Source organism: Bufo bufo, chromosome 2 (genome assembly GCF_905171765.1).
Source record: "Bufo bufo chromosome 2, aBufBuf1.1, whole genome shotgun sequence".
Taxonomy (NCBI): Eukaryota; Metazoa; Chordata; class Amphibia; order Anura; family Bufonidae; genus Bufo; species Bufo bufo.
The window spans coordinates 292541258-292613346 of record NC_053390.1 but is presented as its reverse complement, the minus strand read 5'-3'; the positions used below and the strand labels follow the sequence as shown (position 1 = coordinate 292613346).

Below are 72089 nucleotides of genomic sequence, written 5' to 3'. Positions count from 1 at the left end.
TGCGATCCATGTCTGTTTTTTTCCTATCATTTTCAAGGCAAACTTGACTTAGATTTTTTTTCACTTTTCATGTCCGGTGATCCTCCAAAAATCAAGGAAAACACACGGGATCACGGAACAACGGAACCCCGTTTTATGGACCGTGAAAAAATACTGTTGTGTGCATGAGGCCTTAGAATGAGCCGAACACGCGTCATCGGGTGCTATATAGCACCCGATGACTAGTTCCAGCCAACATGGCTACTGGCATTACAGTGAGGGCAGTACTTACCTGCACGTTTATTGGCTGTTTAGCAGCCGCGAAACGTGCGATAAGGAGACTCGAGCATTGCGCTCGAGCACACGCGGTACTCGGCCGAGTACCGCCATGTGCCGGGCATAGCGATACTTGAGCCAAACTGATATTTGGCCAAGCATACTTGCTCAACACAACTTGAAATATCTCGCTTTGCATGTAATGAGTCTATCTCATATATTGGTTTCACCTTTTAAGTTGCATTACTGAAATAAATTAACTTTGCACAATATTCAAATTTTTCGAGTTTCACCTGTGTCATGAAATCGACCCATGACTGACAAAAGCTAGACATTGAGCAATAGGCGTTGTCACTAGTAAAGTCCTTTATCCCCATCAGATGGACAGGTCACACATATCAGATATACAGGAGATGCTTGAAGATCCCAATTCCCAGTATCACTGGCAAATCCAGGAGGAGGAAACTCCCCAAATTACTCTCACAACCCCCAACAACTACTACTCTCAGAGATATCCAGAAATGCACACATCCACCCCTCCCCTGTCATAAATATCACTAGAAGGGTCCATTCACACGTCCGTAAGTGTTTTGCGAATCCGTAAAACACGGACACTGGCGATGTGCATTCCGCAATTTTCGGACCGCATATTGCCGACACTATAATAGAAAATGCCTAATCTGACGGATGCGGACCCATTTTGCGGACATGTGAATGGACCCGAAGGGTTTTACTACCCCCAGCAGAGAGGAATAATTTGAAGAAAGGTTAGTCCATTGAGACTCCTGTAAAAGTCTAGAGTTCCCAAACCTAACAGACGATCAATAATAAATATAACGGACATGAATGTAATAGGGAGTAATAAAAGGAGCACATTATTCAGGTGGGTACAAGGCACGTGACTGTTGAGCACAGTGATTAGCTGCAATGGTGATGTTATGTATATAGGGTGTCACTGCTGCACCCAGGTAAACACCGATATGGAGGACTGCTGCAAGCAATAAAGAAGTGGGGGAGAAAAGTGTTAGGTGTGACTTTTTGGTATTTAACACATTTATTGTTGCTGGGAAAATTTTATTAGCAGTCAGACAACCTCGAACACCTTTTACACAATAAACACTGATTGCACTGTAAACAGTCCCTGTCACCACCCCGGTGACACCAGTCCTTGTATTGTCAGGCAGCCTATGTTGCTGATCATATGCTAATATATCCTAGCATCAGCTTGTTTATGTACTATACATAAGCTAATGCCATGTTAACATACAGAAGAAAAGGTTAAACTGTTCATCAAAAATAAAAGATCCCTTTTTAGGCCTCATGCACACGACCGTGCCGTTTTTTGCGGTCCCAAACCGCGGATACGCAAAAAACGGAAGCCGCCCACGTGCCTTCCGCAATTTGCGGAACGGGCGACCCATTGTAGAAATGCCTATTCTTGTCGGCAAAACGGACAAGAATAGGACATGCTATATTTTTTTCACGGGGCCACAGAACGGAGCAACGGATGCGGACATCACAGAGTGTGGTCCGCGTTTTTGGCGGCCCCATTGAAGTGAATGGGTCCGCACCTGAGCCGCAAAAAATGCGGCTCGGATGCGGACCACAACAACGGTCGTGTGCATGAGGCCTAAGGGGAAAAAGAAAGTTACATGGAAAAAGAAAAAGTGGTAAAACCCCATTTTTATTATAAATGGTGATAAGTGAATCATGCTAAGATACTTCTTGAATTCCTGCATCCCCCCACCACCACCACCCCGTGATATAAGTAAAATGTGAAATCTGTAAGGGGGTGTCCCGATGAGGAATGTCGGAGCCCTTACCCCCACGGGCACACCTAGTTGCTAGGGGCAGATACCTCTTCTAAGTACCCTGTGAGTGAAGTATAGGCTGATGGGCTGTGACGGTAGCTGGGAACGCAGCCTAATGGTTTCCTTATCAGTTTATTACTGACAAAAGCATTATAGATGTGACCAATGAACCACGCTGTGAAATCCAAAGTAAAATAAAGTTAGAGGTAGAAGGGTTACATACTGATGACCTATCCTCAGGGTAGTTCATCAGTGTCTGATCGGTGGGGGCCCGATACTCAGGACCCTCGCCAATCAGCTCTTTGAGACGGCAGCGGCACTCGCAGTAGCGCCGTGGCCTTCTCTCAGCTTTTCCGAGGTCAGTGACAACACGTTCACCGGTCACATGACCTAGAAGCAGCTCAGTCCCATAGAAGTGAATGGGGCTTAGCACGATACCAATGTACGGCACTGTGCTTAGTAAGCTCCGAGAAGGCCATGGCGCTCACAGGAGTGCTGGTTCTTTCTCAAACAGCTGATCAGCGGGGGTCCCAGACATTGGACCCCCACTGATCAGATACTGATGAAAGATAGCTAATCAGTATTAAAATCTCTGAAAACTCTTTTAATAAAGACAATTGACAAGAAGTGGTTATATTGTGGAAATGTATTAAATAATGACTTTTCGTGCAAAAAAATAAATAAAGACCTTTATATTCCTACATTGATGGAGCAACAAAAAAGCTATGGTTCTTGGAATGCGCAGCATGCTTTTTTTTTTTCATTAAACCTGTCACATTGAATACAGTGTCTTATCTACAGGCAGCATGTTTTAGAGCAGGAGGAGCTGAGCAGATTTAGACTGGTTTCACACAAGCGAGTTACACGCAATGAACTCACAGCATGTGTCTGCGGAAGCTCCCGTCCTGACCTCCATAGAACTGATAGGATCGCATAGCATTATACTTAGATTGTGAGCCCCATTGGGGACAGCAAGATGCTAATGTATGTAAAGCACTGCGGAATATAGTAGCGCTATATAAGTGCATAAAAGAAATAAATAATAAATATTGATTTATGATGCTATGTAACCCTTAGGGCTCATGCACACGAACGTATGTATTTTGCGGTCCGCAAAAAATACGGATGATGTCCGCGTGCATTCCATATTTTTCGGACCGGAACAGCTGGCCCCTAATAGAACAGTCCTATCTTTGTCCGTAATGCGGACAATAATAGGACATTGCGGAACGAAAATGGAATGTACAAGGAGTAACTTCTTTTTTTTTTGTGGAACCATTGAAATGAATGGTTCCGCATATGGTCCGCAAAAAAATGGAACGGGCACGGAAAGAAAATATGGTCGTGTGCATGAGCCCTTAGAGTTCTGGAATGTATTGTACAACACTGAAATAATGCTGTCAGTGTTATCCAATACACTCCAGAACTGTAAGGCCCCTTCACACGGGCGTCGTGGGTGAGGGCCGGATGCGTTCAGGAAATCAGCGCATTGCGGTAAACCCGCGCGAGTAGGCACGCAATTGCAGTCAGTTTTGTCTGCGATTGCATCCCGATGTTCAGTTTTCTCCGCGCGAGTGCAATGCGTTTTGCACGCGCGTGAGAAAAAACTGAATGTGGTACCCAGACACGAACCCGGCCTTCTTCACTAAAGTTCGGGTTTGGGGTTCTGTAGATTTTATTATTTTCCCTTATAAGGCCTCTTTCACACTTGTGTTGTTGGGATCCGGCGCGCACTTCCGTTGCCGGAGGTGCCCGCCGGATCCGGAAAAACGCAAGTGTACTGAAAGCATTTGAAGACGGAGCCGTCTTCCAAATGCTTTCAGTGTTACTATGGCACCCAGGACGCTATTAAAGTCCTGGTTGCCATAGTAGGAGCGGGGAGCGGGGGAGCGGTATACTTACAGTCCGTGCGGCTCAAGGGGCGCTCAAGAATGACGTGATTCATGCGCTTGGGGCGCCCTGACGTCACTCTGGAGTGCCCGGGGAGCCGCACGGACGGTAAGTACACTGCTCCCCCGCTCCCCACTACACTTACCATGGCTGCCAGGACTTTAGCGTCCCCGCAGCCATGGTAACCACTCTGAAAAAGCTAAATGTCGGGTCCGGCAATGCGCCGAAACGACGTTTAGCTTAAGGCCGGATCCGGATCAATGCCTTTCAATGGGCATTAATTCCGGATCTGGCCTTGCGGCAAGTCTTCAGGATTTTGGGCCGGAGCAAAAAGCACAGCATGCTGCGGAATTTTCTCCGGCCAAAAAACGTTCCGTTCCGGAACTGAAGACATCCTGATGCATCCTGAACGGATTTTTCTCCATTCAGAATGCATTAGGATAAGGCTCCATTCACACGTCCGTTGTTTCTTTCCTGATCTGTTCCGTTTTTTGCGGAACAGATCTGGACCCATTCATTTTCAATGGGTCCTGAAAAAAATCGGACAGCTCAATGTCAGATTTTTTTTCAGGACCCATTGAAAATGAATGGGTCCAGATCTGTTCCGCAAAAAACGGAACAGATCAGGAAAGAAACAACGGACGTGTGAATGGACCCTAAAACTGATCAGGATTCTTCCGGCATAGAGCCCCGACGACGGAACTCTATGCCGGAAGAAAAGAACGCAAGTGTGAAAGAGCCCTAACATGGTTATAAGGGAAAATAATAGCATTCTTTAATCTTCATTCAGAAGTTCCTGCGCTGACGTCACCGCGCTCACCACGTGGTGAGCGTGATTACTTTATCAAAGGACCTTTTGCAGGTCCTGAAAGAAGAAGAAAGAAGACAATGCCGGCTTCGCTATCAAGTGGATAAGGTGAGTTATTATATATATATTTTTAACCCCTCCATCCCACATTTACTTCTGTATTAAGAATGCTATTATTTTCCTTTATAACCATGTTGTAAGGGAATATAATACAGTGAATTTACTTTAATGGGGTCCGGGGTTGTTCATCCCTATCATCTCCTAGCAACCATGCGTAAAAATCGCACCGCATTGCTTGCGGATGCTTGTGATTTTCACGCAGCCACATTCATTTCTATGGGACCTGTGTTGCGTGAAAAACGCAGAATATAGAGCATGCTGCGATTTTCACGCAACGCACAAGTGATGCATGAAAATCACCGCTCATGTGCACAGCCCCATAGAAATGAATGGGTCCGGATTCAGTGCGGGTGCAATGCGTTCAACTCACGCATCGCACCCGTGCGGAATTCTGCCCTTGTGAAAGGGGCCTTAGGGTTACATAGCATCAACCAGACCCAGAAATACAGCTGTCTGAATGAGCCCTAAAGCCTCTTGCACACATCCGTTGTGGGTCCGTTTGGTGCATTGGGGACCGCAATTTGCGGTCCCCAATGCACGGGCAATGCCCGTGCGGCGGCTGGGACAGATCGAAAACCATTCAACTTGAATGGATCCGTGATCCGTCCGCACAAAAAAGTTTTAGTTCTATTTTTTTGCAGTGCGGAGGCACGGACAGAAACACCACGAAAGCACTCCGTGGGGTTCCGATCCATGTTTCCGTTCCGCATCTCTGTGATTGCGGACCCATTCAAGTGAATGGGTCCACATCCGTGATGCGGAGTGCACACGGGCCAGTGCTCGTGTATTGTGGACCCGCCTCATGCGGGCTGCAATACGGCTACGGGCACACAACTGCCGTGTGCAAGAGGCCTAATAGTAAGTAATCCCAACCTCCTCACAAAATGGACAACATGGGGTTAATTTGAGGTACTTGATCGGGTTACTTACTATTAATGTGAGACACATGGAGGTCCAAATTGATAGTAACATTGGGAGAAATTTATCCTGAGGGGAATATTTGAAGTCAGTTTTGCTTGAGTCTGTGTTGGAGAACTTTATACCACATTTATCAAATGTCACAGGTTGTTTGATAAATTTGGCTTGTCCTTAAACCTAACACTTCTGTCTAAAAAAGCTCCTCCAGTTTTCCTACTCCACCCTCCTCCTGGAGTGAGATTGTGACTTTTTTTAAAAAGTCACAATGATAAATTTGGAGTGAAACTCATTAACATAGCTGACCACACCCACTTTTCTACCCATATTACACAACTGGAGTTGTGTAAAAAAAATGCAAAAAGTCGCAAAATTTTGTGTGTGTAAAAAGTTGCAAAGTTTTGCGCAAGTGCTTAAATTTTGCACAAGGGAGTGCAAAAAAAAAGTCAGAAAAGCCCTATTTTGTGACTTTTTGACGCCAGAATTCTGGAGTGAAGGTATGATAAATCAGGGCCATAGTTTATAAGGCTGCATAAAAACATCTGTCCATCCAGTTCGACCTGTTATCCTGCAAGTTGATCCAGAGGAAGGCAAAAAAAAACTGTGAGTTAGAAGCCAATTTTCCTCATTTTAGGGGGAAAATTTTTTCTTCCCGACCAATCAGGCAATCAGAATAACTCCCTGGATCAACGACCCCTCTCTAGTAGCTATAGCCTGTAATATTATTACACTCCAGAAATACATCCAGGCCTCTCTTGAACTCTTTTAGTGAACTCACCATCACCACCTCCTCAGGCAGAGAGTTCCATAGTCTCACTGCTCTTACCGTAAAGAATCCTCTTCTATGTTTGTGTACAAACCTTCTTTCCTCCAGACGCAGAGGATGTCCCCTCGTCACAGTCCTGGGGATAAATAGATGATGGGAGAGATCTCTGTACTGACCCCTGATATATTTATACATAGTAATTAGATCTCCCCTCAGTCGTCTTTTTTCTAAAGAGAATAACCCTAATGTTGATAATCTTTCAGGGTACTGTAGTTGCCCCATTCCAGTTATTACTTTAGTTGCCCTCCTCTGGACCCTCTCCAGCTCTGCTATGTCTGACTTGTTCACAGGAGCCCAGAGTTGTACACAGTACTCCATGTGTGGTCTGACTAGCGATTTGTAAAGTGGTAGGACTATGTTCTCATCACGGGCATCTATGCCCCTTTTGATGCAACCCATTATCTTATTGGCCTTGGCAGCAGCTGCCTGACACTGTTTTTTGCAGCTTAGTTTGCTGTTTATTAAAATTCCTAGATCCTTTTCCATGTCAGTGTTACCGAGTGTTTTACCATTTAGTATGTACGGGTGACTTGCATTATTCCTTCCCATGTGCATAACTTTACATTTCTCAGTGTTAAACCTCATCTGCCACTTCTCTGCCCAAGCCTCCAATCTATCCAGATCCCTCTGTAGTAGTATACTGTCCTCTTCAGTGTTAATTACTTTACACAGTTTAGTGTCATCTGCGAAAATTCAATCACAGACACTTTTGAGTTAGGTCCTAGTGATATGTAAAAATATCCAACACAATGGTCACTGGCCAATTTTATCCCACTGGGTTCTAACTCTTACATAAATCGTAAAACATAACTTTTATTTGTTTCAAAAGTAATAATTGTAAATAGCTAAGTACCCAAAAGAAAAGAAAACTTAAAACTTTCAGTCTGTTTGCACTGAGCTCATATACTGTATTCAGAGGTATTTTTGCAATGGGGCTGCAGCAGTGTCAATGACGTCGTCTACACGTTAAGGCCGCATGCACACGGCCGTTCTGTGCATTGGGGACCACAATTGCAGTCCCCAATGCATGGGCAACATCCGTGCAGCGGGTCGGACCCATTCAACTTGAATGGGTCCGTGGTCAGTCGGCACCGCAAAAAAATATGACGTCATATTTTTTTGCGGTGCGGAACAACGGAAAGAAACACCACGGAAGCACTCCGTAGTGCTTCCGGTGTTCCGTTCCGTGACTCCGTTCCGCATTTCCGGAATTGCGGACCTATTCAAATGAATGGGTCTGCATCCGTGATGCGGGGTCCACACGGCTGGCGGCCGTGGATTGCCGACCTGCCGTTTGCGGGCCGCAATACGGCCACAGCCGCCCAAAGGCCTTGTGCATGAGGCCTTATTCTCATAGCATCTGATTGTTAGTTGTATTGTTGATAGTTTTTATTCTTTTTGTTTTATGGGTGTTGTATTTGCTGCCACTTATAGCACTGTGGTCTCACTCGCCCTCTTTTTATTTTTTTAGGTCGTGTAAATAAATCTATCTGGATGATCCTCAGTCTCGTATTTTTACTCTTTTATTCCTGATCGTACCCCCTTATTTTTAGAGGTGCACCCTTTTTATTTAATAATATTTGAATTTATACAGACTTCGGACCAGGCAGATTTCTCACTTATTCACTTATTTGTTTTAATTTTAGTTCCCTGAGCTTACAAGTAAGGTCTATCTGACTTTAAAAGAGCTGCCTCAGCTTACAATATAGTTTTAGTCGATCTTCGTCTGTATGACCCTCTGCCTAGCTAGATACAGCTATTATCACTGTAAGGCCTCTTTCACACTACCGTTTATTTTTTCTCCATTTTGCGGTCCGTTTTTTGCGTTCCGTATACGAAACCATTCATTTCAATGGTTCCGCGAAAAAAACGGAATGTACTGCGTATGCATTCCGTTTCCGTATTTCCTGTACCGTTAAAAGATAGAACATGTCCTATTATTGCCCGCAAATCACGTTCCGTGGCTCCATTCAAGTCAATGGGTCCGCAAAAAAACCGGAACACATACGGAAATGCATGCATATGTCTTCCGTATCCGTTCTGTTTTTGCGGAACCATGTATTGAAAATGTTATGCCCAGCCCAATTTTTTCTATGTAATTACTGTATATGCCATACGGAAAAACGGAACGGAAACACAACGGAAACAAAAAAACAGAACGGATCCGTGAAAAACGGACCGCAAAACACTGAAATAGCCATACGGTAGTGTGAAAGCGGCCTTAGCTTAATTGGCTGACGTTGTATTTATTATATTAACCCCTAGGTCCCCTGACGAAGCCGCACCAGCGGCTAAACATGTTGGGAGTGGGTGCGCATAATTTTTAGACTCGGCTGTTAGGCAGGAGCTTACCTTCAGCCACAGGAACGGTGTGGATGGGAGAAATATAGAATGTAGAGCAGGGTGAGCAACAGCAGGCAGGGCTGAGCAGCAGAGTGTGTGAATGCTGGAATGAACTACAAAGCGCCAGTCTCATTACATATTAATCAAACGTGGCTTAGTCAAGCCCAGAAGAGGCAGTTCTGTTAGTGTTAGGGACCCATCTGCAGAAGCCACCTTGACGCCTGGTAAATGAGCCCGACACGTTTGATCAAAAATGTGAGCAAAGAGCTTCTATTTTTTCCATTTATAGCAGGTATAATACCACTTTAATTAGAATAATCCCTATTTCCCAATTTTGTTTGTATGTGAGATGTTGTGCTGCCATGCCTTTTATTTAATTTGATTTCTGTATGCTACATTTATGGATGTGCACCTGCGACTATGAATGTGCTTGTCTAATCTTTCTTGTAGTACTTACCCACATACAGACGTTTTCTCCCAGTCCGAGCATTCTCATTTTATATACTAACCTTTTATGTGGTACAGTGTCAAATGCTTTGGAGAAGTCCAGATATACGACATCCATTGATTCGCCGCGGTCAAGTCTAGAACTTACCTCTTCATAAAAACGGATTAAATTAGTTTAACATGAGCGATCCCTCATGAAGCGCCAGCACTGGCAGTGGTTCCGTCGAAGTTAGGCCTCATGCACACGATCGTGGTGTGTTTTGCGGTCCGCAAAACACGGATGGCGTCCGTGGGCGTTCCGCAATTTGCGGAACGGCACAGACAGCCGTCAATATAAATGCCTATTCTTGTCCGCAAAGCGTGGACAAGAATAGGACATGTTCTATTTTTTTAGCGGGGCCACGGAACGGAGCAACGGAGTGCTGTCCGCATCTTTTGCGGCCCCATTGGAGTGAATGGGTCCGCATCCGAGCCGCCAAAACGGCGGCTCGGATACGGACCAAAACAACGGCCATGTGCATGAGGCCTAATGAAGAGGCGCAGTTATGTACTTGTATTTTGTTAACAGTTCAATTCAGTATGAATGATCCAAAAGGTTTATGCTGTTAGACTCATTTTCGCCATCTGCGTTTGCCACTCCAGTGGTTTAAGAGAAATGTAGTGATGATTAAGGACTAGCTGGTGAACAATATTAAAGGGGTACACCGCTAAGGCCAGTGATTGGCTGCAGTGGTCACATGTTATCGATGTGATCAGGCTCGGACTGGCCCACAGGGGAATCCCCCGGTGGGCCCCTAGTCTCCCACCCCCTGCACAAGTGGCACATAACACAGTAGACTTACTGCACTACATACATATATTCAATGTACAGCACCTCAACCAGCCAATTTTCATATAAAAAACTTGTTAGATTATTTATTATATTTGAATGTATCCGTAGAGTGGGCCCCCAAAATAAATTTTACTGGTGGGCCCTAGGCACCCCAGTCCGACACTGGATGTGATGACGTCACAATTGCAGCCAGGTAAACACATCCCAGCTGGGAGAACCAGAACGTCTGCTACGTAAGTGATCATCTATTGTTTAATGCAGGCACAGACTCCTTGCCCCCCTGAGGGCACGGTGAGCGCCGCAACCTCTTCCTGAGCAGATGAGGTCACATGACCTAGGCGCAACTCAGTCCCATTCATGTGAATGGGCCTGAGCTGCAATGCTAAGCACAGCCACTATGCAATGTACGGCCCGGTGCTTGGTAAGCTGTGAGGACACAGTGCACCCCGGGGCTCCATGACCTCTTCAAAACAGCTGATCAGCAGAAGTGCCGGATATTGGATCCCCACCGATCAGATATTGATGACTTATCCTGGGGATAGGTCATCCATATGAGTCCCATAGAAAAAACTCCTTTAATATGTAGCCACTGTCTTATGGCATAGATGTTGTTGTAAAACATACATATGGGGGAGATTTATCAAAACTGGTGTAAAGCAGAACTGGCTTAGTTGTCCATAGCTTCCACCTTTCATTTTCCAAAGGAGCTCTGAAAAATGAAATCTGATATTGTTCTATATATATCTGTTGCTATGGGCAACTAAGCCAGTTTTCCTTTATACCAGTTTTGATAATTACACCCCATAGTGGGGTTGCTCTGTGCTCTTGTAGCATTTAAAGGGGTTGTACAGCCAGTACATATTGATGACCTATCCTCAAGTCATTAATATCTGATTAGTGGGGATCCGACTTCGGGCACCCCCACCGTTCTCTTGCAGAGTTTAGTACAACAGATCCACGATCAGATATGAACTGCGTCATAACCACTATGATGCAGTCAGTTCAGCTCAGAGAAGCCACGGTCAGTCCAGGAGATCCGGCAGACATTTGGACAGTTTTTTCCTGTCAATCACCGCCGTGTGCATGAGGCCTTAGGTTAGTTCCACACCTGTGGTAAGGCTATCCAGGAGAGGAACAGCCTGCTGGAGTTTACCGTTTCCGGCCTAGCCAGATACTGCCATTCCCCACCGACCCCATTGGCTATAATGGGATCTGGCAGGGATGCGACTGGTTTCCAGCATGAGCGTCAGGTTTCGGCCAGAATTTTTTTTTTACGGCAGCTATCAAACGCAGGGCACACACAAGAGTTTCACGATTACTGGCCTTTTTCTCCATTTGATGGCATTTTTTTTCTTTTTGAAAAATGCAGAATGTTGTAGCAATGGTGTTTTTCCACTGGGGAAAAAAGGACATGAAAAAAAATTAAATGTATGTAGCGTGCAAAAAAAAAAAAAAAAAAAAAAAAAAAAAAAAAAAAATATAGTTTTTTTTTATTAGCCATTAAAAAAGTTCTGAACAAATGTGTGTGCGGGATATCTCAAGGTTTTTAGCAGTGTTTTGTTGAGTTTTTTGCAGTTAAAATGGAGGCTACACATGTCGGTGGAAGGTCTATGTGAAATATAAAATGCCTTTTTATGCTATTGCTGTTTTTTTTTAATAAAGTGTCAATTTTGGGTTTCTGGCCTTTGCTTAAAAAGGCAACCACACAGTGCTTTAGAAATAACACTATGTTCACACGCACGTTAATCAACAATAAAAAAATTGTTTTAATTTTTGGGAAAGCTCTGAAAACTTACCACACTGTAGCACAACGGCAAGGCTATGAACGAAGGTAACGTTGATGTCCATTCACACAAACCCGCATCTCGCCCACACGCGCTCCCCCCATCGCCCTCTCCATGGCAATGTTCACCCTCGTGACGTCACTCGAGCGTCTGGAAGGGCTGGGAAGAACGCGGGGCTGATAAGCCGTTCTAATTGGTCAGCCTTATTTACATGGTGATGGTGTTCCTAATTAGTCCCGCCTCTCATCTTTCATTGGCGGACTTGCCGTCTTCTGTCTGTGATTGGCAAGCTGCCTGTCCATTCGGCTTTCGAGTACAGCGGTAGTTCTTTTATTACGGTTGTGTCTAGATTGGAGTTGCTCCTGGCAGGTCCTCCCTACAGCAACTCCACTCTAGACAGTTCAATAGTGGGTTAACTATAAGGCTCCATTCACACGTCCGCAATGTGTTTTGCGGATACACGGAGTCACGGATCCGCAAAACATGGAAAGCGGCAATGTGCGTTCCGCATTTTGCCGACATAATAGAATATGCCTGTTCTTGTCCGCAATTGCGGACAAGAATAGGACATGTTCTATTTGTTTGCGGAAACGGAAGCACGGATCCGCAAATGTGGATGCGGACAGCACATTCCGTCCCCATAGAGAATGAATGGGTCCGCACCCTTTCCGCAAAATTGCGGAAAGGATGCGGACACATTTTGCGGACGTGTGAATGGAGCCTTATGGAGTTGCTGGAGGCAGGATCTACCTGGAGAAACTCCAATCTAGACAGTTCCGCAGTGAGGAGGCTAGAATAGAGTTGCTGGAGGTAGAAACTGCCAGGAGCAACTCCAATCTAGACTGATCACTGCTGAGAGGACTAGAATAGGGTTGCTGGCAGGACCTGCTCATAGAAACTCAATTTTAGTCGTTTCTCTACAGAACAGACTACATTGGAGTTCCTGTATGGAGGATACTGAAAAAATGGGAATATGAAACACATTTATCAGTATTGCACATGCACAGTGAAGCACGTTTATTAGTATTTATCAGTTTATTAATGGGTATTAATTATATATCTATATACACTGCTCAAAAAAATAAAGGGAACACAAAAATAACATCCTAGATCTGAATTAATTACATATTTTTCTGAAATACTTTGTTCTTTACATAGTTGAATGTGCTGACAACAAAATCACACAAAAATGAAAATCAAATTTTTTTAACCCATGGAGATCTGGATTTGGAGTCACACTCAAAATTAAAGTGGAAAAACACACTACAGGCTGATCCAACTTTGATGTAATGTCCTTAAAACAAGTCAAAATGAGGCTCAGTAGTGTGTGTGGCCTCCACGTGCCTGTATGACCTCCCTACAACGCCTGTGCATGCTCCTGATGAGGTGGCGGACGGTCTCCTGAGGGATCTCCTCCCAGACCTGGACTAAAGCATCTGCCAACTCCTGGACAGTCTGTGGTGCAACGTGACGTTGGTGGATAGAGCGAGACATGATGTCCCAGATGTGCTCAATTGGATTCAGGTCTGGGGAACGGGCGGGCCAGTCCATAGCATCAATGCCTTCGTCTTGCAGGAACTGCTGACACACTCCAGCCACATGAGGTCTAGCATTGTCTTGCATTAGGAAGAACCCAGGGCCAACCACACTAGCATATGGTCTCACAAGGGGTCTGAGGATCTCATCTCGGTACCTAATGGCAGTCAGGCTACCTCTGGCGAGCACATGGAGGGCTGTGCGGCCCTCCAAAGAAATGCCACCCCACACCATTACTGACCCAATGCCAAACCGGTCATGCTGGAGGATGTTGCAGGCAGCAGAACGTTCTCCACGGCGTCTCCAGACTCTGTCACATGTGCTCAGTGTGAACCTGCTTTCATCTGTGAAGAGCACAGGGCGCCAGTGGCGAATTTGCCAATCTTGGTGTTCTCTGGCAAATGCCAAACGTCCTGCACAGTGTTGGGCTGTAAGCACAACCCCCACCTGTGGACGTTGGGCCCTCATATCACCCTCATGGAGTCTTTTTCTGACCGTTTGAGCAGACACATGCACATTTGTGGCCTGCTGGAGGTCATTTTGCAGGGCTCTGGCAGTGCTCCTCCTTGCACAAAGGCAGAGGTAGCGGTCCTGCTGCTGGGTTGTTGCCCTCCTACGGCCTCCTGATGTACTGGCCTGTCTCCTGGTAGCGCCTCCATGCTCTGGACACTATGCTGACAGACACAGCAAAACTTCTTGCCACAGCTCGCATTGATGTGCCATCCTGGATAAGCTGCACTACCTGAGCCACTTGTGTGGGTTGTAGACTCCGTCTCATGCTACCACTAGAGTGAAAGCACCGCCAGCATTCAAAAGTGACCAAAACATCAGCCAGGAAGCATAGGAACTGAGAAGTGGTCTGTGGTTACCACCTGCAGAACCACTCCTTTATTGGGGGTGTCTTGCTAATTGCCTATAATTTCCACCTGTTGTCTATCCCATTTGCACAACAGCATGTGAAATTGATTGTCACTCAGTGTTGTTTCCTAAGTGGACAGTTTGATTTCACAGAAGTGTGATTGACTTGGAGTTACATTGTGTTGTTTAAGTGTTCCCTTTATTTTTTTGAGCAGTGTATATTTTTTACATATGATCTGAATTTTATTTCACCTTTTTTTTTTATTATGGTTAACTAATTTTTTGTTTTTTCCTTCCTGCCTGATTATACAGTATATATGTCTTTTCCACTTTTTAATTTTTTTTTTACTCTGCTTTACGTGAATTTATTTTAATTTTTCTTTTTTGCGTTTTCGTTTATTCCTCCCTGCCTTCCTAGAGCCATAACTTTTTACTTTTTTTTTCACACAGCCTTATTATGTCTTATTCTTGAGCGACATGTTAATTTTGATAGTTCGGACATTTTTGGACTTGAAGATACCCATTATGTTTAATTTTATTATTGTTTCTTATACGTAAAAATAGGAAAGGGGGTGTTTTGAATTGTTAATATTTATATATTTTTAAAGTAATTTTTTTAGGGGACCTGTACTGCGATTTTCTGAGCTATGGTACTAGGACATTTAATAAGAATTTGAGGCACTCAGTCCGTAGGTTATGCAATTCAAATAATTTTTTTATTTTTATTATTATTCATGTTTTCTGCACCATCCATATGCCCGTGAAAAATAAGGAATGACAGATTATTTCTGACCAGACGTTTCGGTCACGGTGGACCTTCATCAGTGGTCATGTTATCTGGAATATACATATTGAAGTGTTTTACATATACATGGAATGCAGAGCATGAAGTCACAAAATAAATAAAGTAACATAGAACAAAAAATAAATAAATTAAATTACAAGCAAAATTTCATAGTGTTGTCGCAGCAGAGTGAATACTGTCCAGGGGTTGGTAAAAACATATGAGTGTGCGTAATCGTGAAAAATTCATATATTTATAACAATCAAATGGTTAGTAAAACATGATTATCTACGCTGGAGGAAGTATAGGGGGGGCAATAGATAGAGGGGGGAGGTGTCCAGGGAGTACATAAGTAAATAAATAAAGCCTATGGGAGATATTGGGCATATTGATATCCCGCAAATGTCAGGTAAAGCAACCTGTAGTATATCCCATGGGATCTGTCGTGTGGTCCCATGGATATTCACAGATGCATGGATTCTCAGAAACACAAACTTATGGCATACACAGTTGTGGCATTGTATTAATGAGATTATAAAGTTTCATGAGGAGCGTCATCAAAGCATTTACAGATCCATGGATTTACATAATAGACACATGGCTGTGGCATAGCATAAGTATGTGGTTTCATGGGAAGCGTCACCCAGATATAAAGCTATGTAGGAGCAAATATAGATGCACATAAATCACATAGACATAGATGCACAAAAATCACAGAGATCACATGGTGGCAGCATAGTGGACCCAAGAAATCAGTGAATCGAATTTCACAAAGGTAACCTGTGGAGAAAGCATTGCAAATGGTTATCTACCTGTATGCTGGGTAAAGGTATGCTTGGGCGCTGGATGCAGGAGTGTGTAGGCTTTGAGCTGCTGTTTAAATAGCACACTGTCCGGCGATAGCGATCACCTGACAGGAAGTCATGTGTCATCTGGAACGCATGTATGCGTTCCAAAGGGCGGAAGTCTCAGCTAGGGCTGTGGATTATGGTAATTCCGGTCACATGACCGGCTGTAGTGAACTGTGGAGTTGTTCATGCGTTCCACACTGTGTAAAAGGGGCGGAGTTAATATGTTAATGCGTTCCACTGCATGGCCAGACATTATATCTTACTGTGTGTAATAAGGTTGGAAGAGAGATGGGATGCGATCTACATGTGCAACAATATGGTTGGAATGGGAGATGGGATCTAATCTATATACACAATATTGTTGATCTGGAAGAAGGGGATATAGGATAATGGTGTATAATGTGGATAGATCATCCGGGAGGTAGTTGGAGGAGGTGACAAAAAGACTGGGGGAGGAGCTAGGGGTGGAGAAGTGGCCTCATGGATATGACAGGTCATAAGCTTAATATTTGGAGTATTATGTGAGTTGGATCCACACTCTCTATGGTATCTATAATGATCTGAGGATAACTAAGTACTAAAATCATCCTATTGTGACCTATGGGGAACAGTCAATAGCGTAAAGCAAACTATGTTATGGCATATTCCATACGTGTGTGCCTGTATGGCTGTTAGGTCCAAAGGATATGTAGATAACATAAGGGTATAGATATAATCAAGGTAGGGGACGGAGAGGGGTTAAGGGGGAAAGGAAAGGGCAGGGGGAGAAAAAGGGAAGAGGAACAAGGGGAACCGAGGCCAATACATCACCCTCACCCGCTGTGGACAATTTCAGTGCGTCTGTAGGAAAAATGAGAGACATAAATGTTAACATACATCAATATTTTTACAAGTTTATAAAGAAATCACATTCGCGGTTTAAGCCGTGTGGTGTTAATGTCCCCAGTTTATGGATCCAGAAAGCTTCCCTTTGCCTAAGGAGGAGCGTCCGGTTTCCTCCCCTTCTCGGTTGGTCAATTTGCTCCAGGATTTGGAAACGTAATTGGGAAATTTGGTGTTTCTTTTCAATGAAATGATGAGGTATCGGTAGGAAAGTATGGCCTAGTCTGATCGTGGATTTATGTTTGCTTATCCGGTCCCTGATGTGTTGCGTGGTTTCGCCGACGTATCCGAGGCCACATGGGCATTTTATTAAATAAACAACAAAGCTGGATTCGCAGGTGTAGAATCCTCTGATTGCTATGGCTTTTCCGGTGCGTGGGTGTGTGGCGTATTCGCCTTTAATGACACTGGAGCAATGGGCACAGTGTAAGCACGGGTATGTCCCTTGTCGTTTACTGCGTAAAAAAGTTTGTTTTAAAGGTCTCGTGAAGCTACCTACATCTGCTTTAATTAATTTGTCCTTGATATTAGGTGGTCTCTTATAACAAGTCAGCGGATATTGTTGGAACTCTTTGATGTCCGGATAAGCCTTGGATAGTAGTGACCAATTCTTTTTGAGGGCCTGCTGAATTTTGGGCATAAGGGGATGGTAAGTAGTTACGCATGCAATCCTATTGGAGTTGTCCCGTTTTGTTTCCGGTAACGTGGGTGGGTTTTTGAGTTCCAGGAGAGTTTCATTTAGAATTCCCTGCGGGTAGCCTCTTTGTACAAACCTGTCGGTCATGTTCTCGAATCTAGTATTTTTTGTTGTGGTATCTGTAACGATCCGATCTACCCGTGTGTACTGGGACCGTGGTAATGATTTTTTTGTGGCTCTAGGGTGACAACTGTTGTAGAGAAGAAGGCTATTGCGGTCCGTGGGTTTATGGTATAAATCTATGCTGAGAGATCCGGATTGATCAATTTTGATTAGGGTATCGAGGAAACTGATTTCCTCTTGGCTGATGTGTGAGGTAAATCCTAGTTCATTATGAATGTGATTGAGGTCATGGATAAAGCTGTCTATGGTGGAAGTGGGTCCCTTCCAAATGCAAAAAATGTCGTCTATGAAACGTAGCCATATGTGAGCGTGTTGTTGGAACAGGGGATGTGTATAGACGTGTTCTTCTTCGAAGTTAATCATGTACGCATTTGCGTACGGAGGGGCCACGTTGGACCCCATAGCGGTGCCACGCCTCTGGCCATAGTAAGTATCCCCAAATAGAAAAAAGTTTTTTGTCAATACAATTTCAAGTAATTTTAGGCAACATTCCTGTTGTGGGTTACTCAGGGTGGAATGTTTATTGAGGAGAATAGCTGTGGCCAGTATGCCTTTCTCATGTGTGATTGAAGTATAGAGGCTGTTCACATCTAATGTAAGTAAGTGACAATCTATTGGGACATCAGTATTTTTTAATTTTTGTAAAAAATCAGAAGTGTCTAGAATGAAGGATTTCGATGTTTTTATCAGGGGGGTCAGAATTTTCTCTAAATAAATTGCTAGGGGAGAGAGGATGGACTCGGTGGAGGCTACGATAGGGCGCCCTGGGGGTTTAGTCAGATCTTTATGTATTTTCGGTAGAGTATAAAATACTGGAGTGATGGGATCTTGTTTGGTTAGGAAGCTAGCAGTCTTGGGGTCTAGGATACCTGATACTGAATAAGAATCAATAGTAAAGGCAATTAATGCCCGTACCTGTGGTGTGGGATCTCTCGATAGTATCTCGTATGTCTCAGTATCGGATAACTGTCTATTAATTTCTGCAAGGTAATCCCTCTTGTCCATGACAACGAGAGCCCCACCTTTGTCCGCGGGTTTAATGGTTATGTCTTTATTAGTTTGTAACGAGTTCAATGCTATTTTCTCCTCCTGAGATAAGTTATTGGAATGTCTAAAGTGGCCCTCTGTGTTAGCCAAAAGGATGTCACCTACCAATTTTTGGGAAAGAGAAATATACGTCTCAATGGGATGCTTATTTTTAGGGGGCATAAAGGAACTTTTGTTCCTGAGTCCCAGGTTTTGGATGGAGAGGGGTCCCCGGTGAAAATAGTACTCGTCGGTCGTTCTGGTATTAGCTCCTGGAAATGGGCTTTAAGTCTCACAGTTCGGTAGAATTTTTGTAATTCCTGTTCTAGCGAGAACGTATTAAACGTAGGTGTGGGACAGAAGGATAAACCTTTCTGTAGAACTGTGATTTGTATTGGTGATAGATTAGAGGATGAAATGTTAACGACTAGATTGTCCTCCTTACCTGGGAACGAGTCTGGATGCGTCCTATTTAAACAGCAGCTCAAAGCCTACACACTCCTGCATCCAGCGCCCAAGCATACCTTTACCCAGCATACAGGTAGATAACCATTTGCAATGCTTTCTCCACAGGTTACCTTTGTGAAATTCGATTCACTGATTTCTTGGGTCCACTATGCTGCCACCATGTGATCTCTGTGATTTTTGTGCATCTATGTCTATGTGATTTATGTGCATCTATATTTGCTCCTACATAGCTTTATATCTGGGTGACGCTTCCCATGAAACCACATACTTATGCTATGCCACAGCCATGTGTCTATTATGTAAATCCATGGATCTGTAAATGCTTTGATGACGCTCCTCATGAAACTTTATAATCTCATTAATACAATGCCACAACTGTGTATGCCATAAGTTTGTGTTTCTGAGAATCCATGCATCTGTGAATATCCATGGGACCACACGACAGATCCCATGGGATATACTACAGGTTGCTTTACCTGACATTTGCGGGATATCAATATGCCCAATATCTCCCATAGGCTTTATTTATTTACTTATGTACTCCCTGGACACCTCCCCCCTCTATCTATTGCCCCCCCTATACTTCCTCCAGCGTAGATAATCATGTTTTACTAACCATTTGATTGTTATAAATATATGAATTTTTCACGATTACGCACACTCAGATGTTTTTACCAACCCCTGGACAGTATTCACTCTGCTGCGACAACACTATGAAATTTTGCTTGTAATTTAATTTATTTATTTTTTGTTCTATGTTACTTTATTTATTTTGTGACTTCATGCTCTGCATTCCATGTATATGTAAAACACTTCAATATGTATATTCCAGATAACATGACCACTGATGAAGGTCCACCGTGACCGAAACGTCTGGTCAGAAATAATCTGTCATTCCTTATTTTTCACGGGCATATGGATGGTGCAGAAAACATGAATAATAATAAAAATAAAAAAATTATTTGAATTGCATAACCTACGGACTGAGTGCCTCAAATTCTTATTAATTGGATACGGCTTAAGTAGCCCTTGATCGGCACCGGTGATACCACCCCTAAAACGGAGTGCGGTTCCCCATTTTTCTATAGATATGGTACTAGGACAGGCTGCAGATGAAGCTGTGTCTCAGGTTAAGGCCATATTCACACAAATGTGTGCCGGCCGTGTCCGTGCTATGGACCGTAATGCACAGGCACCATCTGTGTACCCACCGTCTGCAGATGGACCCATTTACTTGAATGCAGCCCGTCATCCGCATCTAGGTTCCGCAATGCAAAAAAGTAACACATGCACTGCTTATTTGCGTTGTGGAAACACGGACAGAAATCCCACAGAAACACTCCATAGTGCATCTGTGGGTTTTCAATCCGTGCCTCCGTTCTGGACCCATTGAAGTGGCATGGCCATTGCCGTTTTAGTGGTTTGCAAATTGTGGATACCAGATGTGTGCATTCCGCAATTTGTAGAATAGGAAATGTTCTATTTTGTTGAGGGGCCGCGGGTGTACTGTCTACATCTTTTGCGGCCCCACTGAAGTGAATGGGTCCACATCCGACCCACAAAAATTGCAGTTGCGATGCCGACTAAAAATACGTTCATATGCATGAGCCCTACACCTAGGAGGTCATCCATAGAGCAAGTCAAATCTAGCTGGTTTAGTACTGAAATGACAAAAATGGAGTTGCTGAAGGGAGGTTCATCATTTATAGGCAGGTGGTAGATGCTAAAGGGAGGTTCTCCATACAGCAACTCCATTCTAGCTGGTTCAGTACAGAAATGACTAGAATGGAGTTGCTGAAGGGAGGTTCATCAATTCTGTGCAGGTGGTAGTTGCTACAGGGAGGTCCTCCTTACAGCAACTCCAATCTAGCTGGTTCAGTACTGAAATGACTATAACAGAGCTGCTGCAGGAAGGTTTATCATTTCTGGGCAAGTGGTAGTTGTTGTAGGGAGGTCTTCTTAACAGCACCTCCATTCTAGCTGGTGACTACTAAACTGACTAGAATGGAGTTGCTGCAGGGAGGTTCTATATGCCGGTGCTATAACAAGTCCCTTCCATACATCTCATTTGTTAACCATCCATTCAGCATTTGGGCCACAGTCTAAGGGCAGCGAGAATTCATTACTTTGTCTTAATTTTGGGGTGTGTTGTTTGTTTGGCCGCCAGCCAGATACTTGCAGTGTAATGTTTTTCAACTTCTGTGAATGGCATCTTCACTCCAGCAGTCTGGTCGGAGTTAGATTCCGATCACATAGGCAGTCTGGTAGGAGTTAGACTCTGGTCACATAAGAGATATATATCAGAGGGGTGACGCCCCAGCTCTGATGTGCTACCAACAGAAATCTATAGTAAATATTATTGGCTCCCCATTTATTAAATGTTTCCATATTCATGGAGGTCCCCCGCCACATTATAACGTGTCACAATAGTGGTTTTGAAAGAGCTTGTGTAAGTTATCCACAAGATAGGGGATAACTAATCAGTGGAAGTTGGGACTCCCCCAGAGATAACTAGCTAATTGGTGGAGGTCTGACTGCTGGGACTAAGAATGGAGGTTCCCTTCTCCTGATGGAGCAGTAGGTCGGCCATATGTCCTGCTCTCCATTCATTCTCTATGGAACTGCCTCAAATTGCCCAGTGTTGTATTCGACTATCTCCAGCTGTCTCATAGACAATGACTGGATTCCTGCCCGACCTGCTGCTCCATCACTCCTATCACAAGTGCATAGGAATCCACGCAGAAAAAATGTGAAAATTCAGCAACATGTGCAGGTACCCTAAACATTTCAGACAACATGGCGTCCTTACTGACAGAATGGAAGTACATAGCCAACTAAACGTATTTAAAGGGGTTGTCCGGTTTTAAGAGGAAACCAGTTAACTCTGATAGATGACCCCACTACTCTTTATTAAAGGTCAATCTTCTAATTGGTGTAAAGTAGAACTGGCTTAGCTGCCCACAGCAACCAATCAGAATCCACCTTTCATTTTCCAAAGGAGTTGTCAAAAATCAAAGGTGGAATCTGATTGGTCGCTATGGGTAAATAAGCCAGTTCTACTTTACACCAGGTTGATAAATGACCCCATAAATGATTACTAACCTGCCCGATTCCTCTCCAGTTTATTATAGTTAATGGGGCTGTATGCGGAGAACTCTGGCAGTGCTGGATGCGGAGAACTCTGGCAGTGCTGAATGCGGAGAACTCCGGCAGTGCTGGATGAATTTGTGCCGCAGATGTGAAAGTAGGCCAATTCCAGCTTTATTGTTGTAATAAAATGGAAAAAAAAACAAAAAAACTTTCTCATCCAACTGATCCGAGTCTCCTTTTGGAGGAAACCGACATCATTGCTTGCGCAGTGCAGGTCTCAGTGGGGAGAGCCCTGTTAGATCAACCGTACATGCGCCAATAAATCTCACTGACGCAAGCACAGTGAGCCCGGCTTACGGACAATGAGGATACATGACCCTGTCAATCAGGCCATAAGGGTAATGGCGATGGGGGGAGAGGAGAAGGTGAAGTGGTGCTCTGCGGGGATAGGCCTGCCTCCTAGTGCTCTGAGCACCTCATTTGCAAAATTAAAGATTTTGCTAGAACCACACGAGACTACAGTAACATAGGGCTCATTTAATTCACCTTGATCAACCCTACTAGGCAGTAAGTAAGGTAAAGGAAACTGTCGGCAAGACCTTGGATTATGACGTGCAGTAATACATGAGTAGTACTGCAGATAAGGAGTCCAGATCTCTCAATTTTTTTTCTCATGCCCCCATTATGTCACTGAACGCTCAGTGCTGCCCTGAAATGCGGACCATGGACTGCCGGGCCGTGCCAATCGAGAGGACTCCTGTTAGGATTAGCACAGCGGTCTGGACTCTGTATTTCAGTGCAGCGCTGACAGCAGAGGAACGAGGGTAGTAGGAAAATAAATATCTGGACTCCTTATCTGCAGGACTATTACTGCAGATAACAGTCCAAGACCGTGGTGACAGATTCCTTTTTTAGAGGGAGGCGTTCTTGGAAAAGGGACGGTTTTAATTATGTTAGGTAGCGCTACATTGTATTGCCATGGGTTACATATAGTAAAATTAGGTGACATTCTCTTTAATAGGGTTGATCATAGTGGCATTCCCTTTAATAGGGTTGATCCTGGTGACAGCTGCTCTTTAACAGTATAAATCTTTAAACTGAAGCCAGTTTTTAAACTAAAATAGTGACAGTGAAAATAATATTACTACCACAGGAAGAGGGGGACAATGCTGGCCTTATAATACTGGGGGCGGGGCGGTGGTATCATAATACAGGAGGGGAAGCTGGGGCTGCTGTTCAGCGAATACACGTCAGGCTCTCATCAAAATCACCGACTACTTCTCCAAGCTATTGGGCGGGGGGGGGGGGCGATGTAACAATGCTCATAGGCTGGGCAAAAAAAAAAAAAAAAGACTTCATTAATAAAGATAAAAGCGGAGAAAGTCACAATTATCTGACACCTATCTCAGATGATCGCGATAAATACCCATTTAGAAGAAAAAAAAATGAAAACGCTTGAAGCCAATATACTGTATGGGGGCCACAAAGAGACAGTATACTGAATGGGGCTTATACAGTTAAATGTCTGTGGCCCCCATACATTATAGTAACGTCTCCTTGTGGCCCCACTGTATGCGCCCGTTTTAGAAGCGTTCAGAGCTGTAAAGTACAACCGCTCCTATGACGTCAATCGGGGCCTTTCTGCTGCCTGAGGCAAAAATTTAAATAGTGCCCCCCAAATTCTCAATCCACTTCCAACAGTACTGTTAGACCTCCTGCACCCAACCATATCCGTTTTGCTGTTCGCAAATCATGGACCTGCAAAATACAGTCTGCGTGCGTCCGGCGCTAGAAATGCCTATTCTTGTCCAGATGCAGACAGCACACAGATTTAGAAATGAATGACCCTCCCCCCCCAATACTTTAAAAAATTGTACCCCCCTCACAGTAGTATAGCCCAACCTTCACAGTAGTTTTGTTCAGATATGTGCACCTTCACGGTAGTTATATCCACACTGTGCCCCCTCACAAAAGTTATGCCCTCACTGTACAACTTTCACAGTAGTTATGCCCACATCGTGCCCCCTTAAAGTACTTATCCCTTCATTGTGCCCCCCTACACACAGCAGTACTGCCCTCTCTGTGCCCCTTTCACAGTAGTAATGCCCTATCTGTGCCCCCTTTACAGTAGTAATGCCCCCCTCCCTTCAGAGTAGTTATGGGCTCTGGCACCCCCCTAAGAGCGGGCACCCCCCTTAGCACACCACTGAACTGTAGAAATAATAGCACTAAACAGATCGTCCCCCCCCACTCAATAACTCACAGATTGCCCTCAATAGCAATAGTGCCCCCTACAGTACCTCCAATAGCAATCCATTAGTAGTAGTGCCCTCCATATTGTGCCCAATAAAGCCCCCACAGTACCTTCAATATTAATAATCCCCCCTAGGGAATTAAGTCCCCCCTATAGTGCCCCCAGCAGTAACATAGCCCACTTATAAGGTACCCCTTTAGAGTTCTAAGAAGTGTCTATGATGCAGTGTCCCTTTGGTTATAATGACCCCGTGCAGTGTACCCTGTATTATGCGCCCTATAGTGCCAGTATGTACAAGGACCTTGTAGTGCTCTGGTCTGTATTATAATGCCTCCCTGTATTTCCATCTGTATTATAATACTCCCTGCAGTTGTTTGGCCTGTATTATAATGCCTCCCCTACAGTGAGAATGAGAAAAATCCGGAGGTATTGGAACCAATTGATTCGGCGCTGTCAAGCACGATGTTGTAGGCAGGACTTGTCTTTTCACACAAGGTTTATTTTGGTCAACGCATTTCAAGGGATTGCGGCCCCCTTCATCAGGACATTATTCCCCTACAGTATAATGCCAATTCCTGTAGTGCTAATATGTATAATGCTCTCCCCCCACCCCCCATATCCCCCTGCAGCAGTAGTACATAATGCTTTCCCTTTGTAGCATCATGCCTCTCTATATATAATGTTCCCCCTGTAGTGTAATGCCCCTGTATATATAATGCTATCCCCATATAGTACAATGCGTTCCCCTCCCTTATTATAATGCCCATATTTAAAATGCTCTCCTCCTCTAGTATAAGGCCCCCATATATAATGCTGTCCCCATTTAGAATAATGCCCTCATATAAAATGCTCTGCATCTCTAGTATAATGCTCCATATATACGCTCTCCACCTCTAGTATAATGCCCCCATATGTAATGCTCTCCCACTCTTGTATAATGCTCCCATATACAGTACCTCACTGAAGTCAGTACACCCCTCATATTTTTGTAAATACTTTATTCTATCTTTTCATGGGACAACCCTGAAGATATGACACTTTGATACAATGTAAAGTAGTCAGTGTACAGCATGTATAACAGTGTAAATTTTTTGTGCCCTCAAAATAACTCAACACACAGCCATTATTGTCTAAACAGCTGGTAACAAAAGTGAGTACACCCCTAAATGGCCAAATTGTGCCCAATGTGTCAGTATTATTTTCCAGCACTGCCTTAAAGGGATTCTGTCACCTGGATTTTAGTGACGTTAGAGCTTTTAACATCATCACATCAGTCTGTAAAATATAGTAGTATTACTACCCTGAGTGTTGTCCTTTGTCTAGAAAATCGCTTTTATTAATATGGTAGTTACCTGAGTAAGGAGCCCAAGGGGCTGTCCCTCCAGCCGTTGGAGCCCAGACGCGCCCCTTCTCCTGGAGCCCAGCACCACCCCACACTGCTAATTTATTCACTCCTCATTGCCGGCTGGCGCATGTGCAGTGCCTCCTGTGAGGCCGATTCCAGGCGCTGAGTATAATGCCCCATATATGATGCTCTGCCCCTGTAGTATAATGCCCCATATATAATGCTCTGCCCCTGTAGTATAATGCTGCATATATAATGCTCTGCCCCTGTAGTATAATGCCCCATATATAATGCTCTGCCCCTGTAGTATAATGCCGCATATATAATGCTCTGCCCCTGTAGTATAATGCCCCATATATAATGCTCTGACCCTGTAGCATAATGCCCCATATATAATGCTCTGACCCTGTAGCATAATGCCCCATATATAATGCTCTGACCCTGTAGCATAATGCCCCATATATGATGCTCTGCCCCTGTAGTATAATGCCCATATATATTGCTCTGCCCCTGTAGTATAATGCTGCATATAAAATGCTCTGCCCCTGTAGTATAATGCCCCATATATAATGCTCTGCCCCTGTAGTATAATGCCGCATATATAATGCTCTGCCCCTGTAGTATAATGCCCCATATATGATGCTCTGCCCCTGTAGTATAATGCCCCATATATAATGCTCTGCCCCTGTAGTATAATGCCGCATATATAATGCTCTGCCCCTGTAGTATAATGCCGCATATATAATGCTCTGCCCCTGTAGTATAATGCCGCATTTATAATGCTCTGCCCCTGTAGTATAATGCCCCATATATAATGCTCTGCCCCTGTAGTATAATGCCCCATATATAATGCTCTGCCCCTGTAGTATAATGCCGCATATATAATGCTCTGCCCCTGTAGTATAATGCCCCATATATAATGCTCTGCCCCTGTAGTATAATGCCCCCATCGATAATACTCTCTTTCCCCCGTAGTGTCATACATAGATATATTTAAAAACACAAACCTTATACTCACCTGTATCAGTCTGCGATGCAGGCGGTGGCAATGACATCACCTCAACCCCCTGCACGGTTCTACTGCCTCATGGGCTTCAGGCCTTCTCATGGTAGAAGCGAGCCTGATGTCACTAAAATACTGTGGTAATTAAGAAATGGTGATATCGCTGTTAATTAATACTGCGGTAGATCATAGATACCGGTTTATTGCCCAACCCTACCTTCACCACTACAAACACACCACTAACCTCCTTTCAGAACCCTCCAACATACAGTCCCATGTAAAATACATCACTCCCACTATCTTCAGTCCCTCCAGCATACAGTTCCATGTAAAATATGTCATTCTGCCCTATCTTCAGCCCCTCCAGCATGCAGCCCCATGTAAATCATAACACCCCCACCCCCTCAGATCCCTCCAGCATACAGTCAGATGTAAGATACATCACTCCCCCTGCCTTCAGCCCCTCCAGCATACAGTCCCATGTAAATCATATCACCCCCTCAGATCCCTCCAGCATACAGTCAGATGTAAGATACATCACTCCCCCTGCCTTCAGCCCCTCCAGCATACAGTCCCATGTAAATCATATCACCCCCTCAGATCCCTCCAGCATACAGTCAGATGTAAAATACATCACTCCCCCTGCCTTCAGCCTACAGTCCCATGTAAAAATACATCACTCCCCCTGCCTTCAGTCCCTTGTAAAAATACATCACTCCCCCTGTCATCAGCCCCTCCAGCTTACAGTCCCATGTAAAATACATCACTCCCCCTGCCTTCAGCCCCATGTAAAAATACATCACTCCCCCTGTCATCAGCCCCTCCAGCTTACAGTCCCATGTAAAATACATCACTCCCCCTGTCATCAGCCCCTCCAACATACAGTCCTATGTAAAATACATCACTCCCACTATCTTCAGTCCCTCCAGCATACAGTTCCATGTAAAATATGTCATTCTGCCCTGTCTTCAGCCCCTCCAGCATGCAGCCCCATGTAAATCATAACACCCCCACCCCCTCAGATCCCTCCAGCATACAGTCCCATGTAAAATACATTATTCTTCCCTGTCTTCAGCCCCTCCAGCACGCAGTCCCATGTAAATCATATCACCCCCCTCAGATCCCTCCAGCATACAGTCAGATGTAAGATACATCACTCCCCCTGCCTTCAGCCCCTCCAGCATACAGTCCCATGTAAATCATATCACCCCCTCAGATCCCTCCAGCATACAGTCAGATGTAAAATACATCACTCCCCCTGCCTTCAGCCTACAGTCCCATGTAAAAATACATCACTCCCCCTGCCTTCAGTCCCTTGTAAAAATACATCACTCCCCCTGTCATCAGCCCCTCCAGCTTACAGTCCCATGTAAAATACATCACTCCCCCTGCCTCCAGCCTACAGTCCCGTGTAAAAATACATCACTCCCCCTGTCATCAGCCCCTCCAGCTTACAGTCCCATGTAAAATACATCACTCCCCCTGCCTCCAGCCCCGTGTAAAAATACATCACTCCCCCTGTCATCAGCCCCTCCAGCTTACAGTCCCATGTAAAATACATCACTCCCCCTGTCATCAGCCCCTCCAACATACAGTCCTATGTAAATTACATCACTCCCCCTGCCTCCAGCATGCAGTCCCATGTAAGATACTGATACCTCCCCTCTAACATACAGTCCCATGTAAATAATATCACCCCCCCCCCTTCAGACCTCTCTAACATACAGTCTCCAGTACGATTATTCCTCCTCCCTTCAGCCCCTGCAAAAAGGCCCCCAAGTAAAAAATAAATAAAAAAATAATAAAAAATTAGAAAGGATTGGAGAAATTAGAAATAATAAATTTCATATTATTTTCCTCCACACAGCAACCAACCAACCGGCAGACTGCTCCTCGCGCCAACAGCCTGCTCTTTAGAATCTCCAGCGAGGCCCCGCCCCACCAATGACTCCGCCTCTTCCTATGACATCATACCGGCCAGGAGCAGCTCCATTCTAGTCACTACCCTTCTCTTAGCGAGGTGCGCAGTTGAGACGGTTGTGTCGCCGCCATTTTGTGCTAGAGCCGCAGAAAGAGTAACAGACGTTTACCGATAGTTCGTAGGTAGGTCACCTGCATCCCAAGCTTTACCCGTGCTGTCTTCGACTCGCTGAACCGAGAGCTCTCAGCGATATTGCCCGAAAGAGCGACGGAAAGAGGTGAGTCGTGTTCGCCAGACGTGTCTGAAAATGGCTTCCGCTCAAAGGCCGCGGTGAAGGCCGCGCCACATGTGGTGAGGGAGCGGGAATAGCGCGCGCGGTTCCCCCGCAGTTCTGTAGATAAGGTGTAATGTAGACGACATGGCGCCTCTGCCTTCTTATCTCGCAGGCGGGATTCATGGGGGAGCGTGTTCTTGTCTCGTGGCCGCCATGATGTCGCAGCAGTGAGGCCCCTCGCTATGGCATGGGCACATGTAGGGGGCTCTCCGCTGCTGGGTACAAGGGCTCCTCCACCATAATCTGCTCCTCCATTGTTCGGCTCCGTCCCATGATGGCGCCCATTGACTATAGTGAGGATTTTACAGGACATCATGTAGGATGCTGCATTTTTGTCCAGTATTGCTGACATTACTGTGGAGGCCCCTAACGGAGCCTCTGATGCAGGTGTGAACATGGCCTAAAAGGACAGATGCTCCTAGGCTAGTTTCACCCTAGTGGTAAAGGGATCCAGAGCTTTTATTTTTGTCCAGATGCTTCTGCATATGCTGGGTTGAGGGCAGATCTCTGCCGACCCCCATTGTAGTTAAATGGGTTCTCTGAAAATTTAAGAAAATATTTAAATATTGCTTTATTATAAACATATTCCCAAATGCCTTTCATTAGTTATCTCATTTTGTGTAGGGAGCAATGATTGAGACAAAATGGCTGCCGTCCTATTAGTGCATACAAAGCTTGTCCTAATCACACATGAGGACAAGTTACTTCACAACACTGAGCTAAAGAGTTGCCTCATCCTCCTCTCTGCTAGTCAGGGGTTATGGTCCTAAATACAGGTAATAAGATCTTTAGCTGAATCTCTGTAGGAATGGAGATCATGAGGAGACAGGAAGTACAGAGAGGACGGGCTGTGGTAATGGAGACTGCATACAAGAGCCCCATCTCCTCCCTGTACTTCATGTCTCCTCATGAACTCCATTCCTACAGAGATTCATCTGAAGATCTTATCGGCTGTATCGGTATCATAATACCTGACAAGTAGGAGAGGAAGCTGAGGCAGCTCTTTAGCTCAGTGTGGTGAAGTAACTTGTCCTGCTGTGTGATAAGGATAGGTTTTGTGTGTACTAATAGGACAGCGGCCATTTTGTTTCTCCTAATGATTGTTCCCTAGACAAAATGAATCATAACTAATGTAAGGTATGAGAATATATTTATAATAGTGCTATATAAGTATTTTCATTTTCTTAATTCCCAGAGAACCCCTCTAATGGGGCTGGTGTACAATCGGGTAGTGTAGAGCTGCCGTATCTCTAACCTCTCCCCACTCTGGCCAAAACACCAGTAGCCCTAACAGGGGACCCTGTGTCCATGAAAACCCTCGTATGCCACAGTTTGGGGTAGCTTGAGTTATGGAAACAGCGGAGCCCTGGCTGTAGTATACTACTATCTCTTCCTACTATGTGCGCGCAATGGGAAATTCTTTTAACTCAAGAGTTCCCTAAAACTTTATGAAAAAAAGTTTAAAGGGGTTATCCAATCCTTGAAAAAAAAAAACATATGCGTGGCCCCCAATGGTGAATATATTTACCCTGCGCTGCTCCCCGCAACGCCACTGCTTCTCTCTGTGCACGGATGGGAGGGCAGCCAATGGCAGACGGGGACGAGCCTCCGTAGTGTCACCTGCTCGCCATTGGCAGTTGACACCCACCACAAGATGTTTTCATCTGTGCACGGGAGAAGCAGCGGGGACCTGGGTAAGTATATTCAGCGTGGGGTGAATAGGATTGGAGAACCCCTTTAATATTGAAGATCTGACCCCCAGCACTCCTGCCGATCAGCTGTTTGAAGAGGCCACCGCTCCCCCCTGGATGCTGCTTACAGCGCCACACATTATATAGTGGCAGTGCTTAGTATTGCAGTCAAGGCCCATTTACTAGAATGATACGGAGCTGCACATAGACAATGTGACTGAATGGAGGGGTTTTCCGGGTATTTAATGTCAGTGACTTCTTTACACTGCCTGATGGGCGGGCAGATTATCACTAATCAGTGTCCATACAAACGCTCATTAGTAATAATCTGCCGATTGTAAAGGTGCTGCAGATTACCGAGGAACAAGTTAAAGGGGTTGTCTGGGTTCAGAGCTGAACCTGGGCATACCTCCATTTTCACCCTGGCAGCCCCCCTGACTTGAGCATCGGAGCAGTTCGTGCTCCGATGCTCTCCTTTGCCCAGGGAAAATCGTGCAGGGCAAAGGCATTTTTAGGCGTTCCGGTGATGTACCGGGGCTCTCCATGGGGCTGCCAGGAAGCCCGGTGACGTCACCGGCACTGATGGGCGGGCTTTAGCGCTGCCCTAGCTAGTAAAACAGCTAGGTTAGCGCCAAAAGCACGCCCATCAGAGCCGGTGACTTCACCGAACACACTGCCGGGCGGAAGTTTCCACCCGGCAGTGTGTTTTTGTAAACAAGAGCCTTTGCGATGTAGCGCAGGGCAAGGGAGTACATCGGAGCATGAGATTCTCCGATGCTAGTCTCAGGGGACTGCCTGGGTAAAAATAAGGGTATGTCCGGGTTCAGCTCTGAACCTGGACAACCCCTTTAAAGGGAGTCTGTCACCACATTTGGGCATATTAGACTGATCAAATAGCGTTATATGTGCCACCCAGAACTTAAAAATTGTACCTTTGTTGTATGTAACGGAGTTTTCTTTTAGCCAAAAATGAACTTTTAACATTATGTAAATGAGCCCTCTCAAGTGCCCCAGGCAGCACCTCCTCAAGGCTCATAACCCCGCCCTCTGTGTGCCTCTGCCCGCCCACTCCCCTCCTCTGTCCTTTTCCACTGCAGCTGCGCGGTCAAATTCGTAGCATGCGCAGTAGGTATTGCGATGCCCTGCCAGGAGCGGGCATCGCATGCGCCCGCTACGAATTTGACCGCGCAGCTGCAGTGGAAAAGGACAGAGGAGGGGAGTAAACGGGCGGGCAGAGGCACACGGAGGGCGGGGTTATGAGCCTTGAGGAGGTGCTGCCTGGGGCTCGGAGGATTGAGACGCCGCCCTGGGCACTTGAGGGCTCATTAACATAATGATAAAAGTTCATTTTCGTCTAAAAGAAAACTCTGTTACATACAACAAAGGTACCGTTTTTAAGTTCTGTGTGGCACATATAACGCTATTTGATCAGTCTAATATGCCCAAATGTGGTGACAGACTCCCTTTAAGCACTTGTTCATTAGTTTATAGGATAAATCAAATTTGACTTCTGAAGTGGAGATAGAGGGGCAGGGCTTCACGCCATCCACCACTTTAAAGGCGGTTATCCAAGAACTGTAATGGAAAATCCAGCAACATGGGGGGGGGGGGGGGGGGGCAGCCAATAGCAGGCCGTGATGGAAACGAGCCTCCCTAGCATCGTGGGTGACGCTAAGGATTCTCGTTCCCGGTCTGCTATTGGCAACCCAAACACCCCGCTGTCCAGTGTCTGTGCATGACTGAGACGCGCAGTGCGAGTCTTGGCGCCATGCACAGGGACACTGACTACGGGTTTGCACAGAGAGCTGACAGGTTATTCTGGAATTGATAATGATGGCTTATCCTCAGGATAGGTCACAATCGTCACGTCTGGGGGGGGGGGGCCCCTCAGTGCCATCGCCCCCACCGATCAGCTGTTACAGGAAGCCACCACACTCTCCAGAGCTCGGAGTGCAGCTTACCAGGTACATCGTATGGTGGCAGTGCTGGGTATTGCAGCTCAGCCCATAGCTGCAACTAGGCCACGTGACCGATGTACTGTGACGTCGCCAGCCTCTTCTAGCTGATCAGCAGTGGTCCCAGGTGTCTGACCCCCTCCTGAGGATAGGTCATCAATATAAATTCCTGGATAACCACACAGATATTTATCTGATGTACTTTGCAATTGGTGCAAGCAAGACAAAATGAGCAGCTTCTCTATCCTGACTGACAACCGCTCCTCCCACTACACTATGGATGGAGCTGATCGGTCGGATGTCAGACCCCGCCAATCAGAGATCACATCCTGAGTCATCAATAGTAATTCTGGAATACCCCTTTTTACTTGGACATTGAAATGCTAAAATCGCTATACTATATGGATGCGAATGATCCTTCTATTGCCTGCAGCATGTGCCCTGCTTACGGGAGGGAATGTGCTACCAACAATCATTTCTTATGCCCATCTGAAAGATGCAGTCGACAGCAAATAAGTGTTGGCTCCTATGCTGGTTGATCAGTGGATATGTTCAAGTGGAGCAATGATCGGGATTGACCAATGATAATCTCCCCGTGAAACAGATGTGACCTGCAGAGCTCTGGCAGGAGGCCGTATAGTACCGGGCACAGACCCTGCAGGAAAACATTTCTTCTAAGGGAGAATATCTAATGTCTTCAGATTTACCGTGCCTCAACTTTATTTCTGTTGGTTTCCATAAGAAATCGAAGGCATTCAAAGGTACAGTATTGAGACTGGTTTAAAGGGGTATTCTGATTGTGGATATGGAATAACTGTTAGATTGGTGTGGGTTGTACCATTGGGACCTCCACAGATCAGGAGAGCAGGGACTCTCTAACCCCCTGCAGCCCCCTGAAATGAACAGAGCGGACGGTCGGTCATGCGATTGCTATGTCAATTCCTAGTGCTATTCTCAGCTATTTCTGGAATTCCCATAGAAATAAATGAAGCAGCCACAGGCATGTGTGACTGGCCACTCCTTTATTGCAGGGGGTATGAGGCCCCTGTACTTGTGATCAGTGGGGTCCCAGTAGTACAATCCTGTGGGTAGGGGACAACTTCTAACAACAAGAAAACCCCTTTAAGTTCACTTCCATTGAAGTGAATGTGAGCTCAGCTGCACTGAGCCACGCTTCTGGTTTCATTCAAAGTGCAAGTTCCAGAGGCTGCAGGAAACAGCTGATCTGTGGGGGGTGGTGAAAGTCGTACCCTCTCCAATCAGATATTAAAATCATCCCCCTTTCCCCATAAACAAACTTGCATGGCCACCTCCCAGAACATTCGTACTATTAAAATATAAACTGATTTATCCTGTATGGTGAACTCTGAAACAGAAAAAAAATATCAAAATTGCTGACTCACTGTTTTTATAATCACTTCCCTTTCCCCCCCAAAAAAAGTCATAAAATCATACACTCCTAAATAATATCAATAAAAATTCGATTGCCCAGCAAAAAATGAGCCTCCATACAGCTCATTCAAAATATGGTGATGCAAAAAAATGTTTTTTCAAAGTAATTTTTTTAATACACAAGAAAAAGTATATGAACATGGTATTGCTGTAATCGTACGGACCTAGAGAGTGAAGGGCACAGGAACGCCGTATAAATAACCCATACATTAAAAAAAAATCCAATTCTGCTTTAGGGCTCTTTCACACCTGCGTTGTTGTCTTCCGGCATAGAGTTCCGTCGTCGGGGCTCTATGCCGGAAGAATCCTGATCAGGATTATCCTAATGCATTCTGAATGGAGAGAAATCCGTTCAGGATGCATCAGGATGTCTTCAGTTCCGGAACGGAACGTTTTTTGGCCGGAGAAAATACCGCAGCATGCTGCGCTTTTTGCTCCGGCCAAAAATCCGGAACACTTGCCGCAAGGCCGGATCCGGAATTAATGCCCATTGAAAGGCATTGATCCGGATCCGGCCTTAAGCTAAACGTCGTTTCGGCGCATTGCCGCATCCGACATTTAGCTTTTTCAGAGTGGTTACCATGGCTGCCGGGACGCTAAAGTCCTGGCAGCCATGGTAAAGTGTAGCGGGGAGCGGGGGAGCAGCATACTTACCGTCCGTGCGGCTCCCCGGGCGCTCCAGAGTGACGTCAGGGCGCCCCAAGCGCATGGATCATGTGATCACATGGATCACGTCATCCATGCGCATGGGGCGCTCTGACGTCATTCTGGAGCGCCCGGGGAGCCGCACGGACTGTAAGTATACCGCTCCCCACTACTACTATGGCAACCAGGACTTTAATAGCGTCCTGGGTGCCATAGTAACACTGAACGCATTTGGAAGACGGTTCCGTCTTCAAATGCTTTCAGTACACTTGCGTTTTTCCGGATCCGGAGTGTAATTCCGGCAAGTGGAGTACACGCCGGATCCGGACAACGCAAGTGTGAAAGAGGCCTTATTTGGAATTTTAGCCATCTTCTCGCTGCATCGTATGCTTGTTCCTGGGAACCTGCACATTAAGCCTCAGAGGCCCATTACATTACAGATGAGGTCACACCTGAAGAGAAACTGTTCAAGTGTGGATGCAGGCAAAAAACAATGACCCCAAATCACAACTCAAATGAATCTTGGCACACTACCTTTTGTTTTTTTTATCCAGTAAGTTCAGTGGGCGCCCTAGACATTTGACCATTGCATCTGAGGAGTTATTTGCCTGGAGCAGTTTGGTTTCTATGACTTCTAAAATCCTTGAAGTCAACAGGATCACAGCACTTTTCACATAGACTGCAATGGTAAACCATTGCAGTCTATGGTAGAAGCTATCTGAGAATCCTGCACAGAGGGGAGAAGCTGGAATGGAGCCGGTGTGCTGCCTCTCCAAAGTCTGATGGTGGATTTAGACGAGCATGATTGTTCAGAAAATGATAAAGGAACCTTGTGTGATCGTTCTGTAATCAGTCGTGGATTAGTAGCCATTTTTACTGGAACGCTCAATTGATTTCTACACACAAGACTGAAAATCGGCAACAATGCAATACACAGAACAAATGGCAATGGGAGAGGGTGTGTGAATACCGTTACCGCACTTATACTACCAGTTATCTCCCACTGCTATACTTGTCTGAATACAGTCAACAATACTCCTAGTCTGTCATTGTTCTTAAATTAGTAATAGGGATCCACCATACGGGACATAAGGGCCGAAGATCACATGTCCATAGTAACGCTCATTAGTGATCTGTAAATGTACCGCAGATTACCTGCTCCCCATAAACCCATCAGGTAATTGGATCATTAGTTGCAGATTGTGCTGTTAACACCATCTGCTGCTGGGAAACGAGTCAGTATGGAGAAGAGCGATGGCATTAGTGATCGCCCCTCCCCATACTCTGGAGGAGATCTCTGCATGTAGATGCACCGGTCTCCTCCACCAGCAAGCAGCAGATTGTCAGGAAGGAACGCTTCTCTCCCGACAATCTGCTGGTACATTGTCCCATGAAAGTGCTGATTAGTCAATCCTGAGCTATAGCACATGATTGGTCGGAGCCCTTACTGCTGCTTTGGAGTCGGAGATAGCAGTATTAATGTATATGGCTAGACCTCAGTACTCGGAGTTGCTTTTTTATCCCTTATGACAGATGTAACCAACATGGTCTCCCTGGTAAGGCTGCTGTCACTTTATAATGGTCATTTCCATCGTTCTGCTCCATTAAAGGAACAAAACGGATATAATGGCGCCAGCCAGATCCTATTGACAATAAGTGTTCAATAAGGGAATAGGTCATTGTATTGATAAATCTACAGTGGAGGCCACGTGTGGAGCCTGATGCTAACTTAGCCTGCAGTCAGTATTTTACATCTGTATTTGTCAATGCCACTAGTGGGCATGCATCTCTTCTGTGTTTTGGGTCCACTCCTGGTTTGGGCTTACAAATACTGATGAGAAATGCTGCCCTGTGAAAGTGGCTTAAGAGGCTGATACCTTGCAGGATGGAAGTGGCTAAGGCTTCTTTCACACTACTGCTAAAATCTTCTGGCAGAGGAACAGACTACTGGAGTTCATCATGCCCAGCATAGCCGGAGCCCATTGACTACAATAGGATATTATTATTAAAGCGCCATTCATTCCATAGCGCTGTACATATGAGAAGGGGTGCACATACATAATACAGACAGAAGGAGAGGGGCCCTGCCTGTGAGGGCTTACAATCTACATGGATATGGCATTAGGGTCTGTGTACACAGATGTCGTGCGACACAAAGGGGTAGGCCTCATGGCGATGTGTCATAAATGTGTTTTAGTAGTGTTGCAATGCGACAGTCGAAGAAAAATCCAACATGTCCCATAGTGACACTACTGAACTTCATTACATTAAATGTTGCATGGCAGATGTCATTGCCGGGATTCGAACGAAGGAAAAACACTGCCCTTTCAGTGTGGTCTGGCGGTGCTGCGACCCTTTCCTCTGCCAGAACAGCCTGCGGGAAGATTGTAGTGTTAGTGTGAAACTAACCTAAAGAGAGAAGCGTTTATTCCATTATTAAATCTCAGAAGTGTCTCACGTTTTTCTAGACGTGTATTCTATAACTGGGTATGTGCAGTATTTAGTTTCTCTGTTTGGATGGAGGAGGTGCTACATGTACACTTGTAGCTTTTTCTTCACCACTCCCCCCCCCAAACTATACCTTATCCCAATTCTCCCAAATCTTAACTATTCTCCCCTTCTCCTTTCCACAGGACAGAGATCTGAGCAGTTCTCCAAATTACCCCTCTACCTTCCCTGACCTGTTCTGGAGGAGTTTTAAATACACCCCCCCTCTCCTGCCTTCCATGGTCTCCAGTAGCGTAGTCGGTGCCCATGTAGCTGGCCGGGTCTTTTCATTGGCCTGAAAGTGCCCAAACCCCATCCCTTGTTTAATGGGAGACTGTTAGGAAAATGAACCCAACCACCTCTCCAATATTTGCCACAAATGTGAATTTTATTTTTGACGTGAAACAGAAACACAGAATGCTGCACTTGTGTGCCCAGAGTAGACCATCTCCTCCCTGCCCCCCACCCTCCTTTTCCCATCCCTTCAATGCAGTATTTTTGGGGTTTATTACCTGATCATGACAACAGCTGCTTTACAAGAGAATCATTTTTAAGAATTGCTAGTATTTTTAAGTGGACTTTTTACTGAAATACTCTACAATTTTTTTTTCCTGACTTGGATTATTTTCATAATTTTTCCCCTTTTTTTTTTTCACAGCGAAGAATTTTTTTTGAAACGCCAACTACAGTAAGTCTCGCATTTCCTGTTTTTTTTAAATTGTTTTTTTCTTTTTTTTTTAAAGATTTTTCCTACCTTACTGGTCTCCTTTTTAACATTTCTGTATTTCTAATTTTTTTTTATTTTTATAGTTTTTATATAAACTGTATGTATAATATTGGTACTGATGCAAAATTTTTCTCAATGTTGTTTTTTTTTTGTTTTTAATTTTTTCATGATGGGTTTGGATTGGGAAGGAGTATAGTTTTTAATTATGCATAATCTATAATTTTTGTGCTAAACCGTAAAAACTTTCTCCCAGTTACCATGTGTAGATGTTAAGATTTTTGTTGCTTTGTTGTAAGTTTTATCATATGCAGCTAGCTAGACGTATTAAATATTTTCCAGCTTTGCTATAGTCTTCAGTAATGCTTTCCTACTGTGCATTACCATTGTGGGCAGTGGCATTTTTTGACAGTTCCAGTTAATGTCCCTCCATTTAGGGCCTTTCCCTGCCCCTCCCCATTCCACCTCCCATACCTTTTTGCCCTACCGTTGACAATCTGCCGCAGAGAACGGAGAAAGACCACTGACAACTTAATCTACTGATGCCTGGTAAGACTGGTTAATGAATAAGGTAAAAAATGTACTTGGATAACATGTTACTGATAACTGAGCCCCTTGCTTTCTTTACCATAGACGTGTTCATATCTTGACACTTTCAGCAACTGCTGCACAACATGTGAACGTAGTACAGGGTGGCCTGTGGGATAAAAGAGCCCGCCTCCAATATCTCCAAGTCAAACTGCTACCAATCAGGGCTCAGCTTTCATTTTTTTGAGTCCTGTAGGAACTGAAAGCTGAGCTCTGGTTGCTATGGACAACGAAGACAGATTTACTATTGGGCAGTTTGATTTGGAGATATTGTAGACGGGCTACTTTTTTGTGGACCACCCTGTAGAAGGGTACCTCCAGAAAGGACAAATGGTGTGGATTTTGTTGTGGAAAACAGTGTAATTGCTCCTAGTCTGTCACATTTCGCCCACGAAATTGCAAAGAGTGAAATTCACGGCAGAAAACGGCAGCATAAATTGACATGCTGTGCCCTCGCTGAGAGCAGCATAAAGTAGTAACAGATGAGCACTCTCGTTTGTGATCTAAACGAGGTTGAGAACCACCAGCATGGGAATCCTTGAGGCTCCAGGCCTGGAAAAGTCCCTGCTGCCTCAGTCCTGGTTATTCAGGATCCCCTTTTCTCCCCACCTGCTGATTCTCCTAGGAGAGAACTGTCTGTTATTAGGAATTGGGCAGGAGGAGCAGGTCATCACGAATAACTGAACACTTGGACCGTGTCTAGCCCGGGCTGCAATGATTGTGATTCTGATTCTCTGCAACCACTTACTTTTAGCTCATGAAGGACATGCTGCTGATATCAGTGTGTCACTACTTTATGCTGCCATCAGGTACCTTTTTAAAATGTGCACCACAGGTCAAGTTGTGCAGTTTCCGTTTTCTGCAGCGTGTGCAGCTACTGTATACACAATTCCACTGTAAAAAAAAAATAAAAAATAATCCACAGCATATCTGCCTTGTGTGACCATGCTCTAAAGGTTTCCAGAGAGCCGAATCTTTACACATTTTATTGGCCATGAACATTAATCTTTTTTGATCCTGTGGATTTTCTGATGTGTAGGTGAAAGGCCCAACATTGGCCAGGGAAGATCCTATCTTCCCTTGGAAGAGGTGTTTGCCAGCAGCTGATCTTGTCAGCATGTGTATTGAGCTAATCAATTTTTCAACCCAGCTCCTGGATCTGAATACTTTTGTAATGGAATAGTGTAGCCAGTGAGCTATTTGATAAAATGTATTTGTATAGCACCATCTGCTGTTTGTTCTTTTCCTTATTTCTCTGTCCACTTCACTGAGGCGGTCACATGCCCTCAGTTTAAATCTTCAGCTGCTATCAGTCATATGTTCTTTTAGATGCAGTGACAGTTACAGTCCCTGAGCTGTTATAGGGAGAGAGCTGTAGCAGAAAGGACATGCCCCTGAGCTGACAGCCTGTAATAACTCTAGCAGAGCAATGAATGGGAAGAGCTCTGGATCCCTGTGAGGTACAGGAATGGTTCTAGCTTTGTTAGAAAGAGATTGTAGGTGTGTAGGCTCGATTTGCGCACTTTACTGGCCTGATAATGACTTTCCATCTATTATAAGGGCATGACCACACCGAGTGAAGCTGTTGTGGATTTTCTGCAGTGGAAAATCTGCAGCGTATTATGAAGTACCAGAGCTGTAAAATCTGCACCTTGCTGATTTTTGAGTAAAAAATGCAATGGATTAGCCACAGGTTTCGCCCTCTGCATCACAAAGGGTGAAATGTGCATCAGATGTTCACGGCATAAATTGACATGCTGCTCATTTTAATAGCTGCACCACATATCAATTGGCATTAATTACAGAAACTCTCTGCATCAGCCTCATGAGAGTTTTTTTATTTTATTTTGTAATTTATCCTAAAAATGAGCTATGATTGTGATGTGCTCCTTAAGAGGTTCTCCGGGAATTAAGAAAATGAAAATACTTAAATATTATAAATATATTCCCAAAAGCCTTTCCTTAGTTATAATGGCTCATTTTGTCTAGGGAGCAATCATTAGGAGAAATAAAATGGCTGCTGTCCTATTAGTGCACACAAAACTTGTCCTAATCACACAGCAGGACAAATTACTTCACAACACTGAGCTAAAGAGCTGACTCGTCCTCCGCTCTGCTTGTCAGGAATTATGATCTTCGGTTAAATCTCTGTAGGAATGGAGTTCATGAGAAGACATTAAGTACATAGAGGATGGACAGGACACTGTGGTAATGGAGACTGCATACAAGTGCTGCTGCTCATCAGTCACATCCCCACCTCCTCTCTGTACTTCACGTCTCCTCATGAACTCCATTCCTACAGAGACTCAGCTGAAGATCATTTTAAATTGTATTCAGCATCATAATCCCTGACAGGAAGAGAGCAGAGAGGAGGATAAGGCAGCTCTTTCTCAGTATTGTGAAGTAACTTATCCTCCTGTGTGATAAGGACAGGTTTTGTGTGTACGAATAGGACGGCGGCCATTTTATTTCTCCTAATTATTGCTCCCTAGACAAAATGAGCCTTTACAACCAATGAAAGGTATTTAGGAATATATTTTATAATAAAGTAATACTTAAAGGGCTTCTGATCTATCCTATGATCGGCGGGCGTCTGATCATCAGCATCTGATCGGCAGGGGGTTTGACACCCAGGACCCCACTGATCAGCTGTTCGAGAAGGCAGCGGCGCTCCAGGAGCGCAGTGGCCTTCTCGCTGTTTACTAGCCGTGACGTCACTGGGCCTGCAGTATTCATTCAAGTGAACAGAGCTCAGCCCCGCCCAGGCCAGTGATACTAGTTGTGATGTCACTGGGCCTGAGGGAAAGGGAGAAGGCAGCGGGGGTCCTGGGTGTCGGACCCCCTGCCGATCAGATGCTAATCTATCCAGAGGATAGATCATCAGTTTAAAAGAACTGCAGAACCCCTTAAGTATATTCATTTTTCTTAATTCCCGGAGAACCCCTTTAAAGAGAACGTGTCATGGTGAAAGCAATCTGCAGGCGGCATGTTGTGTACAGCAGGAGAAGCTGAGCAAATTTAAAACGTTAATCATTTAAGGGTGCATTCACACAAACTTGTGGCAACCCTGCCTGTTTTGGGGACTGCAAACCAGAAACCTAAAATAGACACTGGCCGGGCGCACCCTGTATCATGGTGCTGACCCATTGACTTGAATGGGTCAGCAATCTGCAAGATTTGTCAAAAGGACATGTTCTATCTAATTGTGGTGCAGAGACACTGTTTTGTGGATCCATAGTTTGTGGTCCACAAAATGGGCACGGCCGTTATGTTTGTGAATGCACCCAAAAATCTCTGCTCTTTCTGAGCTCAGTTACCCACATAGGCTGTCGTTAGTGATTGACGGCCATCTCTGTATACACACAGGCAATGCGATCAATCACTGGCACCTTCCCCCTGTGAACTGAAGTCAGAAAAAGTAGAAGATTTAGAGGACCTTTCACTGGTCCAACATTAGAATATTAATACCTGGCAGTGTAGGGTATTACTAGTAAATGTCAGGGCGCTTTTTTGTTCTCACATTGGCTGCTCCCTTCCCCTGCTATGCCCCCGTTTACTTTTGCAGCCCTGTATGCTAAAGGCATGTCTCATTCTACCTGGCTGTGAGATGGCCAAACAGAGCCTCACAGGGAGAAGGTGAGCATTTCTGCTGTGGTTGGGCCGCTCAGTCGGGGAGAAGGAGACTCCTCTTGAGAGCACAGCCATTTCCTGTACTGATGCTACTAATTAGCATACAGGGCAGTAAAAGTGAACTGGGGGGGTGGGGGAGAGCCCTGACAGCTACTAATAAAGCCCTACACTGCCAGGTACTAATATTGTAACTAGGGATGAGCGAATTTCATATTTTGAAATTGGTTTTCGGTTCGGCTGTCTGTATAAGCTGAATTGTTATGGATTCCGTTACCACGGACCATAACACAATGCCTTTAGAGACATTCCGTTGTTCATTCTGTCATAATAGAAGTCTATGGCCTGCATATCAGACCTGTCCGGTTTCCGTTATGCAGAGGAGTCCTCTCCGTGGTAACGCAATTCAGCTTATACCGACACCCGAACCAAAAACTATTCAAAATATGAAATTCGCTCATCACTAATTGTAACATCGGGACCAGGGAAAGGTCCTCTTTAAATGCATCAGTAGTTACAAGCTTTACTGACTCTTTCCGTTGGCTGAGTGGGTCCTACTACCACGATCTGTCAGTGTATGCCTATTAGGAGGACGTTACAGTGTAATTACTGCCAAACTAGTTTTCCACACAATTTAATCACACAACTTCCATATTTGTTGGCTAATGTACAGCAGATTTTTTTTGTAAAGGTTTTTTTTTTGTTTTTTTTTGCTCACTAAATTGTTCTTAAATAGCCTTTTCTTTTTTTTTTCTTTTTTATATTTTTATTTTTTATTTTTTTTTCTCTCTAGGGTTCCAAATTTCTACTATAGGAAGTAGAGAGATGGCGAGCAATGTCACTAATAAAACAGATCCTCGCTCTTTGAACTCTAGAGTATTTATTGGGAACCTAAACACATTAGTGGTGAAGAAAACAGATGTAGAAGCAATCTTCTCTAAGTATGGCAAGATTGTGGGCTGCTCCGTGCACAAGGGCTTTGCATTTGTGCAATACAACAATGAACGCACTGCCCGTACTGCTGTGGCTGGGGAGGATGGACGAATGATAGCTGGGCAGGTCCTGGGTGAGTGACTGGAAAACAGTGGTTTTAATAGGCTGTTTCATAGCTGACATGGACATCCCGTGGCTTTACTGGAGATTTTGGGGGCCATTTATGGTGTTCTGTTCATCCCCCTGTGTTGGTGGAGAATGTGCCTAATTTATGACTAGGCTCAGGCCTCATCATAAATTGGGTGCACTGCCGGCAGTCTGTGCACCTGGAGTGAAAACTACTACAATCCCTGGTTTGGAGTAGTTCTTCACTTTTTTTTTTTACGCCTGTTTCCAGATGTAAAAGATAGTAAATGTGTCGGCCCCCGCTACTCCCAAGTGGCGAGCCCTGCGTAAAAATGCCCGGGACAGAATATTATCAGTCATGTAAAGTTGCAAACTGGGGACTTCTGTGTTTTTGGGGTTTTTTAAGCTAAAAAATGTTCTAGCGCTGTAAGTAAATCTCCTAATCTTTTTTGAATTTATGGCTTTGTATGTGAAAATCTTAATCTAGTAGCCAAGCTAAAATTGTATATCATTTGACTCTTTAAAGGGGTTATCCAACCCTTAAAATGCCTCCCCATACGTCTTGGCCCCTCACAGAGGTTGTACTTACCTGGCTACCCACACAGCCGCCGGAAGTGGGGTGGGGTCTTGGCAACCAATAGCAGGCCGTGACTGGAATGAGCCTCCCTAGCGTCACCCTTGATGCTAAGGAGGCTCATTCCTGTCGCGGCCTGCTATTGTCTCACCCCAGACCAGGTGTTTTCATCCGCAACGGGGAGATGCAGTGGTGGGTGTCTGAAGCAACGTGGGTGCTGGGGAGCCAGTTAAGTACAACCTCTGAGGGGCCTGGACATATGGGGCTATATTTGCTATAAAGTCTTGTAAGTGAGCTGTGAACATTAGTGCAAGTGACCCCAATGTTAACTGGTGTTTCTCTTGTCATATTATTTCAGATATCAATTTGGCTGCTGAGCCCAAAGTGAACAGAGGAAAAGGAGGCATCAAACGGTCAGCAGCTGATATGTACGGGTTAGTAAGAATCAAAGTTAAGCTTTGGTGTTTAGACACTTGATGCAGTTCTTTAATGCCTTAGTGGTCAGTCTGTTTAAGGCCTTAATGATAAAGCAATTTTTATAATTTTTTGGCATAAAAATAACTTCTCTGAGGCGATATGATTTACTACTTTTGCACAATAAACAAGTTTTTGCATCGCTGCATTTTCAGACCAATGTTTTACAGAGTTGTGTAAGATCTTTATCATTTTAGCTTACATAACACTCTTTGGTCACTTTTTTTATTCCTTTTTTTTTTTTTGTGCTGAATAAGCAAAACTGCAATTCTGATTAAAAAATAATTCTGTAGTGCAGGTTGATCCGGACATGTTAACATGAAATATGTGGAGGATATATATATATATATATATATATATATATATATATATATATTTTTTTTTTTTTTTTAATAACAAAGTACCCTTGTAGGATTATTTATTTCCAACAGGTGATCTTTTGATCCAGTCTATTATACCCTGTACTAATTATGCAGTGCAGAGTATTACTGTCAGTGTTATACTGACAGTCACCAGCTGGCTGCGCCAGAGAGGTGCAGCCTGCTAGAAATACACTGCATGCTGCCAAGGCATTAGCACCCTGTAATCTCATTCGTGGGCTGCCAATGGCAGAGGAAGCTCCCTCCTTCTGAAACACTTAGATGCTCTGGTCAATAGTGAGCATGTCATCTAAGGGGTTAAATGGCCTGTATCAGCACTTCTGCTAGTCTGGGCAGTTAAAGAAGAAACCTGGCTCATGTGAGAATCTGGGCCTAGTTCTACGCTGCATGGGGGGCCCGTATAGCTCTTAGAACAAGGTTGCTGTGAACAGGTGGCGACCAAGCCTAAGGCCTCTTAGTGAGTGCCATAAAAAGGTGTATGGGTGGTCACAAGGGTGAGGATTTGGCTCAGGGTGTGTTCAGTGAAATTTGCACCATTTCGCAAGTGTTGTCAGTTTTGCCTTGCATTCAGTGTTTTTATTTCCACGCGGGTGCAATAAGTTTTGATGCATTTTTCACGTGTGAAAAAAGACTGAAGACTTGCAAACATCTAGCAACAGTCAGTGAAAAACGCATTCCATCTGAATGCAATGTGTTTTTCACTAAAGCCCCATTCACTTCTATCTGGTTAGAGCTGCATGAAAAATGCAGAATATAGAACCTGTTGTGATTATTGTGCAACTCAGAAATGATGTGCACAAACCCATTGAAATGAATGGGTCAGGATTCAGTGTGTGTAACTCCCTCAGGAATGATGGAGGAGCCTTTGCCAGGGGAAAGTTATTGAACATTTTTGCTGCTAAATAGAGATGGAACAGCCTGGCTTTAAGAATACGGGAGGGGGCATTGCTAGTAGAAATAAGTGAAATCCAATCCATTGAAGAAAGTGAATCCATTGAAACATCTCCTTGCAAAATTGAAGAGATGGGTGCTGAAAGGGGATGCTTCCAAAATAAGCATCAAAAATGTAAAAATGCCTGCATGACCAAGGCCTAATTCACACCTCAGTGAATTGGGTCAGTGACTGTGACCCAAAACTAGTAGTGGATCCTACAGAGTGTAAGGGCTCATGCACACTTATTTTTTCCGGTCTGTATGTAGTGCTGCAAAAGACAAAATGACCCCATGTGCATTGCTTGTCTGCATGGCCATTCCGAAAAAAAATAGAACATGTCCTATTGTCTGCACTACAGAGAAGGTCTGTTCTCCAAAATGCGGAATGAACACAGCCAGTGTCTGGATCCGCAGAACGTTTGTGTGCATGAGCCCTAAGGAAAATATTTGCACCTATTCTGTCTTTTTGAATCACCTGGTTTTGGCTCGCAATCGCTGAAAATTACTGAAGCAGCAGCCAATGGAATCTACTAAGCAAAGAGTTCAGATCAGTTAAAGCCATGATTTTTTATTCTTTCTGTTAATGGTGTTTAATCTATTATGCTGCCCATATTAAAACTAAACATTCTTTTTGTCTCCCCTTTTTTATATTTAGGTCTTCCTTTGAATTGGACTATGATTTTCATCGGGACTACTATGACAGGTTTGTGAATGTTTCAACTGAAACAAAAGCTCTTCAGTATTTATTCAGTACAGATTATTTGACGTCATAATTAGTTTGCCTACTCCATGCTCCTACAGCTATACTGCAGCCCGTGTGCCACCTCCACCACCACCAATAGCACGAGCTGTTGTACCTTCAAAACGTCAAAGAGTGTCTGGAAATACATCCCGTCGTGGAAAGAGTGGTTTCAACGCGAAGACCGGTCAGCGTGGTGGGTCTTCCAAGTCTAGCAGATGTAGGTTCAGCATTTGTCTCTAACAAGTCTACTTTACACAGAAATCTGAGAATACAGAAAGTCCACTGAATGTTCATTTTTATTAATAGAACTCATTTACATGAGCAATGTTCATGTCTATGTGCTGTAGGGGGTAGAACAGACAGCACACAGAATGAACACTAATCTATTTATAGTCAATGGGCCATCTCGCATGTTTAATTTTCAGCATGGGCCTTAGGTCCTTGCAGAGAAAATTGTAGCAGGTTGCACTACTGTGATCTGACTCGCTCCAAACGACGAGAAAAACTGACACCATTCAGATGCCCTCAGTGTGCTGTCTGTTATTCCTGATGCTGAGTGCTTGTGACAGAGGCTGAAGTAAAAATTGCTAAATAAGGAATTTATTTTTTTACTATTGTACGATCTTAAAATAAGGTTCATAAATGCAGATACACTACTAACCAATAATCTTACCTTTTACAGTGAAGGGTGACGATCTACAGACCATTAAAAAGGAGCTTAGTCAGATAAAGCAGAGAGTAGATTCTCTTCTGGAAAGTTTGGAACGTATTGAGCGTGAACAGTCAAAACAAGGTAATTGTGTATTTCAAGTATGGACAATGAACCTTTTGTGATGCTTAATTTTAAAGGGTCATAAGCATTATTTTAGCTACTGAGCTGTGTGGTGATGTGTAATTAAACCTTTCTACTTTAGAGACCAAATTGGATGATGATCAGAGCAGCAGCTCTGCAAAAAAGGAGGAAGCAAATGTGAAAATGGTGGCAGAGGAAGCAGGTGATTCAGGAGAAGAGGGAGATTTGCTTGACGATGATGAGCAGGGAGAAGACACGGTAAGTGATCTTGATTATTAGCTGCCAGGTTTGTGCTTTGTTTGCTCTGAATACAGGGCAAAACATCCCATGTATAATCAAATACATAGCCAGCAGACAGGTCCCCTTTAAACTTTGGAACAGGCTCATGGTGGGGTATAAAAAAAAAACTTGCTCTGATTCCAGATCCCCCACACGACATGCAGGGTACAGGTGTGCCGACAGCTTTTAGGGCTCCACATGTGTGTTTTTTTTTGTTTTGTTTTTTCTCCAGGTAAAATTTAGTTATATTGCTTTCTCCTGTGGAGAGTGCTTGATTCCACTCATCTAAAACTATTCTATTAGGCATGCCTGTACAGTGAGGGAAGGAGATCGGGGGAGGGGGCAGCACTTTTACACCAACACTTTTGACTAGTGGATTTTGCCCCATAGGTCTATAGGATAACAGATAGTAGTGCCATTGTTTCAGAATCTGAAGACCGATGCGCAATTCTTCGGAATTGTGTATAAATTACTACACTAGAAATCGGGAGCGTTTTTGACTTTTCAAACTGAACTATTTTTTGTTTTTCAGCTCGAAGAAATTAAAGATGGGGACAAAGAAACAGAAGAAGGAGAGGATGAAGGAGATAGTGCAAATGAAGAAGATTCTTAAAAAGTCCACTCCCTGATCCCCTCTCCTCCCTTTCAGCCTATTGTGTATAGTTCAGGGGTCAATAACCTCCCCGACACCCCAGCTCTGAAATTACTCATCCCAGTGTGCACACTCGAAACTCCCAAGTAAATCTCGCATACTGAAAGTTGTAGTTTCACAACAGCTAGCGTGCCGGAGGTTTTTGACCCCTGGTATAGTTGGTTCATAGCTCCACCCCCTTTACCATCACTTACATCACCAGCTTTTCAAGCCTGTTTATTATGTGCCCTGCATTTCCTCTGCCTCCCTTTCATTTTGATACCTATTTGCGACTTCTAGAATAAAAGTGTATTGTTTTTACATGGATTGTCTTGCAGTCTTTATCTAGTAGCTCCCCCCTCTTTCTCCATGGTTTCTCAATTCATTTTTGGGTTTGTTTAAACATATCAACTGTCATACTCTTAATGTTCTAAGCACTGTGTTGCTGCAGTTCACGTTGGTTTAAATTTAAAATGAATTTTCTTTAGAAATAAACCTCATTTTTTTTAACTTACCAGTCTTGCCTGTAAATAGATATCTTTCTCAAAGACCTGTGTAAATGCTTAATGGGATTGTCCAGAATTGAGACCAAATTTATTGACAATTACACCTAGTTGGAACGTGCTCAAGGTATGTGTCTGCAGTCCAGATCTAACCAGCCCCAATTTATGCATGATGAAATTAAAACACTGAGGGGGAGACTTATGGTGCAAAGGAAAACTAGCTTGCATGCCCATCGCAACCAGATTGTTCCTCTCATTTTCAAATTGAGCTCTGAAAAATGGAAGGGGAATCTGGTTGTTGGCAATCAAGCCAGTTTTCCATAACACCTCTAACTCAGCACCATATGGGGATCTCCCTGCCTTTCAAGGGACAGGAAATGACTCAGTCAAAAATAAAAAGCCGTCTCTTGCCTAATTCAGTTTTGTTTCCTGTCCCTTGAGGGATGCATTGAAGTAGTCCTGTTGGATATCTTCTACCCCCCCCCCCCCCCCCAGTTTGCTTTCACCTGTTGGTGGAGCATTTACACTCCTTCCCTATTCTTGTAGTCAGCCCTGGGCATAAACGGTGTACTTGCTGCATGTGGCCAGAGCAGACGGGGAATCGCTTGCATTCCACAGAACGCCATCGATTCATTCCAGCGTGACACGCTTCTGGTGACTGACTTCTGGTTTGGTGGTGTGACACCGGAAGTGAGGTCACCTGGGAACACTGGATGGAAGGGCAGGAGGAGGAATCAAGAGAGCCGCATCTGCTTGTGGTAACTAAACAGTAGTGAAGCAAGTGGCCCCGATTCCCCTGTGTCCCCTTGTCGGGACACAGATTCACCCGGCCTGCCTCAAAAGTCTGCAGATCCTGGTAAGGCCCTTAGCCTGGTAAGCCTCCTCCAGAGGAGAAAGAAATCTAGTGGGTGAATGTAGGCGCTTAGGGTGAATATTCTTGTCACCAGGGTGTCCCTCTCCCTAAGATGGGTAAGCTATTCTTCCTGGAATTTCAAACAGGCTATACTCCCTGTTATGTTTTTTAGACTCTGGAGCCTTCTGCTTCTAAGCCAGTGGCCATTGACACAGCACTTTTTTTTTTTTTTTTTTCCTGGACATCTGTAGAAAGGCCCTATCTCTCCCACCTAAAATAAGCCTTAATGCTATAGGTATTGAAGTAGTAACTGAAGAATCCCCATACCTTTTGGACAGCATGCTTATGTCAAGGGATGAAGTGAATTCTGATATCGACCTCAGATTTCATTCGGTTTTGCCACGTCCATGTTATTGAGTCAAGAACCTGTAGTTGCTCTGGCAGAATTGGATGAGGGAGAAATTTACGGAGGAGTTGTCAATCTTCAAAGGTTGCTTCTTAATGTCCATTGTGCAACCCTGTAGATACGATTTTTGTATTTTGCTTAAAACCGTCAGAGCAACAACGGAGACTCATTCAGTGCCGGACACCATGTTTTAAAGGACTAGGCCAGTGGTCGGCAAAGTGCGGCTCGCGAGCCACAAGCGGCTCTTTTGATCCTTAGATGCGGCTCTTTGGTTCGGGCTGGCGGCCGCACAGTCATATCGCGCCGCTCAAGCTTGCAAAATGTCTGTCATGCGCCTCCTGCCCCGTCTGTCTGCTCCTTCCACTTTATGAATGAAGCAGGAGGCGCATGACTGAGGGTGAGATGTCACGCTGCGCACAGCAGCAGAAGGGCGGGCAGCGGCGGACTTTCAGCAGAACACCGGCCATGTGAGGAGTGGTGAAGAGGCCGCCGCTCGGGTCCAGGAGGAGCGAAATGTCCTGCAGCAGAAAGGTAGGAGCTGCCCCCGGTGTGTGCACTGGCCCCACCGCAAGTGTCCCTGCCTCCTCCCTTCCACCCCACTAATACATTACTTAGTGGAGGGCACTTATGGGGGACATCTGTGGAGGGCACTTATGGGGGACATCTGTGGAGGGCACTTATGGGGGACATCTGTGGAGGGCACTTATGGGGGACATCTGTGGAGGGCACTTATGGGGGACATCTGTGGAGGGCACTTATGGGGGACATCTGTGGAGGGCACTTATGGGGGACATCTGTGGAGGGCACTTATGGGGGACATCTGTGGAGGGCACTTATGGGGGACATCTGTGGAGGGCACTTATGGGGGACATCTGTGGAGGGCACTTATGGGGGACATCTGTGGAGGGCACTTATGGGGGACATCTGTGGAGGGCACTTATGGGGGACATCTGTGGAGGGCACTTATGGGGGACATCTGTGGAGGGCACTTATGGGGGACATCTGTGGAGGGCACTTATGGGGGACATCTGTGGAGGGCACTTATGGGGGACATCTGTGGAGGGCACTTATGGGGGACATCTGTGGAGGGCACTTATGGGGGACATCTGTCCGCACCGCAAAAAAGTAGCGCATGCTGAAGTAAATGGGTCCATGATGCAGGCTGCACACGGTCGTGTGCAGCCCGCATCATGGACCCATTCACTTCAATGGGTCCGGGATATGAGTGCTACTGTGTGCTTCCGTGGTGCTTCTGGCTGTGCCTCCGCACCGCAAAAAAGTAGTGCATGCGCTACTTTTTTGCGGTGCGTAGGCACAGCCAGAAGCACCACGGAAGCACTCGGGATATGAGTGCTTCCGTGGTGCTTCTGGCTGTGCCTACGCACCGCAAAAAAGTAGCGCATGCACTACTTTTTTGCGGTGCGGAGGCACAGCCAGAAGCACCACGGAAGCACACAGTAGCACTCATATCCTGGATCCTGGACCCATTGAAGTGAATGGGTCCTTGATGCGGGCTGCACACGGCCAGTGCCCGTGTATTGCGGACCCGCCGTATGCGGCTTGCAATATGGCAAGGGCGGGCACATGGTCGTGTGCATGAGCCCTAATAGTCCTCACTGGTACTGTTGACGCAATATTTTAGGTTTTAAAAATGTGGCTCTCGAAATAAATTTCAATCGTGGTTTTGGCGATATTTGGCTCAGTTGACAAAAAGTTTGCCCACCACTGGACTAGGCGATAAAAAGAAAAGTATTCCCCATTGATGTTGACATAAAAAATTGATGAATGGAATGAACCGGGGGGGGGGGGGGGAATCTAATCTCTCCAAAGCTTTAAAAAGGAAGTATCCTTTCGCTGAGGAGGATTCTGCTTGTTGGGATAAGACTCCCAATATTGATGCCTCTGTTGTGAGAATAACTAATGTCATTGCTTCTGTTAAAGTCACACCTAAATTAGGGCATTTAAGATACACTCTGGTGTTCCGAATCAATGTACCCTCAGGGGGTTAATATCCACGCGTGGTTGAGAGACTGAACACACTGACACAGAAGTTGGTCAAAGCAATCTCTAACTTTATTACATGAGGTAAGCATATACACTGCTCAAAAAAATAAAGGGACCACTTAAACAACACAATGTAACTCCAAGTCAATCACACTTCTGTGAAATCAAACTCTCCACTTAGGAAGCAACACTGAGTGACAATCAATTTCACATGCTGTTGTGCAAATGGGATCAACAGGTGGAAATTATAGGCAATTAGCAAGACACCCCCAATAAAGGAGTGGTTCTGCAGGTGGTGACCACAGACCACTTCTCAGTTCCTATGCTTCCTGGCTGATGTTTTGGTCACTTTTGAATGCTGCCGGTGATTTCACTCTAGTGGTAGCTTGAGACGGAGTCTACAACCCACACAAGTGGCTCAGGTAGTGCAGCTTATCCAGGATGGCACATCAATGCGAGCTGTGGCAAGAAGGTTTGCTGTGTCTGTCAGTGTAGTGTCCAGAGCATGGAGGCGCTACCAGGAGACAGGCCAGTACATCAGGAGATGTGGAGGAGGCCGTAGAAGGGCAACAACCCAGCAGCAGGACCGCTACCTCTGCCTTTGTGCAAGGAGGAACAGGAGGAGCACTGCCAGAGCCCTGCAAAATGACCTCCAGCAGGCCACAAATGTGCATGTGTCTGCGCAAACGGTCAGAAACAGACTCAGTTTCTTCTTCCACTTTATGAATGAAGCTTACAGCCCAACACTGTGCAGGACGTTTGGCATTTGCCAGAAAACACCAAGATTGGCAAATTCGCCACTGGCGCCCTGTGCTCTTCACAGATGAAAGCAGGTTCACACTGAGCACATGTGACAGACGTGACAGAGTCTGGAGACGCCGTGGAAAACGTTCTGCTGCCTGCAACATCCTCCAGCATGACTGGTTTGGCATTGGGTCAGTAATGGTGTGGGGTGGCATTTCTTTGGAGGGCCGCACAGTCCTCCATGTGCTCGCCAGAGGTAGCCTGACTGCCATTAGGTACCGAGATGAGATCCTCAGACCCCTTGTGAGACCATATGCTGGTGCGGTTGGCCCTGGGTTCCTCCTAATGCAAGACAATGCTAGACCTCATGTGGCTGGAGTGTGTCAGCAGTTCCTGCAAGACGAAGGCATTGATGCTATGGACTGGCCCGCCCCGTTCCCCAGACCTGAATCCAATTGAGCACATCTGGGACATCATGTCTCGCTCTACCCACCAACGTCACGTTGCACCACAGACTGTCCAGGAGTTGGCAGATGCTTTAGTCCAGGTCTGGGAGGAGATCCCTCAGGAGACCGTCCGCCACCTCATCAGGAGCATGCACAGGCGTTGTAGGGAGGTCATACAGGCACGTGGAGGCCACATACACTACTGAGCCTCATTTTGACTTGTTTTAAGGACATTACATCAAAGTTGGATCAGCCTGTAGTGTGTTTTTCCACTTTAATTTTGAGTGTGACTCCAAATCCAGACCTCCATGGGTTAAAAAATTTGATTTCCATTTTTTAATTTTTGTGTGATTTTGTTGTCAGCACATTCAACTATGTAAAGAACAAAGTATTTCAGAAGAATATTTAATTAATTCAGATCTAGGATGTGTTATTTTTGTGTTCCCTTTATTTTTTTGAGCAGTGTATAATGAGGTTGCTTTTATTTTTCAAAATGATTATGGAGAACCACCACTTGAAAGAGATCTTCTTATACACTGCAAACCAAGTGAAGATTATACAAATAAATAAAAAAACACAAAGAATTAGTGTCCTTGATCCTAATTTGGAACCCATGGTTTATCCATTGTTATTCCCCTATGGGGATCAAAGCTGGGGAATTGACATTCCATTGCAAAACAGACCACAAGCTTTATTAAATTTACCAAACCAGTCACACAATCCTAGAGTTAGAGTCACTCAAATGCAATACTACGGTTACTGTCTTTCCATTAGAGAGGATTTTAATCCATTTTTAAATGCAGGCCGCCTTACACAGCAATATATAGTTGATGCATATGTAAAAACAGAAGCCAACAGACTCAATTATATACGTCAAAATCAGCCTAAATTGTGTGTTGAAAAATACTCTGGAATAATGGATCATTTGTTTAATGAAGCCAATGAAGCAGGCCTGAGTCCTGGAAAAATTTATATTTTGCCTTCTTCATTTGCAGGGAGCCCCAGAAACATGCAACAAAAAGAGATTGTACATAACCTACAACATGGACAAACTGTTGATGGACAACCACATTTAGTTGCAAGAGTATTTCACCTAAAACTCAAAGCTCTAATTGATGACATCAGTAAAAAACATATTTTTGGAGTCCCAAAAGCAATTGTCTACGTGATAGAATTTCAAAAGAGAGGTTTACCACATGCTCACATACTTCTCATTCTTAAAGAAAGCTGTAAACTAAAAAATGAAGAACTGATAGATAAAATTGTCTCTGCTGAAATCCCTAACATAGAAATCACTCCTCGTTTACATGCAATTGTAGCAAAGCATATGATTCATGGACCATGCGGAGCACTCAATCCTAATTCTCCATGTATGACAAATGCTGTAAGGATTTTCCGAAGGAATTCCAACAAAAAACTATTGCTAATAGCAATGGCTATCCAAAGTACAAGAGAAGAAATACAGGCCAAACTATAATTCTTAACGGAAAGAATATTGATAATTCTTGGGTTGTTCCATATAATCCTTACTTGGCGTTGAAGTACAATTGCCACATTAATGTAGAAGTTTGTGCATCAGTGAAAAGTGTCAAATACCTTTTTAAATATGTGTACAAAGGTCATGATTGTGCAAATGTTGTCATTCAAGAACAAGGTACTTTGAATCATGATGAAATAAACACCTTTATTAATTCTAGGTATGTCAGTGCTCCAGAAGCAGCATGGCGTTTGCATGGGTTTGAAATGCATTATCAATCCCATACCATCCATAGATTAGCGGTGCATCTGCCTGAAGAACAATACGTTTTTTTCAACCCAAATGACATTACCACAGCGGTACAGAGAGCTTTAAACCGTGATACTCAATTGACAACTTGGTTCAAATTGAATCAACAAAAAGAGGAAGCAAAGAATATATTATATTCGGACATTCCTTTGCATTATGTGTTTCACTCTCAAAATTGTTGTTGGAAATTGCGTCAATGTGGTGCAGAAAAAATTATTGGACGAATGTATTCTGTCAATTTAATATCAGATGCAGAGCGTTACTGTCTGCGTCAACTATTGCTGCACGTGGCTGGTGCAGTATCCTTTGTAGATCTGAGGACAGTACATGGTAATGTCTATCCCACTTTCCAAGAGGCTGCAAAAGCAAAAGGACTTATTAATGATGACGATGTGTGGGAGACAGTGGCGTACAAGGGGGGGGGGCGGCCCGCCCCGGGTGCCACTCACAAGGGGGGTGCCATGACGGAGTCACCCCTCCATCCACTGCTGCACCGCGACGCGACTCCGCCAGGCGCCGGCTTCTGTGGAAGGATTATTGCGGCGGCGCGCAACATGACGTCACGACGCTAACGCCGCGCCGCCTTGAGGGATCTTTTAAAGAAGAGGAAGGATCCATTACCAGCGGTCAGACGGAGCCTGAGGCATCATCAAAATGTGAGTAAATAATTGTGTAATTAAGGGGTGTGTGTGTGTGTAATTAAGTGGGGGTTTGTAATTAAGGGGGGGTGTAATTAAGGGATGTGTGTGTGTAATTAAGGCAGGGGTTTGTAATTAAGGTGGGGAGGGAGGGGGTGTAATTAAGGGAGGAGGTGACGTGTAATTAAGGGAGGGGGTGTAATTAAGGGGAGAAGAGAGGGGGTGTAATTAAGGGAGGAGGTGTAATTAAGGGGAGAAGAGAGGGGGTGTAATTAAGGGTGTGTGTGTGTAATGAAGGGGGGGTGTAATTAAGGGGGGGAGGGAGGGGGTGTAATTAAGGGGGGGTGTTATTAAGGGAGGGGGTGTAATTAAGGTGGGGAGGGAGGGGGTGTAATTAAGTTATAGTTTTTTCAAGTTGATATAGAGCTTACAAATTTGTAATAAATATTATTGAAAACATTGAAAAAAGTTTGTGCATGTTTTCTTAACTTTCTTGGGGGGGGGGGGGGGGGGGCTGCCAAACAAAGGGTTCGCCCCGGGTGCCAAATGCTCTAGGTACGCCCCTGGTGGGAGAACACTCTGGAAGATGCTGTCCACTTCACAATGCCTAAACAACTTAGGGAATTATTTGCATATGTCTGCGTTTTTGCATCATTACAAAATATGAGTGCACTTTTTCTAAAATATGAGCAATATCTCATTGAAGATTTAGTTCACAAACATAAACAACACAATGATGATTGTACAATTTGTCGTAAGATCGCACTTAAAGAAATAGCCAACATTCTGGTACTACATGGCAAAAACTGTGAAGATTTTGGATTGCCTTCCACAATGCCAAATACTGATCAACTTTGGAATATGTATGATAAGGAATTACAAAAATACAGAGCTGAAGAAATGGAGAAAACATTAAACAGAGAACAAAAAAGAGCTTCAGAAAAAATATTGTCTGCAAGCAAAAATGACAACCTTTGCAACCGTTGTTTTTTCTTGGATGGTCCAGGAGGTAGTGGTAAAACGTATCTTTACAAAACCCTTCTCAGCACAGTTCGTGGAGAAGGTAACATTGCACTCCCTGTAGCCTCAACAGGTATAGCAGCCAATCTTCTTGAGGGTGGAAGAACATACCACTCTCAGTTCAAATTACCTGTTCCGATAGTTGAGAACTCAATATCAAATATGCGTCTCAATTCTGCTGATGCTGAAAATTTGAGATCATCTACAGTGCTCATTTGGGATGAGTGTACAATAGCCCTGTCTATTGCTCTTACAGTGGTTGACAAACTGCTAAAAGAAATAATGGATAACCAGAAACCCTTTGGAGGAAAAGTTTTATTACTTGGTGGAGATTTTCGGCAAACACTTCCAGTGGTTCCTCATGGTGACCGGATAAAAATTGTTGAAGCATGTATAAAGTATAATAAACTGTGGCAAACCTTCCAAATACTTAACCTTACAAACAATATCCGTTCAGTTGATACTGAATTCAGCAATTGGTTGATCCAAGTTGGCAATGGTGATACACCACACATTGACGGTTTGCCTGAAGACATAATTGAAATCCCTTCAAAAATTTTATGTACAGGAAATATTGTCAACAACTTTTTTGGAGAAAGAATTTTAGTTGCTGTTGTCTCGAAGATAACAAAAAAATGTATTCTTTGCCCAAAGAACTGGGGAGGTGCTAAACATTTTTGAAGGAGATACTGTGACATTCCTTAGCTCAAACTCAATTGATGACTCAACTGAGGAAGATATGCAGAACTATCCTATTGAGTTTCTTAATGAGTTAACGCCAACAGGAATGCCGAGGCATAAACTGAACCTTAAAAAGGGAGCAATAATTATGCTCCTCAGAAATATAAACACTAAAAGAGGATTGTGCAATGGAACCCGCCTCTTTGTTAAAGACTTGAAAAGAAACCTCATTATTGCTCAAGTAATAACAGGTTCAGCGGAAGGGGACATGGTCTTTATTCCACGTATTGATTTAGCTCCATCCTCTACTAATTTGCCATTTACCTTAAGAAGATGACAATTTCCAGTTGCATTAGCCTTTGCCATGACAATTAATAAAGCTCAGGGGCAAACCTTAGAAAAAGTTGTCATTTACTTGCCAGAACCAGTATTCTGCCACGGTCAGTTATATGTTGCATTATCAAGAGTTAGAACTTTTTCAGATGTGGTTGTAAAGGTTGTAGATGGTCCTGAACAAGGCAAACTGTTGCCAAATTCAGTTAGAATATTTACAAGAAATGTTGTGTATAAAGAAAGTTTATAAAAATTTTTCAAGAGGTTAAAAAATACCTTTTTCCTGAATATCTGATTCAGGTATTGTATATTGCAGATTGTTACAAACTATACTTACTGTATCGTGATATATACGTTTCCATTTTATTTTTATTATTAATTTACTTTTGACTTCTTTCCAAAATATTTTTGACAAAAGAAAATAAAACAAGAAATACAATGTGGTTAAATTATCTTACTATTTAATATAGACTGTTTCTACTAATGTTTATACACTACTGTTCTAGCGCCCGTTATTATAACGGGCTTAATGTCTAGTTGTTATATATTTATGTAGTTTGGTGTGCTTTATTTATTAGTTTGGGGCCATACACAGTGTACATTTCTTTATGCTTTTAAGTTTAAACATAGCTAGCATCATTACAACTTTTACTGTCGAAATACAGTGCATTCAGAAAATCTTCAGACCCTTTCGCATTTTTTATATTTTATGTTGACGTATTGTGCTAAAATCTAAATAATCAAGTTTTCCCTTATCATTCTGCACTCAATACCCCATAAAGAGAAAATAAAAACTGAATTTTAGAAATCGTTGCAAATTTATTAAAAAAGGAAAAACTAAAATTTTGCTTGGACATAAGTATTCAGAACCTTTGCTATGTCACTTGAAATTTTGTTCTGGGGACCACTTATTTTTCTTGATCATCTTTGAGATGTTTCTACACCTTGACTGGAGTCCACCTGCGGTAAATTTAGTTGATTGGACATGATTTGGAAAGACACACCCCTGCCTATATAACAGGGCTGGACTCAGATTACAAAGTATCCCTGGCACAAAAACCCCACCAGCCCACATATGATATTGTTTAAAAAATGCGGTGCGAAATTCAACTTGGTCATGCCCCTATGTAAACCATCTATGGAAAAAAATAAAAATAAAAATGCAAGACAGAAATGCCTAATCACATGTTTATGGATAGGGGTGATTGAATCGTGCTTTGGATCCAAGATCCAAAGTCGTTTCTTTCCCCAACTTCGTTTTAATGCTTCACGGAGACCTGTCCCTCGAAGACTGCCGTGCCCTCTCCACTTTGATTGACAGGGCCAGACATGATGTTTTCACTGCCTAGCCCTGTCAATCAAAGTGGAGAGGATGCAGCAGTTGCAGAGAAAGCAGAGCCTCAACTGAAAGTTTCCAAGTGCATAATGGCCGGAAATGGAAGAAGATGTTTAGAAAAACCAGGATTCTTCCTAGAGCTGGCTGCCCCACCAAACTAATTAATCAGGGATAAGGGCCTTGGTAAGAGAGACAACCGAGAACCCAATGGTCACTGTGGCTGAGCTCCAAAGGTCAACCATTACACAGCACTCCACCAATCTAGACTTTATGGCAGAGTGGCCACAAAGAAGCCTCTCAGTAAAATACGCATGAAAGGACTCTAATGCTGGGTTCACACCTGAGCGTATTCGATAAGCGCTTTATACAGGCGTTTTTGTGGCGTATTTTGGGGCGTTTTTGTATTTTGGAAATGTGCGTAGTACGCGCGTTTGTGTGATGAACCACAGAGGCATCCAATGAAAAACTGCCACAATACCCGCGACAATACACCCCAAAGAAGCTCCTGTACTTCTTGGGGCGTAGGGCGTTTTACAGCGCGTTCGTACATGCTGTAAAACGCTCAGGTGAGAACCATGCCCATAGGGAAACATTGGTTTTTGCCTGTTGAGCGTTTTACAGCACGTAGGAACGCGCTGTAAAACGCTCAGGTGTGAACCCAGTCTAAGACTGTGAGAAACAAAATTCTCTGGTCTGATGAAACCAAGATTCAACTTTTTGGCCCCAATTCTAAGCGTCATGTTTGGAAGAAACCAAGCACTGCTCATCACCTGCCCAATACATCCCTACAGTGAAGCATAGTGGTAGCAATATCATGCTGTGGAGGTGTTTTTCAATGGCTTGGACAGAGAGACTGATCAGAGTTGAGGGAAAGCTCAACGGAACAAATCACAGAGATATTCATAATGAAAACCGGATGTGGAGTGCTCTGGACCTCAGACTGGGCCAGAAGTTCACCTTCCAACAAAACAATGACTTTAAGCACATTTCAACTAAGTGCTTGAACTAAGTACTGAAAACACTGTACTCCATTGTTATAGGTTTAATTAGTTTTGTGTTTGTTAAGGCAGGCTTACACCAAGCAATGTTACAGCCGATTGTCAGGAAGCGTTCCTTCCCGACAGTCGGCTGCTCGTTCAATGAAGGAGACCACTGCTGTGACGAATACCGTGCCCCGACTGATGCCAGACGTCAAATACGTCGAGCTCACGAGACACGGTATGGTCACTGGTTACCATGGTGTGACGTTACGCCCTCTTGGAGGAGCGGGTAAGGTCAGTCTTGGTACAGTTTTCACAGACTCCTCCTGCCCATATGGGCACAGTGAGGCAACAAGCTGAGAGATAGCAACACAAACCCATCAGAGAGATAGCAAAAACATTAGACGTGGCCAAAACAACTGTTTGGAACATTCTTAAAAAGAAGGAACGCTGGGGCGTGGCTTGGCCGCTCAGAGGAATGGCCGCTTGATCTTGCAGCTCCTGCACCACAGCGATTATAGAAGAGCTGCCCAGGGCTATTACCACCTCCTCCGTCACATACCTGCCCGGTGTGAAGCTGGACACCCTCCAGGACGAAATGGGGAAGTCTAAAAGGCAGCTCCCTAGGCTGCAGAGCGGGAACCTAGACGGCTTCTTTGAAAGAGGTACGGCTAAAGATGGTGCTGGCTCCCGCGCCAGAGCCCTCACTTCATCTCCCCACAACAGCGCATCGCCGAAAGGTGGATCCCGTTCCCCATCGCCTCCTCTGGAGCCCGACATCTTCTCCTTGAATGAAGCGGAGTTTCCCTCGCTACCACCGACCCCAAGCGACATAGGAACTCCGGGGAATAAGGCTTCACAAAATGGCGCCGTCACTAACCTTACTGAATCCTCACCATCTTCCAGTCCCCAAAAGCAGAGACCGCGTCTGGAGCCATCTCATCCTCCTGAGGTCAGTAATGTGACATGGGCGCAGGCATTGGAGACCTCCACAGCGTTCCCTATAACCGCATACCAGACCTCAAATAAACCATTATGTGAGGAATCAATGAAAAACATGCTTCTGGCGTTGCATCAGGCCCTACGCACAGATATGGCAGGGTTGATTAACCCTTTGGCGGCCAAAGTTTAAAGAGGCTGAAAGTAAGATCATGCATGTGGAAAACAAGATGGCAGATTTTATGGTTTCACAAAATAACATAATAGATGCCCACAACAATATGGCAGATGAACTTGAGACCATTAAAAGCAAAATTGCAGATATGGAAGATCGTTCCAGGAGGAACAATGTAAAGTTCCGGGGTATCCCAGAAGATGTGGCACCCCGAGATTTGCAGTCATACCTCAAAAGTCTCATCAAAGCGTTGCTACCAAGAATTCCAGTTCCTGACATGATTATTGACAGGGCTCATAGAATTCCGAAACCATCTCATCTTAGTGCTGATATCCCTAGAGACACTCTGGCTCGCATTCATTTTTTCCACACTAAAGAGGCTTTAATGCTGGCAGCCAGAAAATGTGATCAGTTACCTGCTCCTTTCCAATCAGTCAGGCTTTTCGCTGACCTTTCTATGGTGACACTTCGTCAAAGAAGAGAGCTGCAGCCGGTCACTCTTGCCCTCAGAGATAACGACATCCAATATAAATTGGGCTATCCACAAAAATTGCTAATCCGGAGGAATGGCAAGACACATATGGTGAAGACCGTCACAGAGGGCCGAGACCTACTTCTATCCTGGGACATTCAGCTTCCATTAGAAAAACGAGGGAATCGCAGACAAAATGATCGCCCTTCCTCGTCCGAAACTCAGGACGCTTAACTTCCTCAACAAGATCAGTTTAAGTCCAGGTTACGGGTGTCTCATTTGTTATTTTACCACTGACCCATTGAGGTTAAAGAAGCGTGGTGATAATTTTTGCACTATTTTCTTTTTGCACTATTTATATGGGGCCAATTATTTAATCCCTTTCATGTTTAGGTGCAGAATTGTATTGTATATTTGATATCCCGTATAGTTGAGGCTCCTCTCAGTCTCACCAGTGGACTTACGTCAATAATATCGCACAGACGGATTCTGGTTGTCTGGAGTTGTGATACTACTCTTCTTCTCCCTACTGTTTCTCCCTCACCCCATCTATTCCCCTTCATTTAATAATTAACCAATAATTTTTCTAGGGCGGATTGAAAGACCTGCTTTTTGTTAGATAGTAGCTTAGTGTTTTTTGAGATTGATTAGTTAATCTTTGACCGTCTGTTTATCCGTATAAGGATTGGTCCCTCCCCTCAACCATATGGGTCTGAAAATCTTATCGCTAAATGTTAAAGGGCTTAACTGCCCCCAGAAAAGATCCTATGTTTGGCGGGAGGCAACCAAAGCTGGAGCGGACCTTATATGCATTCAGGAAACTCATTTATTGCAGGAAGACGCTAAACGTATTCATCACCGTTCTTTTCCTCATATATTGCATTCTCATTTTAGCAAGAAATCAAGAGGGGTGCTCATTGCTGTCAAGAATTCAGTTGCCTTCACTATCATTTCATCAAAAGTGGACTCCAATGGCCGATTCATCATCCTGGTATGTTCCATTAACAACATTACTTACACAATAGTCAACATATACGCACCTAACGACCACCAAACCACTTTTCTACGCAAAATATTGAATCAGATAAATTCCCTGAAACAAGGGAAGGTTATTCTCTGTGGTGATTTTAACACGGTGATGGATCGGTCATTGGACTCTACTTGCCCAACTCGTTGCTCAGGGGGTGGAGTGGCCTCTTTAATACACTCAGAGGGTCTCATAGACATCTGGAGAGCCCAACACAGTGTGGAGAGAGACTATACCTTCTTCTCACCACCTCATCTCTCGTATTCCCGTATTGATATGCTTGTAGTGGACCAAGCTACCTTGTTACACACAATGTCTACAGAAATAGGACTTATTCAATGGTCAGATCATGCCCCAATTACATTGACCCTAGAAGACCGATATCAATCTCCACGTGCCCCCATTTGGCGTAATGACACTTTCCTATTCTCTAACCCAGAAACAGTTAAGGAGTTGTCTAATGAACTGCGAGAGTTTTTTACTTTTAATGATGGTTCTGTTGCGGATAAGTACGTTCTGTGGCAGACCCACAAAGCGTTCATTAGAGACTCTCTAATTAGACTGAAACATAAAATAAAGAAAATCAGGGAAAAAGAAATCTCTCAGCTAATTAAGACCATTGCTGACCTTGAAAATCTCAACAAGGCATCTCCTACACCTCAAACTTCCATTTTATTGAGAACAGAGAGGGATAAATTGAGAAGCCTATTATCTCACAATTATTCCAAATCTCTGCTAAGACTTAAATCGAGGTACTATGCCCAGGGAAACAGAGCTGGCAAGCTACTAGCCAACCAAATTAAGATTCAGCAATCCAAAACAAAAATCCCATTTTTCATTCACCCATTATCTAAAGCAAAACTTCTAGACCCTAGGGACATCGCGGAACAATTCCGCACTTATTACCACACCCTCTATAACCTAAAAGATACAGTTGCCTTACCGGACAATTACTCCACTTTAGTGGAGGACTTCCTGGCTCAGTCCGATTTACCTACCCTCACCTCTGTTCAACTCCAGTCATTAAATGCCCCGCTCACCTCTACAGAACTTCAAAAACTAATTGCAGTACTCCCTTCGGGTAAATCCCCAGGCCCGGACGGTTTGTCCAATGAATACTATAAACATTTTCTCCACATACTGTCCCCTTACATTCTGGGCATTTTTAATTGTGCCCTTGAAGGATCTCCGTTCCCGCCCGAGATGCTTACAGCCTTGATAGTCACACTACCCAAACCCGGAAAATCACCAGATGTACCCCAAAATTTCAGACCAATTTCATTACTCAATTCGGATATAAAAATTTTCGCCAAATTAATAGCCAGCAGATTATCATCAATACTCCCTTCCCTAGTTAAAGATGACCAAACAGGGTTTGTTAAAGGCCGTATATCATCGGATAATACAAGAAGAATAGTGAATCTGTTTGACTACGCTGAGCAGAGCAATATACCTATGTTAGCGGTGACTCTAGATGCCGAGAAGGCGTTCGACCGCTTACATTGGTCGTTCGCATTCTCGGTTCTCCAAAAGATGGGTTTCGGGGGTAATATACTGAACGCCTTCTAAAGCTTATATGCTTCCCCCATGGCTAGAATATGGGTAAATGGGGTGTTGTCGGACCCTTTCCAGATATCCAATGGGTCTTGCCAAGGGTGCCCATTGTCGCCCCTCTTGTTCATTTTGGCCTTGGAACCTCTAGCTCAACATATTAGGAACACCCCCCTCATCCAAGGGGTAGATATTGGTGGTCGGGACCACAGAATATCTCTCTATGCGGATGACATTATACTTACCCTATCTAATCCCTCTCAATCACTACGTTCTGCCTTTGACGTAATAACGCAATTTGGTGCACTTTCTTATTATAAAATTAATAACTCCAAATCCCAAGCCTTACCTCTCAATATCCCCCAAAAAGATATCATGATATTAAAACCTCAATATTCCCTGGATTGGCAACAATCAGAACTTCCATATTTGGGAATTAAGCTAACATACCCTTGCTCCCTTCTATACAAACGAAACTATGAGCCCCTTCTTTCGACCATGTCCTCTGATTTTTCCCAATATTCCATGAAAGAGATTTCATGGATGGGAAGGGTGGCAGCATTTCAGATGATGACACTGCCTAAATTGATCTATGTTTTCAGAGCTCTCCCCATCTCTGTCCCTTTTATATTCTTCAAGAAGGCACAGTCAATTTTCTCTAAATACATATGGAAAGCGTCTAGACCCAGAATTGCCCAGAAACAACTCTTTCTACGAAAAAAAGCAGGAGGAATAGGTCTTCCTTGTATTAGTGATTATCACAAAGCAATTGGACTGTCATTAGCTAGAGAATGGTGGAAAAAAGATGGCACCAAGGCTTGGCATCAAATAGAATCCCACTCAATTAACGAGGGCTCCTTAAAAGACTTGTTAATTCGCATTATATGGAATAAGAAGGTTCCCGACCTCTCCCATATGACCGTGAAGCACACAGGAAGGCTTTGGTTACAAATACACAACACGTCCACAGATTCTAAAGAAACCTTATTCTTTCATACAGATACCTATTCTCTGGAATCAATAATTCAGAATATCAATTTGCACAGATGGCGAGAGAAGGGGATTGCGAGGGTATCTCAGCTTATTAATGCTGATGGGATTCTCCCATTTAAATACCATTCAGCAACTGTTTCAACTCCCACCTGGCGAGATATTTAATTACCTCAGGATTAAACATTTATTAATGACCACTGTCAAAACTCCTCCTCCCACACATTTGGGGACCCTCCAACTATTTTGCTCCCAGGGCTTATTGAAAAAATCTATGATTTTATGGGTGACAAAACTCAGTTTGTTAAAACCAAACCTTTTGAGAAATGGGAACGAGAACTGGGCAGTGCATTATCTGAAGACAATTGGTCCTCCGCCATTGGTTTTTTGACCTCCAACTTTAAATGTGTCACTCATTATGAGGCCGGGGTTAAGACGCTTCTGAATTGGTATTTTACACCCCAAAGACTCCATATTATATACCCTTCTACTTCTCCTTTATGCTGGAGGGGATGTGGCAAGGTGGGTTCTCTCCTTCATCTCTTGTGGTCGTGCCCAATTATTGCTAATTTCTGGAATCAGGTATTTGTGTTGTTAGGAGAACTGTCCAAAAATAACATCTCCCCAACCCCAGAACTTGCTCTAATATTCCTGGGTATCCAACTCTTCCACCCTTCATATAGACCCATAATAGGGAGTGTCATGCTCAGTGCTAAGCTGATTATTACTCGCCACTGGAAAGAGTTGTCTCCCCCTGACATCTTAGAAGTGATAAGTGAGCTAAATACAACCTGTCGATATGAGAAAATGATTCCACCCTCAATGCTTTCCCCAGTGAAATATAAATACACATGGAACCCATGGATGGTCCACCTGAAGTTTTCCCTCTAGCAGATCTTCACTTATTGACCCCCTGTTAGGGGAAAAGTCGTGAATTCCTCTTAGTGTCTTCATATCTGGGTCCCTCCTGATGCTAAGCCTTATTAAGAGACGGATCTCTTTATTACTATTAGTTATTTGTAGTTTTGTGTTAGAATTCTAGATTTTTATTATCTAGTTAGGGCCAACAAAGGCCCAGTTGGGTTACTAAAGTAGTCATAGCTACCTTGTTGATATCTAAACTTAGATGTGACAACAACTGTGACTAATATTCATTCACAAAGATACTATAGTTTACATGGTTGTCAATATATATGCAACTTTATTAAAAGTACATTTTCATAACCTGCATGTAATAAAACATAATGTAACGTATGTTAATTGAAGTTTGAGCATATTGTACATTATCATCTGTCAGTGGCTGCGTCCACTGTAAACCATATTGCATTGTTAATCTACGCTATACTTTATATGAAAATTCTTAATAAAAATGATGGAATCAAAAAGAAGGAACGCAGCGGTGAGCTCAGCAACACCAAAAGACCCGGAAGACCACAGAAAACAACTGTGGTGGATGACCGAAGAATTATTTTCCTGGTGAAGAAAACACCCTTCACAACAGTTGGCCATATCAAGAACACTCTCCAAGAGGTCATCTCTTGATTGTTGTCAAAGTCAACAATCAAGAGAGGACTTCACCAGAGTGAATACAGAGGATTTACCACAAGATGTAAACCATTGGTGAGCCTCAAAAACAGGAAGGTCAGATTAGAGTTTGCCAAACAACATCTAAAAAAGCCTTCACAGTTCTGGAACAACATCCTATGGACAGATGAGACCAAGATCAACTTGTACCAGAGTGATGGGAAGAGAAGTGTATGGAGAAGGAAAGGAACTGCTCATGATCCTAAGCATACCACCTTATCAGTGAAGCATGGTGGTGGTAGTGTCATGGCGTGGGCATGTATTGCTGCCAATGGAACTGGTTCTCTTGTATTTATTGATGATGTGACTGCTGACAAAAGCAGCAGGATGAAGTCTGAAGTGTTTCGGGCAATATTATCTGCTCATATTCAGCCAAATGCTTCAGAACTCATTGGACGCCGCTTCACAGTGCAGATGGACAATGACCCAAAGTATACTGCAAAAGCAACCAAAGAGTTTTTTAAGGGAAAGAAGTGGAATGTAATGCAATGGCCAAGTCAATCACCTGACCTGAATCCGATTGAGCATGCATTTCACTTGCTGAAGACAAAACTGAAGGGAAAATGCCCCAAGAACAAGCAGGAACTGAAGACAGTTGCAGTAGAGGCCTGGCAGAGCATCACCAGGGATGAAACCCAGCGTCTGGTGATATCTATGCGTTCCAGACTTCAGGCTGTAATTGACTGCAAAAGATTTGCAACCAAGTATTAAAAAGTGAAAGTTTGATTTATGATGATTATTCTGTCCCATTACTTTTGGTTCCTTAACAAGTGGGAGGCACATATGCAAACTGTTGTAATTCCTGCACCGTTCACCTGATTTGGATGTAAATACCCTCAAATTAAAGCTGACAGACTGCAGTTAAAGCACATCTTGTTTGTTTCATTTCAAATCCATTGTGGTGGTGTATAGAGCCAAAAAATTTAGAATTGTGTAGATGGCCCAATATTTATGGACCTGACTGTATATAGTGGTCTGAGGTTACAAATACAAGTAGTATGGTACAAACAGGGTTAAGCAGAACAAAAGTCAGTTTACCAGATGGATGAGTCCTTTTGGGTGGTGATGAGTTCTTAGCTGTATTCACATGGAGGGCAGTGATGTCAGCAGGTTGCAGGTCCCTCTAAACACATGGCACAATGTGACCCTCCTTCAGAGAAAAGATACGCCCGCTTGCTGGCACAAGCCTTTTAAACTGTAGCTGGCCCCTTCTCTTCCCGCCTCTGGGAAGGGTCTCCCCCCTCCCTGCTGATCCTGGCAGCTCATTGACCCACAAAACCCTTTAAGGTTCATAGCTCCAGACCAGAAGATCACAGGGAGATGGTTCTGGGACCAACAGACCCGCCTGGGTTCCGGCTACAAGTAGAGTCCAAGCATGGTACCGTTATTTAGTTCCTGTGAGGAGATATGTATATCTCCCTTCCCTGGACTCCCACTGCCAGACTATGACCACAGGCCTGTTCATCGTGGCCACAGGGACACAAATATGTATCCGGTTTGCACCTGTGATGGCCGGGCGATTCATAATTCCTTATAAATCGCCAGTTCCATGATGTCTGCTAGATTTGATTGAACTGGGGAATGGCTTAGACCCCCTGCAGGACGCTTTTCCTGTTTCATTAGCTGGGTTACTGGCTGGCTGAATGGAAGTGTGAACAGTTGTAAACACTGGTGGACTGCTAGAGGTCCTCTGCCATCTGCTGGCTTAGAAGCAGGTCCCCCCTGTGGAGCTCACCACCTCTGCTACCTTTCAGCTGATGGCTGGTGTGGGGACATAGCTGACAGTAAATATTAATCTATATTCCTCACACCTCCCCCTTTTAGAGGGCGCCAGGGGGCAGAACATTCCTGTGTTCCCCCGTGTGCCCATCCGCACCCTCTCCTTGCTGGGATAGCCCGTCGGCGTTCCCATGGTCACAGCCCTTCTTGTGGCGAATGGTCAAGTGATACTGCTGGAGCGCGAGGCTCCAGCGTAGCAGCCTTACATTCGTCCCTGAGATGGTGTTTAACTAGCTGAGGGGGTTGTGGTCCTTCTCCACATTGAAGCGGTGCCCGTATAAGTACGGCTGCAACCGTTGCAGTGCCGAGACAATGGCCAGGCACTCCTTCTCTATGGTGGAGTACGCCACCTCCCTTGGCAGGAGCTTCCGACTCAGGTACAAAACGGGGTGTTCCTGGCCCGTAGTGTCGACCTGGCTGAGTATGGCACTGAGGCCAAAATCACTGGCGTCGGTCTGTACTATAAACAGCCGCGTGAAGTCAGCTGCTTGTAGTACAGGGAAGCTTGAGAGGGTGGCCTTCAGCACCCGGAAGGCCGTCTCGCAGTCGTTTGTCCAATCGACTGCGGAGGGCAGCTTCTTCTTGGTAAGGTCCGTCAAGGGCTTCGCCAGGCTACTATAGTGGGGGACGAACCTCCTATAATACCCGGCGGTGCCCAGGAAGGACATCATCTGTTTCTTGGTCCTGGGGGTGGGCAAGGATTCGATGGCATCCACTTTTCCAGGCTCTGGCTTCAGGGTCCCCCACCTACCTGGTGCCCCAGGTAGTGGACCTAGCTCATGCCCAGCTGGCACTTTTCCAGCTTGATGGTCAAGCCTGCCTGGCGGATCCCCCGAAGCACCTGCGTCAGGTGCTCTAGGTGATCCTCCCATGTGGGACTGAAGACGGCAATGTCATCCAGGTATGCGGCTGCGTACTCTTCAAGTCCCTTAAGCAGCGTTTTGACCATCCACTGAAAAGTGGCAAGGGAATTCTTCATACCGAACGGCATCACAGTGAACTCTTACAATCCAAAGGGGGTAATAAAGGGAGAGCGTTCCCGCGCCTCACGGGTCAGGGAAATCTGCCCCCAGCTCAGATCCATGATGGTCAGGTACTGGGCCCCGGCCAACTGATAGAGTAGGTCATTGATGCGTGGCATTGGGTACTCATCGGTGACCGAGACAGCGTTGAGTCCACTGTAGTCCACGCAGAAGAGGGTGGTTCGGTCCTTCTTTGGCGATGCCCAAGCGCTGTTGGATGCCTGGATGACCCCCAGCTTCAGCATCTCGTCAATCTTCTGGTGCATGTGCTGCTGCACCTCCAAGGAAACCCGATATGCTGAACGCCGGATTGGGGGGTGATCCCTGGTGTCCACGTGATGGACGGCCAACTCTGTCCTTCTGGGCTTGTTGCTGAACAACTCCCGGAAGCGGTGAAGGGTGGCCCATAGCTGGGACCGTTGGTCCTTCAAGAGCTGTTGGCCTACCTCCACATCTTCTATGGACCCACCCGCCTTCACCTGGGCGAGCATGTCCAGGAGGGTTTCCTCCTCCGCCTCTTCTGGAAGGTTGCAGAAAGGGAGGGCACATGCCTTCCTCTCCTGATGTACCTATATCATGTTCACGTGGAAGGCCTTCCACCTTCCCTGGGCGTCGTCCAGGATGACCAGGTACGTCACGGCGTTGAGGCGCTGATGCACGAGGTACGGGCCTTCCCAGGCCACCTGAAGCTTGTCCTGAGGTATGGGGACCAGTACCCATACCTTTTGACCCACCTGGTAGGTCCTCTCACAAGCGTTCTGGGCGTACCATCGCTTCTGGTCGGCCTGGGCCCCCTCTATATTATCGCGCATCAGCTGCGACAAGGTCTGCATCTTGTTTTGGAAGCGCATGACATACTCGATGACCGACACTCCAGGGGTGGCTACATCTCCCTCCCAGGCCTCTTTCACCAGAGCCAGGGGCGCCCGCACACGTCCCCCATACAGGAGTTCGAAGGGGGAGAACCCTGTGGAGGCCTGTGGGACCTCTTGGTAGGCAAACAGCAGATGTGGGAGGTACCGCTCCCAGTCACGCCCGTGGGAGTCGACCAACATCTTAAGCATCTGCTTTAAGGTGCCATTACCATTGGTCTGTGGGTGGTACGGGCTGGTCACCAGATGATGCACCTGGGTTTGCCTACAGAGGGACTCCATCAATTGCGACATGAACTGGGTCCCCCGGTCGGTGAGCATTTCCTGGGGAAAGCCCACTTTGGAGAAAATCTCCAGCAAGGCGGTGACCACCTTGTCGGCCCATATGGAGGACAAGGCTACCGCCTTCGGGTACCGGGTGGCGAAGTCTATTAACGTTAATATGAAGCTTTTTCCGGAGCTGCTGGGAATGGACAGTGGTCCAATCAGATCCACAGCCACCCTCCTGAAAGTCTCTTCAATTATGTGCAGCGTTACCAGTGGGGCTTTGGGGAGCCGCCCCGTCTTCCCCACCCGCTGGCAGGTGTCACATGAACGGCAATAGGCAACAACATAGGCCCCCCATCTTTGGCCAGTAGAAATTCTGAACTGATAGGGTACCACTAGCTGTCGGTCCCTAGAGCATGCCTCTGGTGAGCCTTGCTGGACTGTGACCCACTACAGCCGTCCTTGGTCCAAGACCATCCACTCAAGGTCTGAGTCCGAGGGGGGCTGTGCCGCCTGCTCTTTGAGAACGGTCAGGCTAGCGTCAGCCACTAACGCTGCCTGAAACTCCTGACTGGACATGGCCAGAATAGACGAGACTGCCAGGTCCCCGGGACCTGTCTACTGGCCTCCATCTGACTCGGCAGCCACTTAGTCAGAAGAGGGAAAGCCATCAGACCCCTGAGAGGCCCCTAGGGCCCCAGCACTCCCACTGCGCGTGACAGCAGCTATGGCCACTGCCACCGCTAGTAGTGCCTGCTTCCCCTCAGCTTCCGACCAAGTCGCCAGTCCAGATGGACTAACCTGGCCCTCTGACATCCCAGTTGTGGAGGAACCCTGCACTGAGGATTTACCTGGGAGCCCTACTTCTCCTGGGACAGCTCTGACCTCATTTGCATCAGCCTCCCCGCAGTTGTCTGCCCCCTGCTCTTGTCCCCTCAGTCACCACAACTGAGGACAACAGGTTCCAGCATGCTTGCTGGCCACACCCTGGGGCCTCAGCACAGCTGGTGTGAATGACCCCCTCCCCACTGAGGGAGAGGCACACATTAAATCCCCCACATCCCCATCAACAGGCATGTTAGGTACATTAACAGTATTAACCCCTTAAGGACGCAGGGCGTACCGGTACGCCCTATTTCCCGAGTCCTTAAGGACTCAGGGCGTACCGGTACGTCCTAACTTTAAATCGTTATGCCGGCGCCGCAGGGGTTAATCGGAACGGGATGCCGGCTGAAATCATTCAGCCGGCATCCTGTCACAACGCCAGGGGGGGTCATGTGACCCCCCGTATCGGCGATCGCCGCAAACCGCAGGTCAATTCAGACCTGCGGTTTGCTGCGCTTTCTGCAGTTTCTGATCCCCGCGGTCCCTGACCGCGGGGATCAGAAACTTTAGTGTCCCTAAAATATAGATTTTCCACCCCCCCTGCACCCCTGCATGATTT

At 44.9% G+C, this 72089-nt stretch overlaps 1 protein-coding gene across 10 annotated transcripts; it reads left to right on the top strand.

The window, feature by feature from the left end:
- Nucleotides 1–28918: 28918 nt before the first annotated feature.
- HNRNPC (heterogeneous nuclear ribonucleoprotein C) lies at nt 28919–48558 on the top strand. 10 transcript variants are annotated; one of them, XM_040416751.1, is made up of 10 exons: nt 28919–29146; nt 38092–38121; nt 38595–38706; nt 43166–43438; nt 44364–44439; nt 46448–46495; nt 46594–46727; nt 47217–47327; nt 47449–47585; nt 48139–48558. In XM_040416751.1, exons 3-10 carry the CDS (start codon nt 38700–38702, stop codon nt 48217–48219), a joined length of 867 nt encoding a protein of 288 aa, XP_040272685.1. In that variant the 5' UTR covers nt 28919–29146; nt 38092–38121; nt 38595–38699; the 3' UTR covers nt 48220–48558. The 10 variants fall into 10 exon arrangements, with proteins under 10 accessions (XP_040272685.1, XP_040272681.1, XP_040272683.1 ...); XM_040416747.1 differs by having other exon boundaries at nt 46570–46727; XM_040416746.1 differs by having other exon boundaries at nt 28920–29146; nt 46594–46751.
- The last annotated feature ends 23531 nt before the right edge of the window (nt 48559–72089 follow it).

Bases quoted from the DNA above. Each gene is read 5' to 3' on its own strand.
- HNRNPC (XM_040416743.1), top strand. The intron at 43,439-44,363 runs GTGAGTGACTGG...ATATTATTTCAG, and splicing joins GATAGCTGGGCAGGTCCTGG to ATATCAATTTGGCTGCTGAG. The intron at 47,586-48,138 runs GTAAGTGATCTT...TTTGTTTTTCAG, and splicing joins ATGAGCAGGGAGAAGACACG to CTCGAAGAAATTAAAGATGG.